Source organism: Pelodiscus sinensis, chromosome 6 (genome assembly GCF_049634645.1).
Source record: "Pelodiscus sinensis isolate JC-2024 chromosome 6, ASM4963464v1, whole genome shotgun sequence".
Classification (NCBI taxonomy): Eukaryota; Metazoa; Chordata; order Testudines; family Trionychidae; genus Pelodiscus; species Pelodiscus sinensis.
Window position 1 is genome coordinate 114,624,890 of NC_134716.1, and position 71,852 is coordinate 114,696,741.

A 71,852-nucleotide genomic window follows, 5' to 3' on the forward strand; every position below is an offset into this window, starting at 1 on the left:
TTATTTCAAAATAGCTTTTGAAATAACAGGCTTCCTATTCTGACGTTCCTATAAACCTAATTCTAAGAGGATTAAAGGACATTTCAGAGTAGCAATTTATAACAAAATACAGGACTATGTAGCACTTTAAAGACTAACAAGATGGTTTATTAGATGATGAGCTTTTGTGGGCCAGACCCATGGGTCTGGCCCACGAAAGCTCATCATCTAATAAACCATCTTGTTAGTCTTTAAAGTGCTACATAGTCCTGTATTTTGTTTCAGCTACACCAGACTAACACAGCTACATTTCTATCAATTTATTTTAAAACACACTCAAAATAAGCTACACAATTTGCATAGCTCAAATTGCATAGCTTATTTCGAGCTACAGGTGCAGTGTAGACGCACCCTCACTGTTACTCAGCAGACAGCCAAAACATATGGGCTGTGTCTAGACTGGCCAGTTTTTCCGGAAAATCAGCTGCTTTTCCAGAAAAACTTGCCAGCTGTCTACACTGGCCACTTGAATTTCCGCAAAAGCACTGACTTCCTACTATAAGAAATCAGTGCTTCTTGCGGAAATACTATTCTGCTCCCGTTCAGGCAAAAGTCCCTTTTGCGCAAAGCTTTTGCGGAAAAGTGTCCGTGCCAATCTAGACACTCTGTTCCGAAAATGCTTTTAACAGAAAACGTTTCTGTTAAAAGCATTTCCGGAAAATCATGCCAATCTAGATGCAGCCATGGGCTATGGCTACACTGTAGCCTTTTTCTTTAAAAAGTTATGCAAATGAAGCGCATCATGGAATATCACCATGCTTCATTTGCATAATTAATTAGCAGTCGGTTTTGCACAAGAGGCTTTTGCGCAAAAAGGAGTTGTGTAGATGGCTCCTTTTTGTATAAAAAACCCCTCTTGCGCAAGAGCCATTCTTCCTGGAAAAATGAGGAAGAACAGCTGTTGCACAAGAGGGATTTTTTTGCAGAAAGGAGCTGTCTGCAAAAGTGGCTGCTAATTAATTATGCAAATGAAGCGTGGCAATATTCCACGCTGTGCTTCATTTGCATAAGCTTTTCAAGAAAAAGGCTACAGTGTAACCATAGCCATGATGTTCTTCTAAGACTTAGCCTAGAGCCAGAAATTGGAGCATTCTGGATAGTATATTCTTAAAGTTTCATACAGATGGGATACTGACATTTCATACTAGACTCTGGGCCTGAATTTCATAGGTTTGTCTACAGGATGCATCTCTAAAATATCTGCAATATATGTAGTCTTCTGAGTACAGGTGGCATAATGTGTGCCTTATCGGCCTCTAAATATAGCTACTTTTTTATGTCACCCAATGGGAAAAATGAAGCAGCAGGGACTGGCTATTTAGATACCTAAAGATGTGGCACTCCCCTCTCAAATATCCAGCAGGCATTTTAGCAACAGAGGTGCAAATCATGCTTTCAGGCTGGTGGGCAGTCCATGCCCCTTTTTAATTCACTGTTCATGAACATTTACATGAACTCATTTGGTCATAGGACTAGCTGGAGAATGGCCAGTTTCCGTACAAAGACTTATAAGTGCAGATAAATAAGGATATTTATTGTGTATGTCACTCACCAGTTTAAAAATCCTCAGTCATCCACTCAGGGTACATCTATACTACAGAGCTTTTCCGAGATACCAGAGGTATCCTGGAAAAGCTCTGCCATGTCCAAGGAATGCTTCTGCTTTTCCGGAAAAAACAAATCAGAAAAGCAGATGCATTTTTTTCGGCATCCCTGTAAACCTCGTTTTACAAGGAAGAAGAGATGTTTCAAAAGAGGGTTTTTTTTTCCAACATTTGGCCCCGTGTAGATGGGACACATGTCAGAAAAGCCTGTAGTGTAGAGACAGCCTCAAAGAGCAGACTTGATACCAATAAGGTAGGTCATTATCACAGGGTGGCTTCCCTCTGACGGGCTATGGTCCGGGGACTGAGGCCCACCTTGATTGCTAAAGGAATTGCTCCAGCCCACCTGTGCCACATTAACACCCTGGATGGGACCTGCTGGAGGACAGCTGATACCCCTAGAAAGGGCTGCTGAGGTGACAGTGGAGTTTAGAAAGCTGAGGTAGATATTATGGAAAGGATCCTTCAGGAAAGATCCAGAGACAGAGAGTTGCCCTAAGTAAGAGGATTGGGAGTAACTTGCTAATGTAGGACGAAGATGCTGAAACCATGAGAGTTCAGAAGTCATAGTCTGAAGGATAGGATACAGGTAGGTAAAGCCTGAGAGATGATGAATGAAGAGGAGGCAGGTCCCCCAAAGAGAGAGTGATACTGAACTGCAAATCAGGCCTGAATGGATGGTACAAATTAAATAAATTGAATCTCCCAGAGACATCTGGCCATAAGGGTCTGCTTGGGCGGCAACTAATTCTCTTAGTCGCATTCTGTTAATAGGCAACATTTACAGCTCCCTCCTCCTATAGGTTGGTGAATGTTTGAGGAGCTTCTTATATAATCATCTATGGATACATTTCCTTGGGAAAAAAACAGGTCTCAGTTAATAATTTGGCCAGCTCCCATCCCATGTGAGAACTTGCATCCTAGACGCTAAACCAAATCCAGTAACAAAGGGGAGGGGGACTGAATTATGAGACAACTTGTGTCACTCCCTAAATAGTCTGCACTGCATCAAGGGACTGTGTGTAAATACCGCTGACAACTTGCTCTTGCACATTTGTCTTCTTGAAGGCATAGTGCCTGAACAAAGGAAAACCCCTGGCAGAGAACAATACATGAAGGAAAGTATTGCACTATTTATGTTCTACCCAGAAAAAGACTTGTGTTGTGTTAAAATATTGTTGAAATAGTTCCAAGTGCAAGAAACTCAGGTGAAAGACATGCATGGTTTGTTGTTTCCTCTGAAGGAAACAAGGTACAGCAGGTCTTCCTTGTGCAAGTAAATTGTTGTTGGTTGCTTGGAGCATAAACACTTCTTCTGGGTGTTCCAACTTGCAAAGAACATTCCATGATGTACGGCTGACAGTTCCAGAAGCCCATTTAGGCTGTGTCTAGACTACATGCCTCTGTCAGCAGAGGCATGTAGATTAGACAGATCGGCAGAGGGAAATGAAGCCGCGATTTAAATAATCGCGGCTTCATTTAAATTTAAATGGCTGCCCCGCTCTGCCAATCAGCTGTTTGTCGGCAGAGCGGGGCAGTCTAGACGTTCCCCTGTCGACAGAAAATCCTTTTGTCGACCGCCCCGTTATGCCTCGTGGGATGAAGTTTACCGGGGCGGTCGACAAAAGGGTTTTCTGTCGACAGGGGAACGTCTAGACTGCCCCGCTCTGCCGACAAACAGCTGATCGGCAGAGCGGGGCAGCCATTTAAATTTAAATGAAGCCGCGATTATTTAAATCGCGGCTTCATTTCCCTCTGCCAATCTGTCTAATCTACATGCCTCTGCCGACAGAGGCATGTAGTCTAGACACAGCCTTACAGTGGGGGGGAAGGAGGGGGTTCTATAAAGCAGAATCCCTTTGACATATCAGACCATGATATGAAGTCAGCTGACTTTGACAGCTGATTTTACAGGAAAATTACAAAAAAAAAATGTTGGTAACATTTTATCAAACTCGGATGTCTCACATTTTATTTTTTTAAAATATGGTTGTGCCCCAAAATAGGGAATTACCATTTTGAGAGACCTGGTACTATCTCATTGCAAGAAACCAGCTGGGTCTAAATGTCAGAGAGCAGTGTGACTGCTAACTGCAACAATGAGTATCTTATATATAGTAGCCCATTGTCTGTACGTCTGTAATGCTGATGTACACAGCCACGCCCCCGGCCGTGTACATCAGCGCCCCGCCCCCCTTCCCCTCCCTCCATGGCGGCTCAGCCAAGCGCTGCACTGCTCAGCTGGGCCCTGGCGGAAGCGCCGCTCAGCTGGGCCCCGGGCGGCTGCTTGCTCCCCCAACGGGGCCCAGCTGAGTGCACCACAGAGGGAGAGGAAGAGGGCGGGGTTGGCCGGAAGGGAGGCAGGAAGCAGAGCTGGGGGGGGGATCGGGGGCTGTGGGGCTGGAGGGGAAGATGGGGGGGCCCGGAGGAGGGGGGGTGGGAAGCAGCGCTGGCGGGGGGGGGTTTCCGGGGGCCGTGGGGCTGGCTGGAAGGAAAAGGGGGCGGGAAGCAGATCTTGCGGAGGGAGGGTGCAGCCACTGGCCGCAGCCAGAGTCCTTCCAGCCGCGCCCCCGGCAGGCGCTCCCTTTACTTGCCAGCAGAAGCCTGGCAGGGGCGGGGCTGGGAGCCACTGCCCCTGCCCGGCTTCTGCTCGCAACCAGAGGCTCCCAGCTGGGAGACAGGACACGATTGGCACTAGGAGCCTCTGGTCCCGTGCAAAAGCCAGGCAGGCGGGTGGGGTGGCTGGGAGTCCTGGTTCCCGCCCCACCCGGCTTTTGCACGCAACCACAGGGCTCCCAATGCCAATCGCGCTCCGCCCCCCAGTCACTCCCCCGCCCCTGCGAGGCTTCCAGCCGGAAATTCACAAAATACCAGACATTGCACGTGTCCGGTATTTTCTGCATTTTTCTACCAGACAGACGGTGCAAATACCGGACTGTCTGGTAGAAAACCGGACACCTGGCAACCCTAGCCCCGGCGGGAGTGCCGCTCAGCTGGGCCCCGGGCGGCAAGCGGCCGTTTGGGGTCCACGCTCCCCATGCATGGGGAACGCAGACCCCAAACGGCCGCTTGCCGCCGCTTGTTCCACTGCCGTGGTCCAGCTGAGCGGCGCTAGTGCTGCACCGCTCAGGTAAGCCCTGGTGGGATGGGAATGAGAGGCAGTGTGCTGATGTACATGGCCAGGGAGCGGGGCCGTGTACATCACCGCCCCCCCCTTCCTCCTCCCGCCATGGTGCTGAGTGGTAAGGGGAAGGGGGGGGCGCTTCCCTGCCACACCCTCCTCCCTCGCGGCAGCCTGGCTGAGCAGGCAGCACTCAGCCAAGCGCCACGGTGGGCAGGAAGGGGAAGGGGAAGGGGGGCAGGGAGAGATGGAGGGGAGAGAGAGGCAGGAGGAGGAGGAGGAGAAGAGAAAGGGAGAGTGAGAGGCAGGAGGAGGAGAAGAGAAAGAAAGAGACGGAGAGAGAGGCAGGAGGTGGAGGAGAGCTGAGGGGGGGGCAGAAGGAGGAGAGAGAGAGAGAGAGCGCTCAGGAGAGAAGACCTGAAAATCCCATCTTATGACGGGCTAATTGGCTAGTATATGAAGAAGTATGTTTTACCAGTCTATACACCTAGACTTACTCCATGTCAATGAAGTGACTCTGGCTTTACACTAGAGTATTTTTAATCATGTTGCCAGCAGCCACTCCATCATTGCTGGGGGAGGAGACCATGAACATGAGTGCTCCCAACATGGGCTCTGAACAAAAGCAATAGTCAAAATGATCTTCACAAAACTCTTTGCTGATTTAGGGATCTCTGCCCCAAAAGACCAAGGCCACAGCCTCAGGATGTCCTTCCCTTTTCTGAATGAAGTAAAGTGTAGCCCTTTACACTGTATTTGTTTTGCAGCCTGTCTTTGGAATTCCTTCCCTATTTAAGGTTGAGTAGAACAAGCCCTTTGGTTGGGGGGAAGGGAAAGGAAGCAGGGGGCAAAAAACGGAAACCAAACAGTTCTTAAACCCTACTCCCTGAGGGGAAGATGAAAAAGTCCATAATCAACATGGTTTTACAATGAAATCTGTAATGTTCCTGAGTCCTTGATCAATGCCACACTGGGCTACTCAAACATTTCCAGCTGCACTCCCCTGCTATTGGCTTATTTCCTCTGACATGCTCTAGAAAGGCTAATGCACTCCAGCTGTTTCCTTGCCCTGCTACTGCTGGCTAAACATTGCCTTTCCTGCTCTGAAGTTCCAGGACTTCCTGACATGATCCCCCTCTGTGGGATGCATGCAGATGGTGCCCTCCATCACTGTACTGCAACTGAGAGGTGCATTTGGCCCATTTTTTCTTAACTACTGTTATTCCCTTCAAGAAGGAGGCTGGAACCAGAAAATGCTGGGAGGTTCTATGGCTATCGGACTTTCACAGAGAAGAATAACAGCTGTGTTTGGGCATCTGGGGAGGCAGAGGGAAATCTAAAGAAAGTGTGGAGGAAACATTAGCCGGGTGAAGTGTGTAAGTGTGAAGAACAGTGTCAGGAAAGAAAGGGAGCACAGAAAAAGAATCAGACTCAGGAAACTGCCTGAAAACGTGACTGCCTCAGCATAGAACAGGTTTGAACTGAATCCTGATAAAATGTAAACAGGAAAACTTCTTTTCCCCCTGTGAGCAAATTATAACCTCTAAGGGCCCCAGGCTGCCCTACACATGGTTTGATGAAAAACATTCCATCGGGGTGCTAGCTGCCGCTTCCTTGGAATTGGGGTGAATCACAGGGGATCTACCAGAGACCCAAGCTCAGTCATTTGGAAGCTTTACGCCTCTGCACCATCTCTGGGAAGGAGAACCTTTGCCCTTTCAGCCCTCAGTCCCAGAAAGTTTCAGTCCATTGGAGTCATGCTTCCCCGGACTCATTGACTACACTGTTGCCAGACTCCTTCCCCAGGATGCAGGAGACTAGTGTGCAGCCAGCAGTAGTTAATATAACCCCGTTTTCCCTTCAGTTCATGGTGAGGGACAGTTTGAAGCCAAGTAAGTTCCTCCACAGACCCCAATGCAACTGAGATAGAACCATATCAAGGGACATCCGTGATCCGGCATGGGCAGCAGGTATAATAGGCCAGGGGAGATTTGGCCCCCAGACCCATGGTGGTCCCATTTATGCTCCACCCCCATCTCCTCCCTGCTCTGCCCCTTCCCTGAGGCCTTGCCTTCCCTGCCTTTGTCTCCCCTCCTCCACTTCATCCCCCTTCTCCAGAGGCACCCACTGCATTCGTCATCACCTCCCTCTTCACGGAAGCAGGCAAGAGCTTGATGCCAGCCAGCTGGCAGCTCAGGTTGGTGCTCGGCCCAGCCAGGAGAGGTGGGACTTAGAGCAGAAGGTGCTCAGACCACAGTGGAGAGGTGGGACTTAGAGCAGAAGGGTTGGAGCCATGGGCTAACCTCCCCAAAGTGGTGGAGTCACACACTCAAACTGAGGTTTGATTTGGGGTCATCCATGCTTAGTCACATCTTGATGCATATGTCTTGCTTAATGTGCACATAACTGTAACCCCCTACGTTGCACCTTTGAGCCTCAGCAAGTGAGAGCTTCACAGCTGCTAAGCTGTGGGTCAGCTCCCTGACGCAGTAGCTCAGTGCTATTCAACACATGGCCTGGGGGCCGTTTGCTTGCAGCCCACGGTGTGATTTGGGTTACGTGGGGCTCAGCCCACGGCCACAGGTGGGAGCCAAAACAAAAAAGTAGTCAATATAATGGTCTTCTGTTGATATGTGTTTTAGTAGTTAAATTCCTGGACTGTCATTGCTCATTAAAAGTGCTGTGATATAGGTGGAAATCGGGAAAATATAGCATTTTATGAATATCAGCAGAACTGACTTCAATGGGGCCTGCATGTTGTGTAGTCTTATCTTAATCTTTGTATTCATGCCTGTCAGTGTGAAAGAAGCTATTTGCATATGTATTTGCATGTATATGCAACCACACTTAAGTTGCGACCCTCGGCATGTGCTGTAGTGTAAGGTATCATTGTGGCCCCCAGGGCTTCCAAAGTTGAGTAGCCCTGCGCCTTGCCCGCAAACTCTTCAGGAGGTCGCTTGTACAAACTTTGCTTTCTAGGTAACAGTGAGCCCAACTTTCCCAACCACCTCTCTCTTCAGTGTCCAGTCCTTCCAACTGGACAGATGCCATTCCTCTTTGTGAGTGTTTCATGCTCTTCTCCCCTGCTTGGTAGTATAATGGTTTTCTTCACCTTATATATAAATATACTTAATTCTCCTCAGCCTGTGATCAAGCTGGTAAGACAATACACATTCTTTTGTTTAGAGCAGGGTGGGCTTATGTGCTGTCTGCCAATCACACTTTGAGAGCAGACTTCCCACACACATCTGGAATTTTCTGTGTAACACAGGCTAAAAAGTTTCACCCACATGTTCCTCTTTTTCAGCCCGAAAACTTCTGACTAAAAGTGTGTCTTCAAGAAAGCATCAGTCCTGATTTCAAGACCTTCAAATATGCAGAATCCACCACTGCCCTCAGTAGTTTGTTCCAATAGTTAATCACCTTCACCATTAAACTTAAAAAAAAAATTGTCACCAATTTTTGACCAGCTCTTTAAACAATCAGGTAAATTATGACCAAGTCCAGGAAAGTTGCACTACGATTGGTATCTAACTTGGCTTGATAACATGACTGAGAATGCTACATTTTAAATTCATAAAATTCATCAAATAAAAAGGACTATAATACAACAGCAGCACAAGTTTAGTGTCCACAACAGAGAGATGTGTTTTCCACAGTGAAAGGCAACAGGGTACAGCTGGAAGTACATTCTTCTCCACTCTCCGAGCTATTTAAACAGCAAGCTCATGTTTTGGATAACATCCCTTTAAACAGGAAAAGATCAGAATATTATAAACTGATTGTTACACGCTGTTTATGAGTGGGGCTGTTGGATAAAGCTAAGGAGAGTATCATGTGATTGGAGTGGGGGTTGTCATGCCTAATGGTTATAACAGAAATCAGAGCCCACATGAGAGTCAGAGGCTAAGGGCACAGCTAGAGGCTAGATGCCCCAGTCAAAGTCAGGATCTGAGCCAAAGGGTAGAGTCAGTGCAGGGAGGTAAGCCTGGGGTCAGGGCATAAGCTCTTAGCCTGGGCAAATGCTTTGAACTACTGCTGGGCTCAAGAGACAGTCTGCTATCTCTGCCAACCAATCAGGCATCACAGCCAAGCAGGCAGCTTACTCAGGCCAGCTGCGCTCATTAGGTTGCCCAGAGAGCTTGGCTCTCCTGCAGGGTTTCATTCCTGGCAGAGCAGTCTCAAGAAGGTTGCCTTCAAGAGGAGAGCCCATAGGAGACTGGCAAACAGTCAGGAAAGATTAATTAACAGGAAGTTGAGTAAACATGTGAGAAGAATAGAGAAAAGGATGTGAACATGACTTGGAGAAAGACAAAAGGGACAGAGCTGCAGAACTGGGGAGAAAATTAAAGTCACAAAAAAAAAAGTGAGACATCTCCCTGAATTGGGATGAGCATGTTTCTCTAAACTGATAAGAGGGCACTGGGTAAGCAACAACACCAAGTGTGTTGGGCCAGCCTGAGCCACCCAGAATCACCGCTCACCCAAACCCCACTGTTGCAACCTTGCCGCTTGCCTGAGTCTCACTGCACAGAGCTGACTAGGGATGTTAAAATGCAGTTCATTGACTAGTCAAGTAGTCGATGGAATTTCAGTCCACTACTTGACTAGTCGATAGGCACTTCCACATTCCTCCTTTGAAATGTACAAGAAATGTACATTTCAAAGGAGGAATGAAGAACTCCGCTTACAGCCCGGGGCCAACGGGAAGTCCCAGTGCGGGGCCAACGGGAAGTCCCAGTGCCTCCGGGCTGCACTGGGAGCCTGCTTTGAAATGTATGAGAGTCCCCAGCAGGGGCTCTTGTGTATTTCAAAGCCATGGAGCCTAGGGTCAGTTAGGGACTCCCTAGCTAACCCTGGGTTTTGGGGAAATGCTGCTTGGAGCCCCCAGCTGACCCCGGGCTCCAGGAAAGTGGCATTTTAAAGGGGCAGCACCACACAGCTGAGTTACAGATCAACTGAGCAGTAGCTGCCCCTCTGAAACACAGACTTGGGGTTTCAAAGCAGCAGTACTGCACAGCTAATCCCTGGCTCAGCTGTGTGGCACTGCCACTTTGAAGTACCCTACCCACCCTTGCTGCCACCATCTCATAGAGGCAGCAAGGTGGGGGAATCGACTAGTCAGCTAGTCAAGAAACTATCCGATAAGCAAATGCTTATCGGACAGTCGACTGTCCGTAACATCCTTAGGGCTGGCAGCCCAAGACACCTGGCATTGCCACTCACTCTGAGCTTGTTGCTGCTCATCTACGACCCACTCTGCAGGGCTGGCAGTTTAAGTCAGCTGGTGTTGCCACTCGCCTGAGCTAATATGATGACTTTTGTGGCAAAACTGGGCATTGTCCCGTTTGCTCTGACATGACTATTTCCCCATGTAAGCAAATGGAACATATGCCCAGTTTTGTGACGTCCACAGGAAGGACAGAGCTTAAAAAGAGGGCTATCCTGGCCAAACAGGACATAGGGTTCCTTTAGCCTTGATGGAAAGGAAACCTGCCTCCTGATTATTGTGTGTCTGCACTGATGAAAGCCTTTGAAATGTTTGTATTACGTCTGGTCTGTCTTTTGCTTCAATTAAAGTGCCACAGGTTCCTTTGGGTAGGGGTTCCCTCCCTCAAACTCACATTGGAAGGGGCACAATGCGACCTGAAGCTGAAAGAAAGCAGAACGGCCAGCTTCTTCCATTCATGTGTGTTGGAAACCCACTCCAACTTTCTATCCTCACACATGGGACACATCACAAACTCCTGGGCTGTGTCTAGACTGCATCCCTTTTCCGTAAAAGGGATGCAAATTAGACACATCGCAATTGCTAATGATGCGGGGATTTAAATCCCCCCCGCTTCATTTGCATAAAAATGGCTGCCGCTTTTTTCCGGCTCGGAGCTTTGCTGGAAAAAAGCGCCAGTATAGACGTGGATTTTTCGGAAAATAAAGCCTTTTCTGAAAGATCCCTTGTTCCTCTTAAAATAAAGAACAAGGGATCTTTTGGAAAAGGCTTTATTTTCCGAAAGATCCGTGTCAAGACTGGCACTTTTTTCCGGAAAAGCTCCGAGCCGGAAAAAAGCGGCAGCCATTTTTATGCAAATGAAGTGGGGGGGATTTAAATCCCTGCTTCATTTGCAATTGCGATGTGTCTAATTTGCATCCCTTTTACAGAAAAGGGATGCAGTCTAGACACAGCCCCAGAGTCTTCCCTCCTTACACATTTCCCCTCACAAAGTAGAGAATGGAGCCCAAAGATAAGTTAGTCATTTATGAACTGGAAAAATAAGTATCTGTAAGACCACAGTGCCTAGATTCCTTTTTACAGCTGCAACTATCTGAACAGGACTCTGGGTCATCCAAGGTGAGGGACATGTGCAAATCTCATAATCCTCTGCTTGTAAATACATATGATCTGACTAAGGCAAGTGTACGATAGGCTATCGAGTGTTCCCCTCTAAGCAAGATCAGTTCCAGCCTCTGAAAAACCCAAACCTAATCATAAAACAGAGCATGATATCCTTAGTAGGGCTGCTGCCCATACGTGATCCCAGGCAGAGAGATACAGCACCAAGCACTGCAGCTGCCTGTAGCTCAAGCACTGAAATGTTGTTCCACAGGGCCAATTGTGTATTTTTTGTTGCTGTTAAAGCAGAACTCACCTCTATGAATACCCAGACAGAAGAGATCCCATAAAGCACTGCTATTTGAAAATATACATCTATGTTCCATATACATAAAGTATATACCACAACCACCAAATGAAGCATACAATGAAATAATAGCAGGAGACAAATTAATTTAGGTGGGATTCATTAATATATTAGAGGAAATGTTATTATGATGTGAGCACCTGACTTTACAAACCCAGTCCAGAAAGTATGAAATATCCAAATTCATCCTTTTCCTGCCATTTAATTTTATCAACAAAGACAGGTGGCAACAATGAGATAACAAAAATCAGTTAATGCCTTCTACTCATTAGGGTTGTAATAGTATAGTAAATTAACCGATAAGCAAAAGCTTATAGGTTAATGCTATAGAGTACACACATTTCCCTCTCCCCATCTCCCTGTCAGTAAAATTTTTAGCAGGCTAGCCAGCAGCCTGGTTCAGTGCTGGCTTGCGACAGGTCCGAGACCTACCCCTCCTGCGGCTCTGCATTTAAAGTGTATTAGGAGCTGTGCAGGGAGGCAGCCTGGCTCAGTCCGGCTTACACTGGGGGCTCGTCTACACTGGCCCCTTTTCCGGAAGGGGCATGTAAATTTCACCAGTCGTAGTAGGGAAATGCGCGGGGGATTTAAATATCCCCCGCGGCATTTAAATAAAGATGTCCGCCGCTTTTTTCCGGCTTTTAAAAAAGCCGGAAAAGAGCGTCTACACTGGCCCCGATCCTCCGGAAAAAGTGCCCTTTTCCGGAGGATCTTATTCCTACTTCAAAGTAGGAATAAGATCCTCCGGAAAAGGGCACTTTTTCCGGAGGATCGGGGCCAGTGTAGACGCTCTTTTCCGGCTTTTTTAAAAGCCGGAAAAAAGCGGCGGACATCTTTATTTAAATGCCGCGGGGGATATTTAAATCCCCCGCGCATTTCCCTACTACGACTGGTGAAATTTACATGCCCCTTCCGGAAAAGGGGCCAGTGTAGACGTAGCCTGGGTCTGGGACCTATCCCTGTTTCAGCTCTGCACTTCAAATGTATTAAAAGCCAGCCAGATGGGCAGGCAGCCCCGCTCAGTTCTGGGAGCTCAGACCCCACTCTAGACAAGGACTGCTGCCACCCTGCGCTACTGCCTCGCTCAGAAGCAGCAGCACAGCGTGACAGGCAGTTGGTTTTTAAATTTGCTCCCCTCGCAGACCAGCGGGCACACCATGCTGCTGCTGCCTCTAATAGAGTAGCTGCTGGCCCACACCCTTGGATTATAGACTAGTCAACTAACCAATAAAATGTCATGAGGTTACTTGACTATTCAATTAACCATTATTTAACATCCCTACTACTTATGCTGGATTGCCCCCAGCTTTCTTCCCTACAATTTCTGACCCCACACCTTAGAACTTCACTTTCCCATAGTGCCATACTCAATGAGGGTAACAAGTCAAATAATGTATTTAACCCTTTCTCATCAGGATTAATGCTTGCTTAAAGGGCAGAGAGTGGAAAATACTACTGTTACAATTAGTTTTAGAATTCTGTAATTCTCATACCACTAAATTATATTCATAAATGAGAAGAGTACAGTGGAGATCTGTGGCAAAGAGGTATTTTTTAAAAAGCTAGTGATAACTTTGTTAATCAGGTACACTCAAGTTTGCATTGAGATAGTTCTTTCTGAGATGAAGGGGTAGAGATCGGAGCGTGTAGAGCAGGGGGTTCTTAACCTTTTTTACCTTCACATCTCCCCTGAAAGTGAACTTCATGTTTGTTCTCTCACACACACACTCACACTCACACTCACACTCACACTCACACTCACACTCACACTCTCACACACACACACACACACACACACCCCCGCCCCCCGGAGCCATTTTGTGCACAGCCTAGCCCCGCCCCCTCACCTGACAGGAAGCTAAGGAGCGTGGCTAGGACTATAAGAACTCTGCCAAGGAGCTCAGTTGGGGCCCAGCCTCAGAAGGAGACAGAGGCCTGTCCAGAGCTCCTGGTTCTTGAGGCTGAGACCTGGTCCTGGCCTTCTACAGCTGCCTTTTCTTAGGCCAGTGAAGGCTTCCCTGCCTGGGCTGCCAAGGCCTGGCCATGCTGGCCAGCAGGGCTACCTTCTGACTTAGAGGAAGCCAAGGCTCTACTGGTGCCTGGCGATTTGGAGGACCGGCCTGCCTGAAACCTGGTGAACCAGCTGGACACAGCTGTCTGAGCTAATGCCCAAGTCTAATGGCTGGTGGTGCTGTGGGGTGAGTGAACCCTGTTACAATGCCTAAATGAATAATATGAGCTTTTTACTTTGAACTTTTTCTTGACAAATTTCCATAATATTTGAAGCTGAAAGTCAGCAATGCTGGTGTACTGTTATTGTAGTGTGTTGTCACATAGGCCTGATTGATTTGCACTGCTAGTGTAGTGTGCCGATCTCTAGAAGTTAATAAGAAATTAATGTTTATAATTTTAATTAATAATATTAATTATGAAGAAATCTAAACTTTAGAATTTTATCCAGTGAGAAGGCAATTGTGATAAATTTTCTGGGAGGCACCTCACACCTCCTATATCCCCTTCACACCTTCCCTGGGGAGGTGCACCTCACTGGTTAAGAACCCCTGGTGTAGAGTAAGAAAAGTTCCCTATTGTAGTATGCATTTTTATAAAGTTACTTCTGATGTTAAGTCAAGTACTGTAATGCCATTTTTATCTGTCTGGCTAAAAAAGTGTTTGTAGTAAAAGAATTTTTGAAACTAATTAGAGTGGTAGCTCTTAAACTTGACAATGGGCAGGGCTCTTGTACATTTCAAAATCAGAAGCCAGTGTGAGACCAGAGGGGGATTTCTCCACCAGCCCCATGCTCCTTGCCCTACCTCAGCCTTTGAAATGTACAGGAACCCTTGAGGGACTCTTGTACATTTCAAAAGGAAGCCCCACAAGGAGCTCGGTGCTCTTGTGTAATTCAAAAGCAGAATCTCAGCAGAAGTGGCACAAGCAGAGACTGCTTCAGTCCCTGCTCATGCCATTTCCCGCTGTGCCTCCACTTCCCCTGCCCCCTGTGGAGACAGTGCTGGGGAGAACCAGCTTTTAAGCTGGCTCCCGCCCAGCACCAGCTCCTGCTCCCCCCACTTGCTACATCTCTCTGACAGAGGCAGCAAGGTGAGGAAGCAACCAGTCTCTTACCTCCCTAGTCTCAAACACCAGCAGCCTTATCATTGTCAAAATGTTTGTAGGTTTCAGTTTTAAGGAAAGATTTGAAGGAGAAGAATGAGTTAGTTTTGCAGATATCTGTAGAGAGTTCATCCCAAGTACAGGCAGTCCCCGGGTTACATGGATCTGACTTACCTCACCCCGTTTGTAAGTAGGGATCCGATGTAACCCTGCACTAGCTGCTTCCCCCCAGCAGACCAGGGAGACGCAAAGCTAGTGCCTCCGCCCCCAGCAGACCAGGGAGACGCGGAGCGGCTTTTCTCAGCAGACACCTCAGCTTGAGAATAAAGGACTGAGGGAAGTGAGGTGTGGGAAAATAAAACTGAGCTCTGGAGAAATGTTTGGCTAGAGTTTCCCCTACAATATGTACCAGTTCCGACTTACATACAAATTCAACTTAAGAACAAACCTACAGTCCCTATCTTGTACATGACCCGGGGACTGCCTGTACATGGATCAGCATGGGGAAAAAACATGAAGGTGGCTGTATAAAAATTTAACACATGCAGGACGGAGGATGACTTCATCATGGGCCAATCAGAGGTGGGAGACAACACTTTACTACTGAATGAGAGATGATGGGTGGGATGTAGTTAGGCCCTGAAGGACCTTGAAAGTGAGGACAAGTAACTAGGGACCATGCAAAGGAGGGTTCAGACAGCTCCAGTGGAACCAGGCTGGGACCCTCCCTAACAGCCCTGTTTTTATACTTCTTGCTCTTTTTTTTTTCTTCAGTCATGAGTCACTGGCCTTTTCTGTAACTGCTCCCTTCAATTGACCTTATCTCCATGTTCCTGAAGTCTGGCTCATTATTTTCACGTAAGTAAGTTTCACAGAGATTATGACCTTTGACCTGTCTTTTCTCAGTTTTACAGAGATATTGGTTAGACCTTCCACCTGCTCCAACTGTCATTCCAAACCTAATGAATCATTCGTCAAGAGCTTGGTGTGAGAGTTCTTATTGTCTACCACCATTTCCTCAATGAAGAGCTACAAACACAAGAGTGGCGTTCAAAAGATGGCTACAGCAGGCCTATGAAATAGATCCAAAAAATGTGCTTGCTCTGCAAAGTTTCTTGAAATGTGTGAAGTTTGGTCATGTTCCTGGTGAACAGTCTGATAATGGTGCTGCCACTTATACTTCCAAAGACGTTATGCAGCGGGGGGGATAAGAGGCTGCTGCTAAGCAGTCTTTGCCCGTGGCAGGCCAAGGCTGCTCTGGCAGCAGCCCCTTTCTGTGGGGGGACCCAGCATGGAGCTGAGCCCCACCACAGACAGGAGCTGTTTTCGCCAAGCAGCCCCTGTTCATGGCTGCTAGGGCTGCTCTTGCAGCACCCCCTGGCCATAGACAGCCTTGGGTGACGCAAACAGGGGCTGCTGGACTCGGCACAAGTCAGAACTGAGCAGTCAGTTTGTGCTGGTGCGGGATGCTGCACCCCTGCATTTTAATGTAATAAGAGCCCAGTGGCTCTTACTGCATTTAAAATTCAGAGCTGCAGCACGCTTGGCTCCCAGAGCTGGTGCAAACCCAGACTGCTCAGTCACAGCTCCAGCCAGCTCTAGGAGCTACCCCCACTACAACTCTGAACAGCAGCCCCTTATCGACTAATCATGTAGTCGATACAAATTATATCAATTACACGATTAGCCAGATAACCATAATTTAACATCCTTAGTGGGGAGTCTTGGTTGATGAACAGTTTGACTCTTGCCTTCTTGTTCTGTTCACCGCTCTGCTTTCCCAGTCAAATTCCTCATCATTCTCTGCAAACCTTAAAACTGGGTTGAGAAACTTCTTCCACATTAACGCACGAGTATGCCAATGTGAATATTCAAAAGAACCCCCCCGTGGAGGCAATCACTCGGAAGATGGAACTTGCAGAATGGATGGAAAAGGGTTGCACAATTGACAGAAGTGTGCAAACTAGCTATCAGCTGCAGGAGGATATATGGCACAGTATTTTGTGTTCTCTTAGATATATGGCACAGTATTTTGTGTTCTTAGATATTTTGCTGTAAAATGAGAGGTATTTTGATCTGAAAAGTTCAGACAATTAGAAAGTCTTTGTATAGGCAGTTTTTTGAATTTTTGGAATCGCTTATGAGCGATGATAGGTAGGTGCAAGAGCATGTGCGTGCTATTAAGCACATCATCTTTGTGATATTGGCCTTATCAAATCAAATTCAAAGAAAATTTTGACTATTTTTGGCATGATTAGGAAAGCTAAATTCTTCTCCATTTGTGCTGCAGACTTCTCCCAAATGGAACAAATGTCTCTGTTAAGCTATACTGACATTTTGAAAGATGGACTGAAGGTTGTTGCGAGTTTTGTAGACTTCATTGTTATGCACACCAATACAGGGAAGGTGTTGCGGAGATTATCTTAGGGAAGCTAAGAAAAGGCTGTTTAGAAAGGGCTGACTGCAGCGGACAAATCTATGGCAATGGCATTAAAATGGCTGCAGCATAAAAAGGTGTTCAGAATCAAATTCAGCAGGTAAATCAGAATGAATCTTTCATCCCATGTGCTCTCCAGTTAATCTTTTTGCAATGGTTATACTTGATTTTATTGATTCATTCTTCTTTTTTTCTTTTTAATTGTTCAAAGATTGTAAATCTTGATTTTGGTTTCTTGCTAGTTTTTGGGACGTACAGAGAAAGCATTGTAAGATACATATGAAATTTAAAGAATTTAGAGTTAGCTTAAGTTTGGTTATATGTGTGTTGTAAAAAGACGTCCTGATTGGAAAGTACAGGCTGAACTTCTTCCATCCAGCACTCTCAGGACGTGACAGGTGCTGAACCAGATAATTTGCCAAACCATGGGAGGTCAATATTGTTTATGGATATTAAACAGGTTAGTAATCTAATTGAGCGGTTGACTGGAATTTCTATCGACTGTTTAATTAAACGATAAGGGGGTTGGCTGCAGCTCTGCTTTTAAAATATAGTAAGAAGTGCAGTGTCTGGGACCCAGTGCGAGCCGGGTCTCAGCTGTCCTGGCTCACACTCGGTCCCAGACTGCTGCGGCTCTGCCTCCCCTGACCTCCCCATGGAGATGGTGCTGGAGGGAACTGGCTCCCCCCAGCTCCTGCTCCTCCCTTCTTGCAGTGGCAAGGGGGGAGGAGGAGCAAGGGGGGAGGGGAAAGCAACTAGTCAAGTAGTAACTCTACTACCTGATAAGACTAGGCTTATCAGGTAGTTAACTACTATGTTTACATACTGTCTAGCACAGTAGTCCCCAACCTTTTGGGGCTGCTGGGCGTCTGGGAGCAGCACTGCGCGTGCACTGCACACCCGGGGCCACATGTGCGCCGCGTGCCCAGGGGCAGGGCCGTGCATGTGTCGCGCACCCAGGGCACGCATGCGCCACATGGCCGGGGCACAAGAATGGCTTGGGCCGGCCCTGATCTCTCGGCGGGTGCAGATGAGTGTCCCGGCGGGCACCATGGCGCCTGCGGGCACTGTTGGGGACCACTGGTCTAGCAGCATTGCCAACACTTCCACGGCTTACTGGGCTCTTAGAAGACATTTAGGGGTAAATTGGAGCTAAATAACAGCACAGAACACTGAGAGCCAGGACTGGTGGCTGTAAACAAACTCGATGGGATCGTGGGAAACTTGGCCACACCAAAGATAAGTGGGCATCATGCTAACTAAAATCATACTGGACAATGGATACTGCCGGAAGCAGAGAATGTTGGACTAGAAAGATTCAATCTGTAGAAGGAAGGCCTAAAAAAAAAAAGCTATAAAGCTACAAGGAATAAAATAGAGAGAATGACTAGTTCCTTTTGAGGTAAGGGAAAATTTCTAAAGAGAGCCTCTGACCAGTATGTATGACTACAGATGATTTTAAATAAAACAAAGAGAATCTGTCTTAAAATGAGCCATCCTGACCATATTGTAAATATCTTGATAAAATATTTTCTTTCTTGGATGTAGTAAATTGCTTATTATTTAGATTGTTGGGGAAATTTAAAGCAATTATATAAATATCACTTGGCCTTCGGATTTAATAAAGGAATTCAGATTAAATTAGCATTTGGTGGTTTCCCATAATTTCAATATTAATTCCAAAAAGCATATCAACATTACATTAAAATACCAAATCATGATAGGATGGTCAGCCAGGGCAGAAGCAGTAAAGATCAATACTTCAGTCTTATGCCAGAATTAAGTCGGAAATTGATTTCTTGAAAAGAACACTTCAGAATTCGCTTTCCTTATTTTGGCTGAGACATGGAATACTCTTTCCAAAATTTAACATTGTGAGTAAAAATTGCAGAGTACCTGACATGAAAACATTTACTGAATGTTACTTGGTGGTTTTGTTGTAAATATGGTTCACTTCATGTCAAGTAGCTGCTGCTACACAGAACAAGATTCATATACAGTCCAAATCTAGAAGGGACCTTTATGATCATCTCTCCTCCTGTATAACACAGGCCACAACACTTGCCAAAAATGATTCCTACAGCATAGATTTTGGTAAAATACACAATCTTTACTCCTGAAGGAATTCTGCACCCAAATAAATAAAAATTCAGTACACGCTTTTTAAGAATTCTGCAAATTTTATTTGTCAATAAATAAATGTGGAGACTGTAGCATGGCAGGGGAAGCACAGGCCACTGGCTGCATGGAGGTGAGAGATCACACTGCAGCCCATCTCTCCCACCCAAGGACAAGGACAAACCCAATCCTGACATAGCACAAGGGCTGGGACTGTCCCAGAAACATCCCAACATTTGGCTTTATTTACATTGGCAACTGGCAACAACACTGTCATTCACAAGTGCCCACCCCCCCACACACACACCCCAATGACAAAGGCTTTGCCACAGCAAATACTACTGTAAACAGTGCTCTTCAGCTGACAAAGCAAATGCCACTCATAGGGGTGGAAGATTTTTGTTGGAAAACATGACTAAGTGTTTACATGGCCTGACTTTTAGCAATACTGTTATGTCCACACATCCGATGTCACTAACAGCTGTGTAGTGTAAACATACCCTAGGTGAAGGCAGGCACGCTCAGCACAACAGAATCCAAGTAAAGGGGGATCTAGGTGTGGGGTAATCTGGGTCTGGGCAGCTTAGTGGAGGATTTGGATGCCCGGAGACTCACTGTGGCTGTGTCTACACTGGCATGACTTTCCGGAACTGCTTAAAATGGAATACTATTCCATTTTCAGTTTTTCCGGAAAAGGAGCGTCTACATTGGCAGGCTGCTTTTCCGGAAAAGCCCTTTTTCCGGAAAAGCGTCTGTGGCCAATGTAGATGCGCTTTTCCGGAAAAGAGCCCCAATCGCCATTTTCGTGATCGGGGCTTTTTTCCGGAAAAGACTACTGGGCTGTCTACACTGGCCCTTTTCCGGAACACTGTTCCGGAATAAGGTCTTATGCCTGAGCGGAAGCAGAATAGTTTTTCCGGAATAGCGGCTGATTTTGTACAGTAGAGAGTCGTTGCTTTTCCGGAAATTCAAGGGCCAGTCTAGACAGCTCGCAGCTTATTCCGGAAAAGCGGCTGATTTTCCGGAATAAGTGGCCCAGTGTAGACACAGCCTGTGGGATTCCAAGTGCAGGGGTAATAGGACTCTGCAGGGGGGTCCAAGTGAAGGTGGTTGGGGCTCAGCAGGGGGAGTGGGCCTAGAGGTATGTGGGAGCAGTCTGGGTGCAGCTGGCTGGGGCTCAATGGGAGGGGGGTACAGGGACAGTGGGCTCATCAAGGAGGTGCAGGGGGGTTGGCGTGCATTAGGGTTGGGGGACAGATGGGTTGCTTAACTGGGGAAAGCCCCAGCTGCTGCTGCCAGGGGAATGATGCATGCCCATCCAATTTCCTGCCTCCCCTCACCGCCGTCTGATTCCCGTATCCTCTCCCTACTGTTTTCTACCCCAAAAATCACAAAATATTCAGGTTGCTTCCAGTCTCTAGACCAGTCACTTACCTCCAGATCTAATCATTAACTTACCCATCTCATGCCAAAAACAACACCTGTATCCAGTCTTGTAATAAACTGATTAAAAGAAACCAGAGAAAGTTGTTTACAGGTTAAAGCAAGCAAATATATACACACAATAAATACTAACTATGGTTCCTAAAGATAACAGACATGCAGTAATCTGTCATTTCAAAATGTCTTCCAGGGCAGAACCAGGAGCAATCCCTTGAGGACCTCTGCTATAGTTGATAGTGTTTCTGCTCTGAGAGTTCAAACAACAAAAAGATAACACATTTCTTCTTGTGAGCATCTCTGATACCTTCTCTCAGAGTTCAGACTGATGGGACAAGAGCTCCTGCACGCAACTTCTTCATGGACAGATGCAGGAATCAAAGCATTTGTCCCAGGTGGCCCATTAAATCTTAATAGTCCTTCTTGCTGAGCAGAGAGACCAACTCTTCCCATCTGGATTCACAAGTGAAGAGCAAGCATTGTTACAATTATAAAACAAGCTTGCGTTACCTTGTAGCATACAATACAGCTATCATACGTGAGATTAATGCATGCAGCAACTATTTTATAAAGTCCAAACACTAACTACTTCCTTATACGGCTAATACCTATTTTGAACAAAACTAACAGACAAGTTATCTAGTTTGGTTACCAGCTATGACTTTGTTATAGTTAATGCCTACAGCCTTGGTGAGAGCATCACACTGTGCTCAAATTGCCCCTTAACTTCTTTGAAAAGGTAAATACATTGAGGCCCTTGAGACTCTATCAGGCTTATTTTCTAACACTTCAGTCATTTTCATGGTGGTTCTATGAACTCTGTCCTATTTTTCACCATCCTACTTGAACTGTGAACCAAAATTTGACATAATAATCCCATAGCAACAGTTTCACTATTTTGACAGAGATCAGTGTTAGACTGACAAGGCTACAATTTTCCAGGTAATCCCATTTCTGTATTAAATATAGGTGCAACATTATCTTTTTTCTTTTCTTAAGTCTACTGAAACTCCACCAGTATTCCAAGACTTCCTGAAAATCACAATTAAAAGTCCAGTGAACTCCTCAGACAGCTCTCTTAAAGCTCTTGGATTCAAGGTATCCAGACCTGCTGATTTAAAAATGTTTGACTTTAGTAGTTGCTGCTCAGCATCCTCCTGAGATAACAGTGGAATGGAAAAAGTACTATGCTATGACTGCATCATCTGTTTTTCCCTCAATACAGAACAGATATTTACTGAATGCATCTGCCTAGTCTGATTATTGATAATTCTACTATTGTTGGGATGCTTTTTGTTCCTAATATACTTGAAAAACTCTAGTTGTCCATAAATCTGATAGCCACAGATTTCTTATGTCTTTGCTTCCATTATCATTTTTCTACCATTCCTAACTACTGAATTATATTAATTACTGTCAACTTCCTCTTTCTGCCATTTGTTATTTTTATAGCTGCCTTTACCTCCCTTCTAAAGAAAGCTTTTTCTTTAACCAATATGACTTTCAACCTCACTTGTGGGACTGGTTGTTTTTTTTTTTTTTTTTTTTTGGGCTGCTAGTAAAGTTTTCTTTAAAAATTCCCAATTATTATTTGCATTTTTCTGATCAAATTATTCTACAGATGCACATGTAAAACTCACCAAGCAATTACTGTGAGGATGTAAACCCTGGAGTTTTAAGAACAAGATTGAGCTTTTCAGTTATCTTTGCAAGAAAAATGTTAAGGATAACTTAGAAAAGAAGGCACCTGTTGATCTCGCTAGGTACATCCACAAAAGGTCTTTAAATACAAGAAACAGCAATGTATAATTTTGCAGCCTCCCTATAGCTGCTAATAAAAGGAGTTTCAACAAACTAAAATTAATCAAGAGCATCCACGAAGCAGGAAAAGGTTAAATAGTCTGGCAGGTATTTTTGTAGAACTCAGTAAGGCAGGTGGGCTGTCATGAGTTAATTATCAAGAGTACTTATGTATAGAATGACAGAAAAGTCTCTTTGTAAACGTTTTTAGGGCTAACTGCATTTTCTCTCTTTTTTTTTTTTAAGGGGTGAGGCAGATTTGAGTTGTTGAACCCTCTCTTGGAGTTAAGTACTTATGTTTTTTTACAAGAAATGCTAGAATGAAAACCTCCTTTATAACTTTGGATCAGTGGCTAGAGTACTTAACCAGAATATGGGTGAACTGGGTTCAATTCCTCACCTCTGCTTTACAAGAGAATGAATTTAAACAAGGATCTCCTATTTCTTGGGGCAGTGCTCTAGCTATTGGATACGAGCTATTCTGATGTGGGATTTTTTTTCCTGTTGAAGGTGTTTCACTCTGGATTGTGTGTTCTGTTCTCCAGCTCAGACTTGCATTGCATAGCTCCCTTTAATGGCTGATAACTACTTGCATTGTTTGGATGTGAGACAGATAGCATACAAGTGTTGTTCGGTGTATGGGTTAATTGTCTATTATTGCATTAGAAACTGTAATGAAAGCAAATTTGATAATACACTATACTTCCTTTCTGTATTCAATAATATATATTAAATAGAGCGGATTTACCAAGGCTCTTGTACAGGGAATGAGCAAACAACATTATTTGTGCTAGGGAAAAAATTGAAGAGGGTTCATATATTAAACCAACAAAAGTGAAGGGAAAATGCTTGATCTTTCCACCCATGCAGAAAGAAAAATTGGTCCTCCTCTAGTTCTATACTAAATAAACATCCCAGGCTCAGAATCAGGAAGAAGAAAAAATAGTGGAAGACCTGTTTTATAATGTGAGAAATGCACTTCTATAGTCCTGATCCTGCAAACATTGATACATATTAGGCTTTGTTTACACTAGCATTTTTGTCAGCAAAACATCTGTCCGTCAGGGGTGTGGAAAAAAAACCACACTCTTGACCGACAACTTCCACTGATGAAAGCACTGGGTTAGACAGCGCTAACATGGCATGAGAACTTCACCCAACAAAATAAGGTGGTTCATAGAGCAATTACCAGGGAGACCCTACTATAGCAGTACAGATGTGCCACTGTAATGTCAGTAGTGTAGACAGAAGCTTCAGTAATGTTAAACAGGTCTGCATCTAAAGGTTCCAGGCCAATGAAATTTTCAAGATCTCTGGTAGTTACGGTCAGTTGAGAAATATGGTGAAAAGCATTTTAAGGCTATGTGCCTGACAGATGCCGTTTGGTAAGGAATGCCACTGGGAAAATACCAGAATGTTAGTCAGGAGCTTTCACTTACTTTTGTGAGAGGATAGTTTAAGAGTTGTGAAACTTGCTGGAGGGTTCAAGGAAAATGGTCACAAGTGTGCTTAGAAAGAAAGATGACACACAGCTTACATGTCAGGCTGAAAATACTGTTATGAGCTGGGTGAAGCCTCAGCTTAGGCTAAGTTTAAAAACTTGCTCAAAGGAGGGATATAATAGTATAGTCGATTAACGGATAAGCAAAAACGTATAAGTTAATGCTAAAGACTACATGCATTCTCCCCTCCACCAGTACATTTTTTAGCAGGCTGGCCAGCAGCCTAGCTCATACCCAGCTTGTGTTGAGTCCGGGACTTACTCCTGCTACAGCTCTGCATTTAAAGCATGTTAGGAGCCAGGCAGGCAGGCAGCTCAACTCAGTTCTGGCTCATACCAGGTCCAGGAGTTCAGACACACACACATCCACCACCCCAGACAGGGGTTGTCACCACTGCATGCTGCTGCCTCTGATAGAGAGGCATGGAGTGGCAGGGGGCCCACCCCCAGGGACAATAGAATAATTGACAAACCAATAAAAATTCATAAGATTATTCAACTAACTGATATTTAACATCCCTAGTTCAAAGTGATATGTAAGCATGCCCTAAAGATAGTAAAGGTACGTCTACACTTGCTCCCTAGTTCGGGCTAGGGATGCAAATGTAGGCTACCGAAATTGCTAATTAAGCGGGGATTTAAATATCCTGCACTTCATGAGCATGATCTCGCCGGCTCGTTAACAGCTGTTGAGCGGAGTAACGCACCGGGGAGATCATGCTAATGAAGCGCGAGATTTAAATCACCGCTTCATTAGCAATTTCGGTAGCCTACATTTGCATCCCTAGCTCAAACTAGGGAGCAAGTGTAGACGTACCCTAAGAGAAGATTAGAGCCCATACCTCAAGCAGGTGTATATGTGGTTGGGTGGGGAAAGTGTCTGAGTGAATGAGAACACACAGACACCAAGGATGTTCAAGAACAGAGGCAGAACTAGACAGCAAGAAAGACCATCAATAGCTGGTGAGTACAGTGTGACTCTGGGAGAAGCAAGAGCAAGCCCTTCGGAGTTTATTGGCTAAAAAGGTTTGAATCTATATAAGCTACAAAACTGTTCTTAGTTCCTCCTGTGCTCCAAAAGCAGGATTGTATACCTCTTTGTAAATAAAGAGATGCATCAAAGAGAATACCAGATTCCACCAATTCTGCTGTGAAGTGGAACATCCCCACAATCCTGAAACTTTACTAGTGAGTTGCTCAGGTCAAAACAGGTAACACTACCTGGGGTATGTCTACACAGCAGGGCTAAAATTAAGGTATGGAACTGATGTAGCTCAAGTCGAAATAACTTAACTCTACTTTTGGTGCTGTCTACACAGCAGGAAGTCGAAGGAAAAATACTCTTCCTTCCACTTCCCTTACTCCTCCTGAAAGGAGGGTTACCAGGAGTCTGAGTAAGAAGTCCTCCAGCTCACCATTATTTTGAAATAATGGCTTGTAATGTAAACACGCTCTTTGTAATTTCAGAAGAACTTCAGTTATTTTGAAATAATGCTGCTGTGTAGACACAGCCCAAGTGCCCTGTAAGTGCGGTTATAGTAGCAGGAATAAACCTCCCTGGGGTTGAGCAGTGCCCACTACAGAAAAGCAACTAATGGATACTGCGTTAGGGGTTGGGTCTCTCAGCACACATACCGCCGCGGCAGAGCCTCCCCGTGACACAGATGAGTAGGTATTCCACGTTTCAAATAAGAAGGTTTCTGGGATAGTCGGTGAACTCTCATACTCCCAGCTGGTCTGGATGCCCTGGTAGACTCAGCGCAGAGATACGCCCCGGCGAGCACTCAGGAGGGCAGCCACGCTCAGGCTCAGACCGCTTCTGTGGCCGCTCCCGGGCGCACATGTTCGCAAGCGGCTCGGGGGCCTTTCTCCGCGCTAGCGCCGCTGCCTCCTCCCCTAGCAGCAGCGGCGGCGCCACCGCCGGCCACCCTGGCCTGGCCTGACCTAGGCCGGGAGAGGAGGCGGAGGAAGGGGGACCCAGCCCGGCCTCCTCGCCGTCACAATACGCACCGGGCCGCCCCAACAATCAGCGCCTGCTCAGGGGCCGGGGGGGCCGCTTTCCGCCTCTCCCAGTCCTGCCCCGGCACCGGCTCCACCATCCAATCGCTCGGCGGGGAGAGCGGGGCGGGGCGGGGCTGCAGCTGCCTTCGCCGCCGCCTGCGGCTCTTTCTGGAGTGGGAAGCGATGGAACAAAAGAAGCGCTGAGCGCGGCGGCGGCAGCAGCGCCCAGGCCGCGCCCGGTGGCCCCCTGCCCCGCGTCACTCGGTGTCCCCGGCCGCGGCATGGAGGGGGGCCTGCCCCGCTAGGCTCCGCGGCGGCGGCAGGACCCGGACCTAGCCGAGCCTCCCGCTCCCGGCCATGCCGAGCGGCAGCGCCGCCGGCCCCCAGGGGGAACTCCCCGAAGCCCCGCGCCTGCCCCCGCCGCCGCTGCTGCTGCTCCAGCAGCCGGACACCCTGCTCCTGCGGGAGCGCCTGGCCGGGCTGGGCCTCCACGATCACGGCCTAGCGGGCAGCGGGGAGGCGGCCGCCCGGCAGCAGGCCCGGCAGCGGCTGGCGGGGCCCGACCCGGGTCCCGACGGGGCGGAGGAGGAGGAGGAGGTCGGGGACGAAGCGGAGCTGGAGGAGGAGGAGGAGGAGCTGCTGGCGGGGGAGGAGGAGGAGGACCCGGCCTCGCTGCTGCTGCTCTCGTCTTCCTCTTCCTCGCCCTCGCAGCCGGGGGCCCCGCCGCCGCCTCCTCACCCCTTGCTGCCCGGCCTCGGCTCCGTGCTGCTCTCCCCGGCCGCCGCCTTCGATGCCCAGGAGGCGGCGGCGGCGGCCGGGGCGCTGTACGGGGCGGACGATCCCCAGGGCATGATGGCGGCGATGCTGTCCCACGCCTACGGGGGCGGCCTAGGCGGGGGGCCGGCGGCGGCCCCGGCTCTGAACGGCGAGCAGGCGGCGCTGCTGCGGAGGAAGAGCGTCAACACCACCGAGTGCGTCCCGGTGCCCAGCTCCGAGCATGTGGCCGAGATCGTCGGCCGGCAGGGTGAGTCCCGCCCGCGCAGGGGGGGCCGGGACGGGCGCCGAGCCAGGCCCGAGGTGGGGGGCGGGCCCGGGCGAGGCCAGCAGGAGAGGGGGGTGCGGGGCTGAGGCCTGCCCGCCCGGGGGGGGACAGGGCCTGCTGCGGGCGGGGAGGCCCAGGCCCAGCGCTGGGGAGAAGGCCGCTCGGATAAGCCTGGCAGGTGAGGCTGTGGCCCGAGGCAGGCCCGGGGGGGGGGGGGGTGCTTGGGACCGAGAAGTTGCTGGGAGGGCTCGGGCAGGTTCCTCCGGGGGTGGGGTAATCCCGGGACAGCCCCGTGAGGAGGGGGGTGTGGGCCGCCTGGGGGCGCTCACGGAGAGCCGCCTCGCCAAGGGTGTGTCACGGATAGAGAGGCTGGGGACTCCCCGCCTGCGGTTGTAGGGTGGGTGCCCGTAGGAGGGGGGGTGGGTGTGGGGAACCTGGGCTGGGAGACTTGGCACCCCCGAAGCAAAAGCAGGGGGAGGGTTGAGCCTTAGGCAATAGCATCCCACTTGGGTGGGCTGAGCTCTGGAAGGGGGGTTGTTGGGATGGGCCACAATCCCTGCGAGGAGATGGGTAGGATGGGTGCTGTGAGCGCGCTTGGTAAGGGGCAGTAGTGCCTGGGGCGGGGAAGCTAGCAGAATGCCGGATCCAGCACGGTCAAGAATCACTGGGCCAAGTGCTGGTGAGTACTTCTACTAAAAGGGACAGCACTCTGGGGCGATGAGATTTGCCAGTCTAGTGGCTTGAAGCCTGTGTGCACCAGAGGAGCATGTTGGCAGGAACTGCTCAGCACCCCTCTGGTAAAGGGGGAAACTGGAGTCTACTTGCATTACCTATCTGCTATGGAGGGGTATAATGTACCTTATCTCCATTGGAGAGGAGTTGCTGGACAACTGCTGGGGCATGAACCAGCACAAGCCACTGTAGGGGAGGTAGATATAGGGTTGTAAAGGTACCACTGTAATCTCTTCTTCTGAGTAGGCTGTTAGAATCAGGCTACTTGGTTAAACATAGTCCTGTATTTTGTTTAAACTTGATAAAGGTTTTTGTTTTGTTCCTCCCCTTCACCCCCAGTTTTAGTAGCTGCTGCTATTCAGGTTTACATAATGGCATGAAAGAGCTGAATGAATGCCTTTCTTCATTCTCAGTCAGTGGGGTAAATTCTCCCACCAGTCCCTTAAACTAACTCCCCCAGTCTTTCTTTTTGTCTGGGGATAGAATAAGGGGGGCTCAGGATTGGTGAGAATGGGCCCTTGCATGCAATAAAACATGAGTGGAATGAGCTGGGAAGCCTGCATAAAGAGTTGAGTGTATTAGTGGTGATTCCTTGTTTGTGTATGTGTGACATTTTTAAACCATAAATTTCAGTATAATCTGGTTAAGTGCAAATAGTTTGTTTTACTTTTAGCGGGGAAGTTTTTTTTAAAAAAACAAACAAAGACGATCTGTGGTATAACTTGGTTTGTAGAATCTGACCTAAAGTTAGTAAATTTCAAACACATGCACATGAGTAGTCTTATTAGCTTCTATGGGACTAATATGTGAATGAAGATAGTCACTTGCCTGAATATTTGCAGAATTGCATGCTTAGTCTTTTATTACGATAAATTTCCATTCATGCTCATTCAGACAAATAAGATGAGACTTCCACCATGAGCAAATTTAACAGGGAATAAATGTGTTATTTCCCTTGTTGCTATTTTTAACTGTTGCTTGTTTGACTGAGTGTTCTTGCCCTCACTTGCTCCAGTTTTTGCTTCCTGTTGATCTTACTGAAAAGTCACATGTCTGTTTTTCAAATCATGCTTTCATGGTAAGGTCATGCTTGTGATGTCACGGATTCAGTATTGTCACTTTCTTGTGGTATCAGGTTGGGAGAGAAAGATGGGGGTTGATAAAATCATTTCATGCACAAGTATTTCTGGTAAGTGTCTAATGAGAATACAAACTTTAAAAGTTCTTTTATTCTCATAATTTTTAAGGGGGTTGCTGAAATCATCAAACATGATTCCAAAAAGTTAGGCATCTAATCAGAAGCACTCTGTTTCTTTACCCTTTTTTTATATTGCATTGTTTACATTTGCTAGTCAAATGGTGAGTTAAACTAAACAACCCATGGTATTTCCTCAAAGCAATATTAACTAAATAGCAAAATTAAAATATGTAATAAGCAGAGCAAGGTGCATTCCAAACACAGTTTATTCATTGGGTTTACTTCCCCTATTCTTTATTCATTTGGACAGTATGCTACTCAGGTCAAGGATTCTCTCTTTTGTTGATGAAAAGTCTATAAACAAATAACTTTTTCTTCAATAATTTCTCTGATATAAGTAGTTGAACCTTTCATATAACAAACTTCAAAGTCAAATGTTCACAGATTATCAAAGGAGAAAATAGGGACGTGAAAAAATCTAAATGGTATACAGTTACCATTTTACCTGGGAGGGGCCGGTCCCTTCCTGGGGAGCCAGCTGCCTCATGCGGTGGGCTCTGAAGGCCCTGCTCCCGGGGTGTCCTAGGAGTGGGGTTTGCAGATCCTGCAGTGTGGGACAGCAAGCTCCCCAGAAAAGGACAGAGTAGGCATGTTAAATTTAGATTAATTGACTAATCAAATAGTTGATGCAGTTTGCATCGACTATTCGATTAGTTGATAAGGGGACCTCGCCTTGGAAGTGTATCAACAGCCCCAGAGCTGTTGCTACACTTCAAAAGCGAAAGCGCTGAGGGGAGCACTGGACCAGCAGGGGAATCAAGCAGTCCCTTGCTGGCCCCATGCTCCCTGTGACATTTCAAAGCAGCAGCACCTCATGGAGCCCAGGGTCAGCTGGGGAGTCCCCAGCTGACTGCTGGCCACATGTGGCATTTCAAAGAAGCAGTGCCACATGGAGCTCAGGGTCTGGCCCTGGGCTCCACACGGTGCTGCTGCTTCAAAACACTCCCTTCTCTCCTCCCCCCCCCCCCCTTCTGCTCCTTTCTCATAGAGGTAGCAAGGTGGGGGGGAGACTAGTCATTCACATCCCTAATGCAGCGTTTAAGTGGGAATAGAAATTTATAAATATCTTATCGATTAACCAGTCAAACTCTTATAACCCTGTTAGGAATATGCCCCTTGATTCCTGCATGCAACCAGATCTACTACACAGATCTGAGGCCTTTCTTTTAAGTGTGTCCATGAGAGCAACCAATTTCAGTATTCAGAAGTGAAAATGCTTTTCCAGGAAATAAACATGAGTGACGAAAGACTTGGTGTCACAGCATGGAAAACAGAATTGAAAAATGTTGTTTTCTGTGTTTCTCTTCCTTCCTCTTTCAGAGGATCATAGAAATTAGATGTGAAAGACTCATTCGTTCATCCCACCTATTCTTCACCCGTTTAGGATTCTTCCTTGTATCTTCTTCAGCACTTTTTCTTGTTTTAAATGACTCTCTCAATGAAGTTTGCATGAAAACATGTTCTTTGTTCCTAAAGTGTTCTTGTGCTCTGCTTCCTTTTATTCATCATCTGACATTATACTTTTTAGTTTGTGATAAGACACTTAGTTGCTGTGGAGAGGATCATGTCATAAACAAAGTGACTTCAGAAGAGAAAAAGTAGAAGACGAGAAACATAGTAATGAAAACCCTACCTTTTGTTATCAAAAACAATGACATAAACGCATTGCTTTTCTTAAAGATGTATTGGCAATTCATTAAAGGAAGTCTGTACTTCACAGAGGTAAACAAATGGTGTAAAAGTAGTATATTAAAACAATTTTCAAAATTGCATTTATAAATATCTGTTAATATTCTAGTCTCTCCATTATACACTTTAGTTACGTATTCACAGAGCACCGACTCCCAAACTTAGTTGGTTTATGTGCATCCTTCTTTAAAAAGCATTGAGGTGAATAGATAGAACATCGAGCACACACACAAAATAGTCTGGGAACTGGTGCTGAACTGAAGGCTAAATTCAGTCTTCCTTGTTTCAGAGGGGTAGCTGTGTTAGTCTATAATTATGAAAACAATGAGCAGTCCAAATACTAGTAAGGACGCTGCAGTTGCACTGTTAAATATGATTATCCCATCACAATTCCTAAGTATCTGGTTGCTTTCTGGATTTGAACTAATATAGTTTTTATCACATTGAGTACTGCTTTCCTGATTTGATAACATTTTTGTTCAGTATAAAGAATATTTTATACAGTGCTAATGAACTTTAAAAGTGACTTGCAAATGAACTTACAACAATTGGATTTGTGTCCTTTTGTATTTTTTGTTGTTGCCCTGTTGTGTACAGTGAGAACCTGGAAGATGTTTACTATATGTTTCCTGATTGTTTAATCATTGAAATATCAGGAATGTAAAGTCTGGTGTGGGTTTTTCTGGAGAACTCCCAGGGTCTAAAGATCATATTTATTGTGCACAATTAAAAGGAAGAGTTAGGGTGAGTGGAACTTACAAAATGTTCTTTAGCCAAGCTGAATTTTTTAAAGAGGGGCAGAGGGAGTTGACTGCCAGCATTATTTATATATCATAACACAGCAAAACAAAAGTGTAAACTGACTTATTTGTCAATGTATTTTGTAAGTTTTTAAATATTTTTATCTGTATATTAAAATTCTTAGTTTATGTAGTACTTTATTATTACAGCACTTATCCTTCAGGATTGCTACTTCTGCTATCTTCCCAATTTGGGGATTTGTCTTGGGAACTGACAGATGTCTTTAATGCCTCTGTGCTGAAGCAGTTGGAGGCCATTGTCTACATTACAAGCAAAATAACAGTATAGATACGGCTCCATAGCGAGGCTGCTGTAACTCTGTAGCACTGATAAGGCGCTACAGTGACAGGAGGGATCCATCACTGTAAGACAGTGGTCACCAACCAGTCAATCGGGATCTCCTGGTAGATCTTGGAACTTCTGACAGGGGATCCTGACTGGTTTGGCCAAGAGGTTATTAAGCACAGCACTTCAGTTACCACTCCCCCCACTGCTGCACATCTCCTGCCCTTTGCTTTGGAGCTGCCTTCCCCCCCACCCCTGGGAGCCTCCTGCTTGCTGTGCAAGGGAAGGAGAGGGGTGCTGATGTCAAGGTGCCCCCTCTCTCACCCTGTATCCTATCTCCACAGAGCAGAGGGGGGCACAACAGGGCTTAGGATGGAGTTTGCTGGTTGCTTTTGAGAGTGGCGCAAGGCCAGGGCAAGGGTGAGCCTGGGCACCAGCTGGGCACTGCTTACCATTTGAGGTAAGCAGGGACCAGCTGGTACTCGCATTCCGAAACCCCACCCCTGTCATGAACCCCCTTCTGCAACCCAAGCCCCTGCCCTAGCCCCAAGCACCCCTGCATCCAAGCACCCTTCCAGAGCCTGCACCTAGAACCCCCTGACACCCCAACTGCCTCCCCCAGCCTGTTAAAGTGAAGCAGGGTGGGAAAAGGAGGGAGGATGGCGTGAGCAGGGGCAGAGCCTCAGAGAAGGGGCAGAAAGGAGGCGGGGCAAGGGTATTTAGCTTGAGGTAGATCTTGGATTGCACTTACATTCAAAAAAGTGAACTCATGCTTTAAAAGGTTGGGGGTCCCTGCTGCAAGAACACAATTTCCCTGAGCAATGGAAGCTTAAGGGCAGGTCTACGCTTCGGGGTTGTCAACCTACCTCGTGCGACTCTGGCTACATGAATAAAGTAGCTGCAGTTGACATAGCTGAGATCAACTCATTGTGGCATCTACACCATGATGGGTCAATGGGAGAAATTCTTCTATAGACTTAAGTTACGCTTCTCATTTTGATGGGGTACCAGAGTCAACGGGAGAGTGATCTGCAGTTGATTTAGTAGGTCTTCAAAGTGTAGTCCAAGCTGAAAGAGCTGTGTGGATATTTTCAATAAATTTACACTAGCCAGGATGCATAATGTGGACACTGAACAAATTACAGAGGTTTTATTGATGTGTAAATTGCAAATGTGCACTTCTGTTATGCAGGTGTTTCACTGAAGGCTGCTGCTTCCTGGTATGGTCCATGCTTAAAACTGGCCAACAGCTCAGGGCGTGAAAAATCAACATCCCTGCACAAGCTAACCTAACCCCTGGTATGGATGCCTGCATTATGCAATGACCTATCTGCCGAAGCTCAGGGAGTTGGTGTTTGTACAATCACAGAAAAATCTCTCTAGTTGTTGGAGTTTGTATCTATGCTACAGGGTTATAGAAGGATAGCTATGGCACAGTAACTATACCTCTATAGCAGGGGTGGGCAAAAGGGCCTCCGCGGGCCAGATTCGGCCTGCCAGGAGGGTTGATCCGGCCCGCAGAGGCTCTGCCACTCCCCTGCCCTCAGGCCAATTAAGGCCTGAGGGTGGGGGAGCATGCAAAACTTCCTCCCGCCCTGGCAGGACCATGCAACGCTTTGAAGTGTCATACGCTTCTCTCAGGATGGGAGGAGATGTCACGTGCTTCCCCGCCCCCAAGCCTTGATTGGCCTCGGGGTGGGAGGAGTGTGCAACATTTCCTCCGCACCCCCACCCCCGTTCTGTGAGAACCGTACGGCACTTCAAAGTGACGTGCACGCGTGCAGGGCTGGGGCAGGGCAAAGGAAGCTTCGCACAGATACCCCACTCCCAGGCCCTGATTGGCCTCAGGACGGGGGGAACGTGTGATGCCTCTTCCTGCCCTGCGAGGAGCATGTAGCACTTTGAAGTGCCACGGGGGTAGGCTGGGAGGTGGTTTATGTGCTCTCCCCGCCCTCAGGTGAATCAGGGGCTGGGGAGCTGCGCAAAACTTCCTTCGTCCTGCCCCAGCCCTGCGAGGAGCGCATGGCACTTCAAAGGTGCCTAGTGGGAAGGGGAGGGGCCAAAGGGGATCTTCCAGGCCCAGACCAATTATGGTCTGTGGGTGGGGTAGCCCAGAAGCATCTTGGCTCCACCCCTTCTCGTTTAGACCTTCCCAGGGCAGCACAGGGCCACTTCAAAAAAAAATTAAGTGTCCCCTGTCCAAAAATTATTGCCCACTTCTGCTCTATAGCATCTGTAGTTTAGATACAACCTCAGTGACATAGCCATATACTTTTCAGTCCTAATTTTTTTGCTCTGAGCATTCATGTCCCATTAGAAAGCATTTGGAGGAAGGTATAAACCATTTGTTCATATGAATTCATGTATCTTTTCCAAAACAATTGAATTTTCCTTATGAATTCTGAAACCCCTAAGTTTTCCACAATGTGGAGAGGGCTATTGAGCACTGGCAGAAAAGGGGACAGAGGGAGATATTGTTTCTGGTTAGCAACTGGCTGCCTGGCTTGACAAAGATTGAGTTGAATAACTTGTGCAAGATCACATAGATCTGTAGCCATCCTTGGAAAACTTGATTTGGAGTGCCTACTTGGGCCCCCAAAATTATGAACAGAAGTAGAAATTTAAAAAAAGAAAAGAAACAGGACAACAATGTGTTTTACGGGGCAGTGGAGGAAGGAGATTAGGAGAAGACTTCCAGTGGTTCCAGACATACAGGATTAAGGAGGAAAAATAGCTATAGAAGTTTTTTCTACAACAGATGTATTTACCTTCTAAAACTTCCTCCTGTTGCTACCATGGATACACTTCCCCTGGTAGGAAGCTATAGTATAGACAAAGTAAATAACATATGTAACTGCTAATGCTTTAAAAACAAACTGTTGCCACTATCAGAGTGAGAATAATTTTTATCACCTGCAATAGTTAATATGTTGTTGGTTTTTTCATAGTCATCTAGACCTTCTCTAAGAAGCATTAGATGAGAGGGCAGGTAAAATGCTGGCTGCTCCAAGCACTGTAGCTACACCAGGTTTCATGTATACTAGGAAAACACATTGCATTAAAATTGTGATTTGCAACTTAGTTTGACAGTTTTGCCCTTAGTGTGACAACAGTTATGTTTAAAACATGGTGCAACACTTTAATAATGAGGAAAGGAACAACAAAAGGCTATTGTACACATGCCTTCTGGATCCCTGAATGTTAACTCTGGCTAGCCAACATACTTCTAAATATGACAATATTTTCATTCAGTAAGGCCAAATCATAGATTACATCGGGGTAGGCAATAATTTTTGAAGGGGAGCCCACCTCTCAAATTTCTGAAGTGGTTGCAGGCTGCCCAGGAAGGAGTGGGGCTTTGGGCAGAAGGGGCAGGGCCAGGGCCAGGAGGCTTCCCATGTTCCCCTGCCCACAGACCCTGATTGGCTAGGGGGTGGGGGAGCAAGTGATGTCTTTGTCCCCTGCCCCAAGCACCTAGAGAGAACCACCAGCTGTTCTGAACAGCTGGCGGTTCCCTCTAGGCGCTGCGCTCCTGGCAGCGGGAAGAGACTTTTTTATGCTCCCATCTCCCCAGATTTCAATTGGCCTGGGGGTAGGGGAGCACCAGAGTGGCCACAGACTGCATCAACCAGCTTGGTCGGCTGGACATGGCCCAACACGACTGTCTTGATCATCCCTGGTTTACATATTAACACATTTTAATGCTGGACAGACGAGGTTGGCCTGGTAATATCTTTCCCTAAAGAAGAGCTTTGTAAAATTCAAAAGTGTGTCCCTTCTACCACTGGAACGTGGTCCAGTGAGAGAGATTACTTCACTAACCTTGTTTCCCTCATAACCTGGGACTAATATGGCTATAACACTATAAACATTCTAACACTATGTATTTTGCAAGTATAGACAGAGATCTTCCATCTTTGCCACCGTTAGTGAAACTGCAATAGCGGGGCATTTTAGGTCAGAAACTAGTCAAGATGTAGCCAGATAACTGAAGCCTTCAAGTACCCTATTGAGATGAAAGAAAGCAGTTCACACACAAATTAAATCAGAACTTGAGGCAGAAACCTGGTCTGCCAGTCCTTGATAGGCGGAAGGAAAGGGGATGTTAAAACTATACCCAAGTACATTAATAATGTACACATTGAGCATTGATCTTCAGCAAACTTGGACCTAAACTTCATAGGAAATAAAACATTGTAGTACTTTTCTTGAGCAAAAGTTCTTCTTAATTAACATGGTCTTGAAACTTCCAAACAATATGAAAAATCTGTGTTGTAGATGGTTGATAATCTAAAAACAGCTGAATTTACAAAGGAAACTTGTTTGATTTCCCCACATGTCTAGACCAAATTCCCCAGTACTTCAGTCAGAAGAGCATAGTCTCCAGTGAAGTAATTATAAGGCTTTTCAAAAGATACTCAATGTTTACATTTGTACCTTGGTTTAAATCAATGACCATCAAGTCAGTTAGCAGTGTCATTAAGTAAATGCCCCACTCCAGGAATTGTATGTTTACTGTTGACAAGATTAGTATTCCTGAAGACAACCTATAGTCAACATGATTAATTCAGCCAACCGAGGAGTGCTCTTCCAACTCTGAGTGGCTGTGACTAGGTTGGTATAACTTGGGTCAGTCAGGGGTGTGGATTAGTCACACCCCATGAGCAACAGAAATTATACCTATGTAATTTGTAGTGTAGACACAGCCGAAGCATATTAGCCTTCAAAACTGCACTATTCATACAGTTCTAGGAATAAACCTAATTTTCATGACAAAGATGATTGCATATTTCAGCCTGTGTGGCAGTTGATCACGACATGCAAGAAGATCACAAACTAGATGCAATGTAAAAGCTACACAACTAATTTGACAAGTGCCAGAAATGTCAAAATGAATGCTGACACTCTTAACTTTATTTCTGAATTTCCAGCACTTTCTGTCACAGGTTATTACTAGGGATGAGAGAGTGTAACTGTATATATGGTTAACCGATGAGCGTGGGCATGGTTACACACAGCCCCACCCTCCTGTTGCTGCCTTTGTATTAGGGATGTTAACTAGCAATTAATTTACTAGTTGAGTAGTGGATGGAATTTCCGTCCACTACTCGACTACTTGATAAGCACTGCCGAGTTCCACTGGGGCTCTTGTACATTTCAAAGTTGGTACGTAACGTGGATCCAAGGGCCAGTGGGAAGTCTCTCTGACTCTAGGCTCCATGCGGGTGTTCCCCAGTGGGGGCTCTTTTGCATTTCAAAGTGGAAGTGCCTGCGTGGAGCCTGGGGTCAGCGGGGGACTCAGAGTCCCACACTGGCCCCAGGCTCTATGCAGGTACTTCGTTTTTTGAAATGCACAAGAGCCCCCAGTGGGGATTCTTGTACACTGCAAAGCTGGCTCTCCACACAGAGCTCGGGGTCAGTGTGGTGCTGCCGCTTTGAAATGCCACTGGAACCTGGGGTCAGCTGGAGAGTTCATGGGCTTAGTGCGGCGCTGCTGCTTTGAAATGCTGGATGGAGCCTAGGATCAGATCCTGGGCTCAGCGGGGCATTTCAAAGTGGCAGAGCTGCTTGGAGCCTGGGATCAGCTGGGGACTCCATGTGGCGCTGCCACTTTTAAGTACCCTTCTCTTGTGTCCCCGTCCTCCCCCCACCCTTGCTTCCTCTGTCCAATTTGCTTATTGGATAGTTGTCTAGTCCTTTACATCCCTACTTTGTATCAGAGGCAACAGCATTGAGTGGGGGGGGGGGGGAGCTATGCAGGAGCTGGTGCTTGTAGGGAACTGGCTTAAAAGCCATATCCTTGCGTGCACCAGTTCCCAGGTAGCCACAGGTCTTTCTCCACCCCTCCCCTTTGTGTAACCGCTGAAATTTTCAGCAGTTGCACACTTACTTGAATAAATGTGTTTTTAACATGCCTAGTTATTACAAAGATGACATGTTGTTGGGGGGGGGGGTTGTTGTCTCAAATACTCGGTCTGGAATTTCCAACTGTGTTTCTTTCAACAGCTTTTGGTGAAATAAAATGCATAAACTTTTTTGTGAAGTTGATATTTTCTGTTTTTATTGTTAGTTGCATCAGGAAACAGGAACACATGCATGTGCTTTAATTGATGGCAAAGGTCAGAATAGTTGCTAAAGGTTTAATGGACTTTATGCAGTTTGCCAAAAGCATGTCTCATGCTACATAAAAATTGAACCCAAATTGCAAAGTTTTTGTTAAAAGGCTTCCAGGGATCATGAGAAATTATAAATCCCAGGATGCTTCCTGAGGACCCTTGTTTGATTTCCTTCCCATCCAGCTCTCAGCTGAAGTGTACAGATTTTCCATTTCTGTAACTAGCCAAAGATCTTGTGGACTTTAATTTGTGAACATCTACTGACTAATTTTTAAACCGAACTGGTCCTGGGGGGGAAATGATGTCACAAGCTGCACCAGCAAAACTTCTGGATCTTGAATATTTCCCCCACATGCCACACATAGATTCCAGTCTGAGCAAGACTCTGATCCCAGTATACTGCATAGGCTTGATTAAATGCAGTGCTCCACGGGGATCCTCCAAGAGTCTCTTCAGCTCCGTTCTTACAAATTATGGTTTTGAACGACCAATAGTCAGTTCTCACGTACAAAGGAAAAAGATAGGGTGGGGGAGAGAGCAACTTGCTATACACCCTAAACTGCCATTGGCTGTAAACTTAAAAAAAAAAAGTCTTGAAAGCTTTAGGGTTTTTGTTTTGTTTCAAAGAAGCAAGTTACAAGTCCAGAAAATTCAAAATTCAACTTCCTTTCAAGTTTCAGATATTTCCTGAAAAAGCTCTCCCCAGATATCCTCTGTCTATCCAGATATTTTAACTCGCCATAATTTATTGCATGCACACTTTCTGAATTAATAAGATATTACATCTCCATACTTTAAATCTCCTAGGTTGATAGTACAAACCATGTGCTACTGCCATTTCATATGTGTCCCTGTGTCCTAGGCAGCAAACTACCCAGAACCTCTGCTGCACTCAACTGCAAGAAGGCAGTATCCCTGTTTTGGCATTGATAACTTGGAAGTTATGCACTGTAGGGGTTTGAATTGAAAACCCATCAGTACATAAGTTAAAGCTGTTTGAAGGGCAACTGACAGTTTTGACAGTTCGGTCTTCTGACCTACAGAGATACACAGTAGGTGTGGACAGCTGTTTCCAGGCATCTTTTTGTGGTGGGATGACTGTGGAGGTCTAGTCTTTCCACTGGCCAAACAATCTGCTACATAATGGAACACCTGCCTGCTGCTGACACAGTTGATGGGTGCCTGTTCAGATGTTTACCTTGAGGGTGAATATTTATTATTATACTTAAATTTTCATTTGCACTTTACTCCTGAGAAGAATGAGTGGCAGACTCTCCTTGTCCTGATTCATACTAAGCATAGTGTTTGAATTCTGTCTAGGCCCCCACTATCCTCAAAACGCTTCCTTGAGGTGAGCGGGAACTTTTTGTGATGGTGCAGTCACAGGAGTTCCCTTGGTACTATTCCCTGATGTGCTGATTATGCCACTCTGGGTGTCCTGCTGGGCCAGATCTTCTGGTCTTCCCCAGGCAAAGCACAGAATTGGAGAAACCACCCCCTGCAAAGCAGTGCAGATACTGAATCACTTCAGCTTTGGGACAGTGCAGTTTTAGAGCACAGCACCCAGGAAACCAACCCTCTTCCCAAATAAATTAAGGAAATCTTGAAGATGTTTGCTCTTTATCAATGAAAGAAAGAGATGCAAACTGGTCATTTCTCCAAGGTAACACCTGTCCTGATTTAAAAAAAAAAAAAAAAAAAAGTATTCTTATTAGGTATTCTTATTCTGTAAACAGTAAGATTTAAGTGGTGTCAAGTGCAAACAGGCAGATCAAAGTAAGTTACTAAATTATATTGAAAAGCAAATGCGTAACTAGTTCTAACTAAGGCTGTTACGGACAAGTTGACTTCTCTCTTCTCTCTTCCCTCCCCCCCCCCCCCCCCATCAGATAGGCAGGAAAGGGGAAGGGGTAGAAGGGCTACTTCAAAGCAGCAGCACTGCACAGCTAAGCTGGGGATCACTTTGAAACCCCAAGGCAGCATTTCAAAGGGGCAGCACCAATGACTCTGGGTTTTGGGGAAATGCTAAATGGAGCAGCACAGTGTAGAGCCTGGGGTCAGTGGGGAACTCTGAGTCCCCCAGTGACCCCAGGCTCCATGAGGCGCTATGGCTTTGATATGCACATGAACCCCTGCTGGGGACTCTTGTACATTTCAAAGCAGACACGCTTGCATGCAGTCCGGAGTCAGCAGGACTTCCCCAGCGGGGGCTCCTGTGCATTTCACAGGAGGAATGCGGAAGTGTCTATCAACTAGTCGATGGAATTTGTCGACTAGTCAGTTAACCTCCATTTAACATCCTTAGTTCTAACTCACTAAAAATGTATTGCAAGCAGATTCTTACCTTAACGTGTTGTTCTTATTTCAGGCATCATCTTTGACTTGAAGACTGTCTTTTACTCTGACTTGGGTCTCCTGCCTTCTTTGTATCTTTTTGGTGTGTGCCAGGCCAGCCAAAGACAAAGGAATGATAGTCTCCCATTGCTTAAATAGACCTTTTCCCTGGCTGGGAACTCTTTGTTCTACATTCCCCTTTCCTTGGAGAATATACCAGGGTCAAAATGGAATCCCAGTACCAGATGGTATGATCACTTGTCTTACTAGTCAGATCACCTTTGGACTTACAGGACAAACAAGTGTCAGCCGACAGTCAGGGCAGTGTGTGTGTGTATGTTTCCGAGAAAAGGTTTAACGTCCGTGCCTTTACTGCTAGGACCGGGGTCCCATCGCAGAGGGTGGCCAGCAGGCCAACAGACGCCCCGTTATATAGGAAGAGCTTATTACACCTTAGATTTTAGCTGCTAGAACACAGGGGGTTCCTTCGCAGAGGGCAGCCTAGGAAAGGCTGAAAAGGTGCCCCAACAGATCTTGTCACCTGGGAGTGACACAGATCCAAACGCCCAAGCTCTCCCTATGTCTGTCCCTTTATGACCGGCTGAAGTTCTTTTAAATTGTGCTTGGTTCTGTTACAGCAACTGAAGGAGGCAGGTTAAAGCTTAAGCAGTTACAGGTTTATTAAAGAAGCTTATAAATCATATGGTTGCAATGGCTATTGTTCTATTTCTTAACTATTAGCAAAATATAGGTCTTAAAAATGGTTACAAAGAAGATAAAGATAGAAAAATAGAAATAATGGTACCAAGTAACAGCTTACTCTTTCTATGTGTACACTTAAGACAGAGGACCACATCCAGGTACCATTTTTACCCCCTTCTGTGCCTCTCGACTCCAGCATGTCAGGCCAGGGCCGGTCCCTCAATTCCTAGGAAAGACGAAAATACGAAGTGGGCGTCCCCATAGAACCTCCGGAGGTCAAACACCTAACCCGACCAGCCGGTAGAGGGTAGAATGACACTCAAAGTGAGTGTGTGCTGGGCCCATCTTATATAATCATGGGGTCACGTATTTCTCTTTCTTATCTGTAATGCCAATTGATGCTGGTCTGTCTGCTGTGAGACCAGTTCTTACAAGGAAGTTGTGAACTTAATTTACACTTGTAAGAGAGATTTGAGATGATTAAATTTTGAAGTACTGGACATTGTTTTCTCAGTGGGAAATTCCTCTTCCTGGGACTGTGTGTGTTCGAATCAACATAGGTGCCAGCCGCAGCCTCGAGGCCAGCTTATTGACTTAGCTGCTCTCTATCCACATATCTGTGTTTCAGCTTCTCAGGATCAGATGAGCCAGCATAGACTATGCTGATATTATTGCTCCTTTTCTGTCCTGTATGCTTCAGAGAGGCAAATAAGATGGATAATATAGGGGTTAGTATGTCTGGCCACAACAAGGCAGTTACAAGTTAAGTTGTGCTCTCAACAATCTGGTGATTCAGTAATGGCTCTCATTAGCACATTTAAAACAACAAGCAGTCTCATACTTCATATTTTAAATGTCACATACAAGAATGTTACATGCACCAAAATAAGATATACAGATCCAGACCATTATAACATTAAAATTGATAGGTTACATGAGGTATTTTGCTCTAAGCATCTGAGTTTTGCATATTCATAACCCAATTTTCATAAAGCATGGAGGAGAACCGTCACTGTTTTACCCCCTGAAGAGAAGCATAGGCTATGTGACTTGTTCAAGGTCATCCAGTCCATGGAAGAGTTGCCTTCCCCTCCCCCCCACCCCCCCCCAAACGCTGCTGCCTCTTTATGATATGCAACAGCAGGCAGGGAGAGGGCAGGGGAGGCTGCCTTGAAGCAGTTTCTGTGTGTGAGAGGGTCCAAGCTTTCCACAAGACACAGGCTGCTCCACATTCCATGGAGCAGCCTCTGTCCATGGTGAGTCTGGGCCTGCTGTGGACAGAGGCTGCGTCACAAGAGCAGCTCCTGTCTGTGGGGAATAGGGATGTAAGTGACTAGTTGACCATCTGATAAGCATAAGCTTTTAGTCAAGTAGTGACTCAACTAGTCACTTTCCACCCCCTTGCTGCCTCTATCCAATAAGCAAATTGCGTAGCTTATTTTGAGTTTGTTTCAAAATAAAGTGCTATTTTGAGACATCCTTAATCTTCGTGCAATAAGGGTTACCGGGATGCTGAAATAGCACGCCCGTTATTTTGAAAGATATTTTGAAATAACGGATGGCTTGTTAAGATGCAGCGTATGGGGGATCCTGAAATAACTTCGATATGTAGACATACCCTAGGAGTGTAGACCAGCCTCAGTCTAAAAGAATTACAATACTCAATGGCTGTCAGACTTTGCTGTTTGCATCTGTTGCTGGGATATTCTGTATTGTTTCACATCAAGAATCTGGAGACACCGGTGGGGCGGACAGAGCTGGAGGATTTCTCTTCATAAGCAAGCGTTTTTGTCTGTGACTCAAGGGGCTTAGAAACCCTTTGATGTGTACAGTGGCTGTGTGATTCTTAATAGCTTAAAAACATGTCATGGACCATGACCTCTTACCTTCCCCCAGGAAATCTGGCTATGGTAAAGGAGAGGTAGGGTGGTGACGTTCCATCCGGGGCTTCTACCATGGGCTGGGCTCCAGCTGCTAGTCCTGGCCTGAGCTGGGGGGGGATGGGACTACTTCTTCCCCTGCAAGGGCTGCTCAAGGAGCCAGATCAGACCCACCTCCAATAACTTCACCCAGCAGAAGGAAGCTTTGCAGCTGTTGGGCTAGGACATCCTCCAACCCAGGCAGGAGAATTCTGGAAGAATGTGGACATACGGTAGCCCTACTCTGTGACCCTCATTTCTAGGCTGCTGAAGTGGCGCTGGTTTTCAAGCTTGGTGCCTGACCAGCAGCTACTGTTTTCCAGATGCCCAGCTCTGAGGGCAATGTACCTGTCAGCAACAGCACAGAAGTGAGGGTAGCAATCTCCACTCCTGACAATAACTTTGCAACCTTCACAGCACCTTTTTGAATCCGTTCCCCACTCCTTTACACCACCATTAAATTGATTAATTTTAAAATCCTATGACTGAAATTGACCAGAGTAGACCATGACTTGGTTAGGGCCATAACAGACTTCCTTTAGTGGCTGTTCTTTCTATCCCTTGGAAAGTTTGTGTGTTAATCTTGGAGTGGGTGGAAACACCTTTTTTTAAGCTTAATTTTTAAATATCTGAAGGTATTATTCTGCCACCTTTGGCAAGAGGCATATCTGGGCTTTTGCTTTTTTTTTTAGGCTGACAAGTCATATCTTAAAATAAAGCCATGCTCCTCTTGGTCAGTGCACCATTCTGAATGTTGGCATGTTGTGAATCCTTCTTATCAATGTGAATTGTGCTAGGACAGAAGTTTATTAAAAGCAACCTTCTAGGAGTTTTCAGCTGAAATGGCAAGTGTGGCCCTGCAGGTTGTGGGGATTTGGTGCTGAAGACAGACTAGCTACCAGGGAAACTTGTTTTGAATGAGTAACTTATTCAGATTGGTAAAGCACTATGGAAACTGGTAATTAGGCTCAAATCTGCCTTTTAAAATCACTCTTTGTGCCAGATCCACTGTAAAGTGTGTTTGTCTTTCTGTAAATGTTTGTTTTTTCATACCCTCTGTGAAATAAGGGCATGGTATCAGTTATCCAAGTGGAATGAAGGAAATTAAAATAATTTTGCATGTGGGGGAATAATAGGTGCACACCAGGAGGATATGACTTCATTTTGGGGTATGCAGGTAAACAAGGCTTTACTGCATTGGGAAACTTAGCAGCAGCATATGGACTCATTGTGGGTAATTTATCCCAAAAGGCAAATTCCATGTTGCTTCGTCAATTTAATGCTTGTGATAGCATCAAAAGCCCAACGCAGGCTAGGCACTTACTCAGAGTGGAAGCTCACAACACAATCTCGAATGTGGAGGGAGAAGAGAAAATTACTTCAGTTAAGAATTTATACATTACTGTTGTTAGCAGAGACATGTAACCTTTCTCCAAAACCAACAACTCCTTATGACATCTGACTTTTTCTTAGTCCTCCCACTCAGTTGCCGGTGTGGCTGTTGTCCTGCTAGACAGGTTTTATGCAATATTCAAATCTTTCTTTACAAAGTAAAAGAGTGGAACATATTATTACTTTTTTAATAACTGCATTAAAAATTTCACTTTCTGCAAGCACCCTTGTACATAGTATAGTCTGGAATATTTCATATAAAAAGCTCTTTAAAAAAAATTAAGGATTTTCTAATGTTTTCTGGCTACCTGCTGACACTAAAGGGCCTGCTCAGCAGAGGAGAGCACTTGGGCACAGGCGTAGTGTCACCCACCCTGTTTGTGCCTGTTCTGGCCTTGATAGCAGCATTGCAGTGTAGGGCTTCTTAGGGTATGTCTACATAGGCTAAAAGCTCCAGGCCATGAATGCTCTGGAAGTGAGGCTAAATGTTTCTGGGTAGATATTCTAGCTTGAGCTGGAGCCCATCCTCTGAGAGCCTTCATGCTTGTAGGCTCCTAGAGCTTGGCCTCTGGCCTGAGCCGAAACACTTTTAGGCTCAAGGTCCACAAGCCCAAGTCAGCTGACCGGACATCCCCATAGCTTCTAGATTTCTGGAAAGATCTGTAGAGGAACCCTTTATGCACCCACTCCTGATTTGAATCATAATAGTGTTACTTGAATAGTAGTAAGTAACGATATTTTGAGACAACGTTTGAAGGGCTTAAATTGATCATTTCCCTTGCTGAAGTATGTTTGCACTGCATCTGGAAGCAAGCCTCCCACCCCAGCTAGCTCCAGCCCCACTAGTGTACATGTACATTGAACTAGCTCAGGAATGGCCAACCTGCGGATCTCTCCCCACCTCCCCCCAATGTGTGGCTCGTGAAGCCACCCCCGTGCCCCCTGAACACGGCCCACGGCTCCCCTGTGCTCACCGGGGCAGGGGAGCCGTCCGGATCAAAATGGCAGCTCTAATATGGCGGCCGTAGCTGCTGATGGGAGCCTGCCAAGGCCAAAAAGCCTTCTTAAAGAGCCAGTCTTTTGTTTTTCTCTCTACAACTTTTTGCCCCGGCTATTCGCACTGGATCCAGCTGGATCTTGGCTCTTCATCTGGAATGGGTTGGCCACCCCTGAACTAGCTCAAGCTCAGCTAGTTTGAGTCTTCCTGGGCTAGTAGGCTTGCTGGAAGCTGCACTATAGACTTCCTGTGTCATAAAGAACATTTGCCAACAGACACAGGGATCTGCTGCTTTGGGATCCCAATCTGCAGGATGGGTTCGAGTTGCTTGAATGTGCAACATGCTAAAAATACTCTTGTGTTTTAGGAAGAGACCATCCTTTCTTTTTGTGCTCATACTTTGAATGCTGAGAGTAGAAATTATGTAAATACAGCCTGGAATCCCCAGCAGAAACTAAGGTACAACGATTATAACCAGAAGGAAACTGGCAGACTATTGCTCCACAAGCTGGCAGGGAAGCTTCCACTAATCAAATGAGGCAGAAGTAAAGCATAAATTATACCAGTGCTCACTGGCAACAATGACACTTTTTGGCAAATGTCCTGTTTTGAGGAGGTTGATTGCAGTACCTATAGCTTATTGTGCATGCATTGTCTGGTCCCCTAACTCTTGTGTTCAGTTCAGACAAGTCAAGAATTCACTTCTGATTAAGGGGGAGGGAAGAGCAGGAGAAGTCAGCGGAATGTATGATTGCCAACTCTCCAGAATTGTCTTGAAGTCTCTGGGAATAAAGATTGTCAATTGATGAAACCTCCAGGAATATATCCAAAGTTGCCAACCTTGTGTTAATGCAAGATTATGCAGGTGTCAAATAGGGATGTGAATGGTTAACTGTCAAGGGCTGCTCCAGCACCACGGGGTCCACAGGCATGGGGGTGCTCCAGCCTGGAGAGAGCATCCCCCTCCCACAGTGGGTCCGGTCCAGCGCATCATGGACAGGGCCCTTGCCTGCACCCGTTTAAATGGTTAACTAATTGGCACTAGGGATGTGTAAACTTATGGAGCATGTGTGTAGACAAAGGTACAGGTAGATAGGCCTACCTCACAAGGCATTGAAAGGCTGCCAGTACCTTGCCTACACTTACCTGGTGTTCCTGCTGCTTTTACAACTCGTGGAGATCTACCAGTGTTAACATTGAAGGTTCATCATGAAGTAACTGATGTAGACAGTAGGGATGTTGACTATCGGGTATTTGTATAAATGTGTAACCGCTGCAAATTTTAGCAGCCGGGAGGGAGCAGGGAGGAGCCAGTGCTTGCAGGGAGCTGGCTTAAAAGGGGCAGGAGGCTCCATGGGAGCCAATATGTTTGGGGAGCCGGCTTGAAAGCCTCTTCCTGCATGTACCGGCTCTTGCCTTCTCCGCCCCCCCCCCCCTTTAAAGGGTAGGGGGAACAAGGCAGATCAACAGGAGGTGGTGCTCCTGCAGAGCCAGCTTTTAAGCTGGCTCTCCTGGATTATTGTGTGTCTGCCCCGTCCCACACCGCTGCCTTTGGGAGGCAAGGGGAAAGGAGATGGCTCTGTTGGAGCCAGTTTAAAAGCCAGTTCCCTGAGCGTATTGACTCCCACTTCCTCCCCCACTGCCTCTGATACTCACCCCCTTGCTGCCTCTGTATGTGTAGATGATAGAATGAATCGATAAGCCCAGGCTTATTGGTTAATCATGTAAACACATTGACATCCCTAGTAGCTGGGGCCGAAAAGAGTTGAGCTGAATAGCAAAAAATCTTTTTTTTTTCCCCCCCCTCCACAATCATTTTACAGGTGAACCCTTAGCATGCAACTGAATTTCTTTTCATCTTAAACATTGACTCCTAATAGAAAATGTTATTGCATCACTTAAAACTCACTGAGATATAAGAGTTGTATTTCACTTTCTTCTCTTGGAAACATTGGAAAGGTGCTGCTTTTAATAGTGTGCGGTTTAAAAAAAAAAAAAGCCTTGCAGAAATAACAAAGCCTCATAGATTAGACCAAGCATTAGGAAGAGTTGCCTCCAGAATTAACTAGCGTATTAAGGCATAATGTAAAAACACTTTTTAAAGCAATTAAAAACAATCAGTTAAATAATGTTATTGCAGTGTGTTAGTCTTACCCTCACCACAGATCAGCATGGAAAATTGAGAAGAAGGTTTTTTCTGTTTTTCACTCACGTGGTTTGAGAGAAGAACAAATGGCTTCAGGTTTCAGGCTTGTAGTTCCTTAAAGCTCACAGATTAAAACAGGGGACTGTTTTCTTGTGGGTGTTTTTTTAAAGTCATACTCTTTACTAAATGTGTGTTTTTGTTTTTGTTTTTTTTTCGTCTGAACAGGTTGCAAAATAAAAGCGTTAAGGGCCAAGACAAATACTTATATTAAGACCCCTGTTCGTGGAGAAGAACCCATTTTTGTCGTCACTGGACGGAAAGAGGATGTAGCCATGGCCAAAAGGGAAATTCTCTCAGCTGCTGAACACTTCTCCATGATCAGAGCATCACGCAACAAAAATGGTCCTGCTCTGGGTGGGTTGTCATGTACTCCCAACCTGCCAGGTCAGACTACAGTCCAAGTCAGGGTGCCTTACCGTGTAGTTGGGCTAGTGGTTGGACCCAAAGGAGCTACAATCAAAAGAATTCAGCAGCAGACCCACACGTATATAGTTACTCCCAGCAGAGACAAGGAGCCAGTCTTTGAGGTTACCGGGATGCCTGAAAATGTAGACCGTGCACGTGAAGAAATAGAAATGCATATTGCCATGCGCACTGGAAACTACATTGAGCTGAATGAAGAAAATGATTTCCATTACAATGGTACAGATGTGAGCTTTGAAGGAGGCACTTTCGGATCTGCGTGGCTTACTTCCAATCCTGTCCCCCCTAGCCGCACCAGAATGATTTCTAATTATAGAAATGACAGCTCCAGCTCCTTAGGAAGTGGCTCCACTGATTCTTATTTTGGAAGCAATAGATTGGCTGACTTCAGCCCTACAAGTCCATTCAGCACAGGAAACTTTTGGTTTGGAGAAACGTTGCCTTCTATAGGCACAGAAGATCTTGCAGTTGACTCTCCTGCGTATGACTCCTTACCAACACCTTCCCAAACCATCTGGACCCCTTTTGAACCAGTAACCCCACTCTCTGGCTTTGGTAGTGACCCTACTGGTAACATGAAGACTCAGCGTCGAGGGAGTCAGCCATCTACTCCTCGTCTGTCACCTACATTTCCTGAAACTCTGGAACATCCACTTGCTAGGAGAGTGAGAAGTGACCCACCCAGTACATGCAACCAGGCTGGCCTTCCAATATACATCCCTGCATTTTCTAATGGTACCAACAGTTACTCCTCTTCCAATGGCGGTTCCACATCCAGTTCACCACCCGAATCTAGACGAAAGCATGACTGTGTGATATGCTTTGAGAATGAAGTTATTGCTGCCCTAGTTCCTTGTGGCCACAATCTCTTCTGTATGGAATGTGCCAACAAGATCTGTGAAAAAGAAACGCCATCGTGTCCAGTTTGCCAGACAGCTGTTACTCAGGCAATCCAAATTCACTCTTAAATATATATAGATATTATATATGGACTTTTTAACTCTTAAAGGCATGGGTGTAATGATAACCCCCTACCCCCCAGTAAACTTCCTAATTAATTCTGACTGTTACTGGGCTTTCTTGGGATTAGGCTAAAGTTGTTAGTAAACTTATGCTTTCTAAAAGGCTGCTACAGTAACACTAAACTTAGATGGTCTCTGTCTGGTTTGGTTTAAACAGATGGCACGTTTAGCAGAGATACATCAGGCTATGGAGCAGAGGGAAAACTTCTAGATCAATTTCACAACCAAGAAAACAAATTAATTTTACAGGTTTTTTCCTAGTGATCTGTATTAAAGTGTTGGTAACTTCTATGTTCTGGAGGCAATGAACCTCATAGCCTCAACAGAGAATTAGTCTTCTCTACAGGGTTCGTGGTATTACTGATGTATCAAAAAACACTTCCAATGCTGCCTTCTTTACACTGCCAGTTTTGAAATAGGTTTTGGGCTTTGTTTTATTTTACAACAATTTACGCCTAATTCTCCAGTATTGCAAATAACTTTTTAATGCATAGTTTGATTTTTTTTTTTTTGTGGGACTAGATAAGGTTGTTGGCAGTTTTAAATAGATCACTGTTTATCTGGGGGGGAGGGGGAAATGGGACTGCCAAATTGACCTTCATCCACCCCGTTTGTGAACAATGGTATGTTCAGAGGATCAGGAATGATTTGGTCTCCTTCATTGTGAATTCCTACCCACTGCTTTTCTTAATGTAATGCGGAATAGCCTGACTGGGGCTCGATCCCATTTCAATAAGGGCTTTGGGGTGCACATACTTTGGCGAATAGTGAGGATGCTAACATTCCATTCACTAGTCTGATCAAGGTGTTCTTAAATGACATTTTAGAGATTATATAATTCAAAATGTGAAGCATTTTTATGTTCAATCCATACTTGTCTTGCACATTATATAAATATCTATATTTTATTTTAGTAATGTAAAGGAGAAAGGGGGAGGAGTGTATGTGCTCTTGTCTAATTCCTGAAAGCAGCTGTGACCATGGCCCTTCAATCATTTTACATCATTTCAAAACTGTTTCCAATTGCAACAAAAACTGTCTTTCAAATGTGCTGCTTACATTTCAACCTGTGGATGCCTCTAGCATCTTCATCCTCAGTATGTTCCAAAATCTGTGCTGGCATATGAAAAAAGAACCCCCTCCCCCCCCCCACACACACACACACAAAGTGGAGTTCTAGTGGAATTTTCTATTTTTTTAAAGCATTATTTTCCCAAGACACACAAACTTTTCCTCAGTATAGCAAAACAAATTCTATGTATTGAACTAGTAAATATACAGAAATTTTATTTTTTATTTCCACTTGAAGAGTTACATTTCGTATAAAAGTTTACAAATAATGGTTTTTATTTTATGATTTTTCAGTATAAGAGTTGCCTTGATGGCATATTATTATGTAATGCATAACTTTAATGCTAATTGCTTGTAGAATAGTTAAATGTCAGTATTGAAACCGAATCTTTAGATGCAGTCTTGTAGATATGAACAAATGTTCACCAAGCATGTATTTTGTATTTTATTGCATTGTACACTGCAACTAATAAGCCAAGGAATCGACAGATATTAGGTGCGTGTACCCTTTCTATAAACCACAAACTAACAATGATAAACTATCAATATAGTTTAGTATTTGCTAATTTTACTACACTCTTTTTGTTATGTATATGTAGGGAGGTCATAGGGATTATGAATTCAATTTGAGTAAAGTTTAAAAACCATATATTTTATGATAAAGGGCCTTTAACTTATGATGGCCAAAGCACTGATATTATATATTTGCTGTAAAGAGAATTATAAGAGTTTTATTTTTCTGATATTAAAAGTTACTTAATAAAGACTTGTTTCCATTAACTTGAATGTTTTCTGATTTTGCTGTCTTCATGATTCTCATTTCAAGTAGATTTTGTGAGACTATATTTCCCTTTTCCTCTCTTAAAAATTGGGTTGATTTTATGTAAGTGCTTTGTAAGTGAATGTTTTTTCAAATGTCTTCACTCTGTAAGTTTAGATGACTTCACATGAAGAGAATCTTTTTGCTTCTCTTTCTTTACTAATTTTACACATAGTATTTAAAAAGTAGCAATGATTGACCAAACTTACGAAAACTTAGTCCTAAGACTGATAACATTTGAAAGCAAATAGCCAAAATTTCTGTTACAAGCACATTTTTTTACTTTTATTTTTCTTTAGATCAAACATGTAAGAATAATTCTCTTCTGCTGCATATGTATGTTAAGTAGTGTTTTACTTTCATTATTTCAACAGTGAGTTCCATGCTGATTTCAAGTTGCAGGTAGAAATTTTATCAGGTGCATTGCATTTGCTGTTAACTGAATATGTATGTGTTGAATAGAGCCCTTGCAAAGCCATGAGTATCAACATCCATGGATATGAATGCAGATATCTGTAGCTCATTTTTGCAGCTACAGATGCAGATATAAAATTTAGTATCCGCACAGGGCTCTAGTGTTGAGGTCTAAAGCATGGTATCTGTTCTATTTACTCTGTCAGATTCTGTTGCTCACCCTCATTTTAAGCATAACTTGCTCTTCAAGTCTGATCTGTTTTAGGAGTTCATAGCTCCCATTACCATAGTATTTGAGCATTTCTCGAACATTTAATGCATTTATCTTCATAACATCCGTAACTAGTAGGGAAGTGTTGTCCTTATTTGACACATGGGGAGCTAAGGTACAGAGCAATTAGGCTACTTACTGAGTGTCACAGGAGTCTTGAGGCTATTGGATTCAGGCCTTCTAAATCCTAGGCTACTGCTCTAACCATTGGGATACTCTTCCTCTAATTTTAGTGATCTATCATTCAGCATAAGAGTACACAATTTAACCCTATATATTGCCTTCAGAAACTCTCCAGAACTAGAAGGCATGAGATGAATGTGTGTTAAAAATATGCATGATCTAAGAGCATGCCAAAAAGTGATTGCTACCACTTGGCTAGATTTGATGCCTCTCCTCAGTATGCCCCCTTAGGATTAAAAAGGAAGAGTGAAGACAATGGTCCCTGTGAAGAAAGGGAGTTCTCTTGTGCTCTCCATTTTGAAGGGATCTGAATCTGCTGTTTCTGTACCGTGTTGTACTTCAATTCAAGCTCTTATGAAATGATAGCATAGCTCTTACAGTAATCAATTTCCAGTAGGCATTGTTGAAGTGATTGCTCTCTGCCAGCAGCAATAACAAGTATATTGAATAAAAATCATGCCATTTATCGTCAAGCCTTTAAACATGCTGGGCCCTGATTATTTTAGAGGCAGCCTGCTGCTCTACTCATTGCCTGCCCTGACGTCCGTATTGCTTGGCATCTCTGGAGATGCCCAAGCCTCTGGTGCAGCAGGTCCACTGCAGTAGAACACTAAGAAGATGTTGAAGCTGTCCACCTTGAGATGGGACTGAAAGCTTCCTCTTTTCTCATTTTGCCTTTTTTCTTGGTAAATCGTTGGAGAGGGCAAATAAAGCTTGAATTTAATTTTCTTATAATTACTATATTACACTTAATTTTCCAACATTAGAAACCCTTCTATCCAGTGACTAAAGTTCAGAACTTTAGTTTCTACGTAGATAGAGGTTAAAGAATGTCCCCAAATTTTAATTCATTGCAAAGTCAGTGTTTGGCAGTTTTTAAAAATTCCATCATTTTTGTTTACCTAAGTAATAAAATGGTTATTAAAATGAACACTCAATCTAATTGCAAACACTAAGGAGGTGTTAAATGTGTCCTAAGTTTTGTAGAAGTTTGTTTTAATGTCATATACATTTTTGAAGCCAAATTTGAGATGGTCATGTAAGTTAGGTGCCACAAATATGCCCAGCTGCAATATGTGATCATGTGTTGTAACGAGGAGTTAAAGCGTTTTTTGTAAACGTGTAACGGCTGAAATTTTCAGCAGTTACACATTTATATGTGGAGGGAGGTGGTGCCACAGAAGCCAGTGTGTGTGGGGGGAGCAGCCTGCTTCTCCCCCCACCTCCCCTGTATGAGAGGTGCAGCAGTGCAGGGGTAGAGTGAGGGGGGGCAGGCAGCTCAGGAGCTGGTGTTCTAGGGGAGATTACAAAAGGGCTCCCACTGCCTTGCGTGTAACTGTGAAAGTTAATCCTTTAAATGAATATACTATCACATCCCTAATTGTAACTTGAGTAAACCTGCCACGTGTATTGCATCCATTTCTCTGTTTGGGGGAGAAGGAAGGGGCAAAAAAGAATAGTGTTTGTCCTAACTTTTGTGAAATGCATTCAGCTTTGAACACAGCAGATACCAAAGAGAATTGACCTTTCAAAAATCTGCTGGCCTGGAAATCATTTTGAGGCACAAAAAATGAATCTTCTGTCACAGAACTCAGAGCCGAAAGTTCCTGAATTCATGTGCTGGCATAGATACCAAGAACTAGCTTCATTTACCTCATCTGCATAATTGATTTAATACTTGCCTCACAGGGGTGTAGAGGGCAAATTCTTTTTTATAGATGATCTGAAGATGAAGTGTCATCCCTGCTGTCAGCAAATCGCTTTTATGAATTGCCAGTGTAAGACCTGAACAAGTTTCTGTAGTTAGATAAAAGTGATTTATAGTCAGAACTTTTATGATTGACACTTTTATTTTCCTTTCTAAAAACAGCAAGGGGAAACGAGGCAGTGGGGGGAACAGGAGAAACTATTCTGATATTTCTTCATTTAGCTTTCATGAAACCAGAATGTAAACTGCTCCTTGAACATCAAGAATTATATCTGATGGCTCAGTGGTTATGGCAGAGGTAAGCAAAAGTGACAGTAAAGATTATAATTCACTTACACACAGAGCCAGGACTTGATATGCCAGAACACATAATCTACCCCAGCCGTTCCCAACCTTTTCCAGATGTGGACCCATTTTGATATTTCAGGAAGACTTGTTGACCCAAGGCAATTCAAAAACGGGGGGAGGGCTGGGCCACCTGGGGAGACACTTAGTGACCCTTTTAAAATGTAATGGCGACGCATATTTGGGTCCCGACCCATAGGCTGGGAAACCCTGATCTAACCAATAATGGAATGACCTTAAGTACGATTTCAGTTAGAATGTGGTCTGATGGAGGTTTAGTGCATATGAGTGTTCGATTAATGGAGCATTCTGGGCACGGGCAGCAGTGGTGCAGTCTCAATACATATGGCTGGCCACACACCTGAGCACCTTGCTTCTCTGTAACTTGGATCAAGATTTGTTTTTTAAATAGACTAGAATTAGGCTTCTAAATAAATAGGCTGATTTTTTTCCTAAACGTGCTAAGCAGTCAGCAACTCTTATTGAAGCTGCTTCTGCACTGAACTTCTGCAAATCAGGCTGCTTCAGTGGGAGTCCCCTTTTAGGAAGTTGTGCTTGTACCACTCTATTGTGGCTTGTCAATAAGCTGTTGCATTCTCCATCAGTCAATGTTGCCTAGGATTTAAGACAGTCGCTTGTTTGCAATGCTCAGCCCAACATCTCACTACCGCCAGCTGAGCATAGTGTTCTTGTCAGGCATGGGGGGGGGGGGGGGGAATGTGGCCATTCTGTCATTTCATAAGTCCAGTTGAGCCCCAGAACAGCAAGCAACTACTGTCAACAGAGGGGTCTGTTAGGGACAGAGATCAGTTCTTTAATTAGCTTCCACCTTTCTTAGATTCAGCTTCCTCCAGGTGTTGACCTTCACTGGGCCCCAAGAATGCTCTGGGTATAATGCAGCATTGGGTGTCATGTAAGTACTGCTGGCTCTGCTGTTGGTAATCTCTCGCCTGATCCCCTTCATAAGAAGTTTTGTGGCTTATGACGGCTGAGTCCAAAGATGAATATGAAAATATGGATGTTGCCTATGGACAGCGAGAGGTCATCCACCAGTGCTGTCTAGTACCAGACCATGAGCATTGGGGAAGTTTTGTTTAAACTTCATTTAGCTTGGCAGGTGGGTGGAAAGGAGGTTGTAGGCTGCCAATTACTGTGGTGTTTATGCATTGTGGACATTGGGTGGCAGCCTGAAGTTGCTGTGTTGAGAGTTTTCTTTAGAACTAGCTGTGCCCCTGGATATTTGAATGGTTAGTATATTTCATTTTTCGCAGGTGCTTCCAAATGTTCTCTCTCAACAACCAGGGGGCAGATTTGGGAAGGGGCCTGGGATGCAAAATGCCAGTTCAGGACTCTGAGCTAGGGTGCTTGATAGCTTATGTCAGGCACAGTGTCTGTGAGCAAATAACACTGGCTGATCTCTTTTGCCAAAAAAGGAGCAATACCAAAGAGTTTTAAAAGTTTCAGGAACCACCTCTGAGCTGATCTCCTGCTAGCTTCTTTTCTAACAGATCTACTTACACAAGGGCAGCTATAGTGCTTTGAGTAGCAAGTAGAATTGGCCTAAAATGGGCATATTTTTCACAAAGAATTGCAAACTTTTCAACCACTTCCGTGCCTCAGTTATATTAAGAATTACAATAACTTTTTATGAATGAAGAGGTGTGGGGAAGGCATCATTTGAGGATGAAAAAGTAAGTAGCTTATTGGACTATGAAGTGTCAGGGCAGGATATAAAAGTGCTACATATGCTTTTTTCTTTTCAAAATGCTACACCAACAGGATAGAGAAAGTGTCACAAACACATTTAGCAATCAAGCAGTCCACAGCACGCTGCTCAGCTAGGAGAAAGGTAACAGTCTGGCAAAGACTTTGGGGCAAACCCTCTTCTTAGGCTGTGTCCAGACTCCATGCCTCCGTCGACGGAGGCATGTAGATTAGCCACATCGGAAGAGGGAAATGAAGCCGCGATTAAAATAATCGCGGCTTCATTTAAATTTAAATGGCTGCCCCGATCTGCCGATCAGCTGTTTGTCGGCAGATCGGGAGAGTCTGGACGCGATGCCCCGACAAAGAAGCCTTTCTTCATCGACACAGGTAAACCTGGTTTCACGAGGCTTACCTGTGTCGATGAAGAAAGGCTTCTTTGTCGGGGCATCGCGTCCAGACTCCCCCGATCTGCCGACAAACAGCTGATCGGCAGATCGGGGCAGCCATTTAAATTTAAATGAAGCCGCGATTATTTTAATCGCGGCTTCATTTCCCTCTTCCGATGTGGCTAATCTACATGCCTCCGTCGACGGAGGCATGGAGTCTGGACACAGCCCTAGAGTATTATGGGAACTGTAATGTCTACATTAATAGAGAAGCATGGCCCTATGCAAAAGGCATACATGTAACAGAAAAAAAAAATTTCCCATGTATTTGGGGTTGTTAACCCTGGGTTGAAATTAATCTTTAGTTCCAAAATGTTCTCATAGGTTCAGCCTGATGTCCCCTTTTTAAAACACAATAAAAGCTGCTCACATTTTGAAAAAAAAAGGCTTTTTTTCCCCCCACAGTGCCCAGAAAATGTTTTCAGGTTTTGTTTGTTTGACCAGCTTTAGTTTAATATACTGTGCTAGGTTGGAAATGCACCCATCCTGGGATCTGTGAAGAGAAGAAAGCACTGAGGCTCCCTTATTTTCAACATTTAGCAGCCCAAAGCACTGTCGTGGTGGGACTGAACATGGGTGAAGTAGAACCGCCTGGCTTTTTCTCCCAGACAGCAGCTTCAGAAGCACTCTAGACAGCATCAGCCATCTAATGATCACACTCGTCAGATAGCTGGAGGGAGGATTTATTGGACTGAGTTGTCATTCAGTGGATGTTGTGTGTTTGTAGAGCCTAAATAAATAAGCTTAAATATGCTACACCTAATAGATCAGATCTTCAACTGCCGTCAGCTGTCATAGCTCAGTGGAAGGGCAAAGGCGTGCTGAACAATTGACACTAGCTGAGGAGCTGATCAATTGTGTATTTCACACTATTTGTATTTTGTGGATTATTAATACACAGTCACCTAGGGAGATAAGTCAGTCTCTGAGGAGAGCTCCATTTACTTCCCAGTGGAAAACGTTGCTGCAGGATCAGCAGTGAAAGACTCCTTTGGATTCAGAAATGAATAAAATTAGTGGCACCATAGATGTGTAAGTAAGTTTGACGTGGATTGGCCCACTATTTCTGAGGACAAAATTTGTTGAGAATCTTACCCAAGCAGGCTGGAGCTGACACAGGTCACACAGTAGCTGCAGGGTGCATATTAGATGTATACTTCAAGGCATTCAGGAGTGATTGGTGGTTTGGGAGTGGAAAAACTTAGTGAGTTGAGCCTTGACCTTCAGCCAGAGAGGACTGAAGAGGACTCAGAGAGTGGCAGGGAAGCAACTGTAGACCAGCATGATCTAGGACTCCTATACTGCCCTGATCAATACATTGGGTTAGATTGGAGGCCTATGAGTTCAGTAACCTCAGGGGCAGTGGGTTCAAAAGGCTCCTCAGAGCCTGCTGAGTAGTGGTCGGCATGTGGCTTAATGTAGATTTAATCTTCAAGGTTTTATTGCAGGGTATTTCTAGTCCTTGTTAGTGTTCATCAGAGCAAATTAGAAAGAGCTGGTAGGTAGTGATCCCTTGTGCTGAAGTGGGATTTTTCTGTGATATTGGTGAGAGTCCTATGTATGGCAGTGAGTTATGTGATGAAGCATTGGTGCCCACTGGATGCAAAAAGGTTACAAAGCTGCCCTCTAGGCAGGGCCAGAGACACAATGGGTTTCTGTCTGGGCAGTATGAATGACCTGGCTAAAGCCCCCTCCTTCAGTGAGAGATCTAGAACCCTAGTGACCGAACACCTGATGACCCCGACAACTAGGAAACTACAGTAAGTAGAACATGTCGACTCTGCAGGAGGGAGATAAGGGACCTAGGGATGTTTAAACAGTTGACTGGTAAGCATGAGGCTGACCAAGGAGATTACTGGTTAACCAGCCCTTGCCAGTGAACTTTGGCAGCAGCCAGCTATGCCAAGCCTGAGCAGCCCTGGCCCAGGACTGATCAGCAGGCCAGGCAGCCGGACCTCACAGCCACAGTTATCATGGTTAACTGGTTAAGTGCATTAACCATTTTAACATCCCTAAAGGGACCGAGAGGTGACAGAAGGCTAGAGTAAGAGCTGCTATGAGTAGAGACACAGGACCTCCCTGGGAGACAGAGGGGGGAGAGAAACCCAAGATTGATTGTTTCCTTCAGCATTATGGCTAAAGAAAGCCACTGGCTTGTGGCTTCATCATCATGGTCTTTGTCTTAACTTTGGCTTCTCTGTGCTGAGAACTTCCTGATGTCAGCTGGAACACAGCTAATAAGTCCTCCTCTGTTTTGACAAAGCTGCTTGGGGCCATTGCAAATACTTATTGAGGTGCAGTGGTCCCCAAAGAGTGCAAAAGTCTCTGAAGAGCCATTCGATGTGGGACAATGCTACAGCCCAGAGGCTCAATCATGGAGCCAACATGACCACATGGCCTATTCTTAAGGGCTCCCACTTTTCTTTAGGGGTATGGCACACTGCAGGGGTTTATCCCAGGGATTGTTTAAAACAGGGGTGCAGCACAGATTCTGCGGCTCTGCCACTCGGTGTATACTAAGGCAGTCCAACGCTTTCATTATATCTTTCACCCTTGTTTTTGTGAATACCTCCACAGTTTTCAGTGGGCTTTTGAAATCTGGCTGGGAGAAAACCCTCCAGGACAAGAAGGTCAATGAAATGTTATTAAAGTTTAGACAAGTTAAAAATGGTTTTTAAACATTGCCATTCTCCTCTCCTTCCCCTATTTGTGTTGCTAAGCAAAACTTTGGCAGCAGGCCTAAATCACTTAACCTAACATTTAGCCCAGCATTGGGCACCTTGCTCAATCTTTGTGTCAGTCTTTGTATGTAAAAGAGAGGATACTTCCTGATCTTGCAGGTGTGTGGTAAAGACAGTATTAGTGAATGTACTGATACTTTGGTGAGCGTGTGTAAGTACTGTACCTAGAGAGGTGAAAGAAGCACAGAAATTAAGACACTTGACCAAGGTGATGCAGTGAGTCAGTGGCAGAAAAGTCAGTAGGACCTAGAAGTGTTTTAATAATTAGACAACACACGGCCAATGATTCCTGAAAGTGTAATGCATATTTCCAACAGAATCCTATTATGTGCTGCTAACCAGCTGGCATTGCAGTTTATCTTATTCCTTGCATAATCAACAATGTTTCTATTTTGGATTTGGCTTATGTCATTTCTTGTCAAAAATAACTAAGCAAAGATAGTCCTGGTAAAACTGCCAGAACGGTTGTGTTTTTTAAATAAGCAGTTACGAGCCAGCATCGGCTTCCCATAGTTGTTACTGCTTGGGCTTTAACGTACTCCAGGGCGTGGGGCAGCCTCAGAAAGGGCAATATGCCAAAACTGGGTGTCTGTGGGGGAAGCATTTTGGAGTCAGCAGTTTCGCTAGTGACTCGCCTATGCTGCATAAGCAATTGCCCAAGAGGTTTTTTGTTAAGGAGCTGATGCTTTATAGCAGTACCCGGAGGAGTTTTTCTCAGCTGCTAAAATGGGCAGTAACCACCTAATGACAACTATGCTAGGAAGTAACAGGATGGTCAGTGCTGAGTAAGGTGACTCATCCGTGCTTCTGGGAGATGAAGACAACTTTAAGAAAACATAAACAAAACGGGAGGCAGGGGGGAGGAACACAGCTTCACAATGTATTGTTTGTGACCTAACCATATGCAATCATGACTGTTGCCTCAATGTATTTTATCTGACAAGACTCCTTACTTCAAGCAGTGTAGTTCATGGCCAGGTTACTTGACATGGATTGAGGAGACATGGTCTCTCTTCCTTGGCCCTGTCACTGATTGGGAGGCCAGGGGAAGAGGGGAGGAGGCTGCTGCTGGATGAGTCACTTCTCTTCCTCCTTGTGCCCCTATGCCCATCTATAAAATAGAGGCAATGCTGCATATTGTCCTCTGCAAAACACATTGATATCTACAGCTAAGAAAGAATCAGAGCTGCATGTTAATACTGTTGAATTGGCGGGAAGCACAGGCACAGATGATTCATTGCCAATTCTGGATGGCTGGTTGACTGACCACAGGGGAATCTTAATGGTCCAGATTTTCGTGAACATTCCCAAACTGTTGTATTTGCAGAACATGCTATCCTGCTGGCAGCGGCGGAGTTGTGCATGGGTACATCCATCTTTAAGATGCTGCTATGCGTAGCATTAGAAGCAACCGTTTCGTGTAAGGGAGGGACGGCTGTGGTGGTAATCTTCAGTATACACTAATGGAAAGTAATATTGGAGTAATCACACACACCTACTCTGTCTCCTGGCCTGGAAGCTCTGAACCTTGGCACACAACACCTACATTCCTTAAACATGGAAACCATTGTTTGCTCCCTGCATGCAAGAGGACTGCACCTGTTGTGCAGTCGGCCTTGTGTTCATGGGGGGAGGGAGGTCTTGTATCAGCCTGGCTGTATGGGCTACGAAATCCCAGAACAGCTGCACTGCAGTGTAAAACGATTTCCACTCATGCACCTTACCTCAATGCAGCACAGGTGCCAGTGCCAAACACTCTGTGTAGGTGTTAACCTACATGAAAAGCAGCAAGCAGACAGTTTATACAGCTTTTTATGTGACAAAGAAACCTTTATTCCACCCTGGCTGTCACCCTAGAATAAAGGTGTCTGCTCTGCTCAGTCTCTAGAATCTGGAGAGCTTCCAAGTCAACATACTCTCTTCTGGCAATCGTTCTACTCAGTATATCAATTCTGAGTTAGCGGCTTGTCCTCTTAACTGGCAAAATGGATCCATCCTTCACAAATGCGAGCAGGCTCACCGGGTGCTGCAAGGCCATAGTAAGTTATGCAAATCCTGAAACCCAGAGACATCAATTCAGTTCACGTTTCACCCAGTGCCAGGGTAACTGGCTGCAGTTTCCAAGTGGTTAATGAGGACAGCTGTTCTTCACTGTAAGAGACTGTTGCTTTCCAGAATCTTAGCATTGCACTGCACTGATTTTTTTAATCTAAATTTTCTTCTTAGAATAAGAAAGATATCTTAGTTATCTCAAACAGACATGGCTGGAATCTCCTGCCAAATGGACTCAAATTTAAGAGCCAAAAATGACACTTCCCGTATGCAGGTCTCCTGGATTTTTTAGGCATCTGCAACATTGACCCACACTCATTCAACCTCTCATCTTTTGAATGTTTACAGGGGACCCAGTAAGGCAGTTGGAGTATTTGCTATAATTCTCTGGAGTCCTTTAGCAGTGTTGTGTCCCTATTGCTTTATTCTTTTTGGTTTCATGCGTGTACAAACTGCCTATATTTAATATGAGCCCAGTAACAGATTATAAAATGTTTATGCAGTTTCAAGGTGGTTAATTTATGTCCTGGTTGTACTAGAGCAGTTTTTGGTTTGCTGCTCTTCAATGGGTTTCCAAGGAACAGGTTTCTACAGAAGACTTGGTCTAATGATTAGATTGTAAGATTAGAAGGATTGCTGGGTTTTATTTCTGGCAGTGTCTTGCTGGGAGAGCAGGGGCAAGTTATTGAATCCCACACTGGGTCAGTTTACTCATCTGTAAAATGGGAACAATAGTTAAACCTCACCTCTGGACAATAATTAATGTTTGTAAACTGAACTGGCTGAAATATCCAGCATAGGAAGCTTTTAATTGTTAGTTTTTTTTTTTTTTTTTTTTTTTTTTTTTTTTTGGAGGGGAAGACTTGTGGGGATTTTATGTGTTTTGTTTTTTAATGTGCCTGTTTGAGTTTTCAAAACTCCTGTGAAACGAGCAATTTTAAGACATTAGGAAATGTTCTGCAAAACTTTACATGTGCTATTTATTACTGCTTCAGTGTTGGCAAAAGCTCAAATCACCTTCACTTGGAAATGTAGTGATACAGCACAGGAATGTGATGTAGAAGGGCCAGAGTTCCGTTCTCACCTCTGAAAAATGCTGCTTTACCTGCTTTGCACATTTAAGCAGCACTTTACAAGCTTCAATTAATTAGGCTTTCCTGTCACTGCCCTTGTTTCTCAAACAGGAAAGGTAAGGCTCCAGGGACTCAGGGGTTGTAGTCTGGTAGATTAGCTACACAACAAGGGCACCAAGAGATTCTAATCCCAATTGTAACGAGCTAATCAGAAAATTTTGGACAAAATGTTTTTATCTGAATTTGCTGATTAGTCAAAATTGATGCATGCCTGGAACTGTGAATTCCAACCGAATTCCACTGCAAATAGGGATGCTTCTGATAGAACCCTGTCTGGTTTACTGCCAGCTTGTCCACTCAGCTTCTCATTAGCTTGCATCAGGACTTGACAGGGAGCTGAGAGCCTGAAGCCTTCGAAGTCCTGCCTTTCATTATCATTGCTCCTTAGCAGCCTGGGCTCCCTAAGTCTTCCAGGCTGGAGTAACTCCTCCCTATGTAAATGGCTCTGGAGCAGGGATTCTCTGTACAGCTGGATGAAGAACAGCAATTCCAGTTGATGGAGAATGTTGAACTCTGGTTTTCATTCTGAACTGGGATTAAACCAAATCTCAAACTTCTCCATGAAATGGAGTTATCACCCGCTACCAAACTCTGATGGTGACATTAGCTTGCGTATGATCAAGCATGTTCCTCAGCCTGGGTTTTCCTAGCTGTTGTCTAGAGGAATAGGTATAGGATAGGGAGCCAAGACACATTGTAACCTCATTGTGACATTATGATTCAACTGCAAGCCAAAGACATCATTAATTTTAGCCTGGGTTTCCCTGCCTCTAAATGAAAACAGTGATATTTCACTTATGTCATAGGTGTCTTTTAAAGCCAGCCAGGGGCTTAGAAGGGAGTTAGACTTAGGGATCTTTTTCTCACCCAGTTAATCTGCTGGATGGCTTTTAAGTGGCACTTTCTCCAAATTCTTCAACTATCACAAGTTGGGGCCAAAATTCCCTGCGATGAGGTGGAAATTCAATCGTTAGGAAAGGGCAAAATCATACACACAGGCAGTGATGCATTAATACTTATAGAAACATCTTGCCACAGTTATCCAGAGGAGAGCGGTGCCACATCACAGAAGAGAAGCTGCAGCTGTTGCCCAAGATGAGGTACTGTGATGGGAGCCAGTGTTAGCGTGGGGAAGAAAGATGTGATGAGAGAGCTCTTAGATAAAATAAGCCCATGCATGGATGCATCAGGCCTACTACTGCCAAAAAGAAAAAAAAGCTACAGTTAATTAGAATTTCCAGCAGCCATAAAGATAATCTGATTAGCCCTCAGGCACCAGTAAATGTTTGTATTCCTGAAGATGCTTCAGCTTCATAATCTCCCTCTGTAATTGGAAGTCCCATTTATTCTACCTTGCATTCACTACTATATGTAAGGAAGTCTCTTTTCCAGGGTTACTCAACTTTGGAAGCCCTGGGGGCCACAATGATACTCAAAGCACATGCCGAGGGCTGCAACTTAAGTGTGGTTGCATATACATGCAAATAGCTTTTCACACTGACGGGCATCAATACAAAGATTAAGCCTTAAGCCGCAGCCTAAACATGGCCAGTGTGAGCCAGTCAGAGCTTGTCAGGCTCTGCCTACAAGGCTAAGCAGCCGGCACTTCCCACAATGCCCCAGCACTCTCGGCGGCACGTCTTTGGGGGCTAGAAACGCGGACACCCTGTACCCGTCTGCTCCAGCCAGGCTGTCTTTCAGTGCTCACCCCGCTGGGAGACACCTTGCTGTTGTGGGGTGTTCCCAGTGAAGGCCATGTTCAAAGGATCCCACCTACGGGCTGCGTCTTGAGCCCTGCATAAACCCAAACCGCACCACGGGCCACAAACAAATGGGTCGCGGGCCGTGTACTGAGTAGCCCTTCTCTGTTCTCATGCTGGAGCTAGCCACAAGCTCAAGCATTTGAGTTTAGTTAGGTCTAAACCCTAGCTTAGCATAGCAACTTCTGTTTCCTGAGGCTGGATTTATAAGCGTGCGTATCCATGCCAGAAGTGCAGCTCTTGTTTTCTAACTTGTGACCATTATTGATTGTACCTCACTGGGGGGTGAGTGTTTTTGCATAGGGAGGTGGGACTATGGTCCCTAACAAAAGCATGAGTATGATTCCAAATGTTGGTTTTTACTGTCCAGTCTCTAGTTCTGGTTTGCTCATTGGAATTGGTTCATGTGAAAGTAGTGTTTGGCTGCAGGCCAGAATAAAGCCGGGGTCGTGTACTGAGGGCAGGTAAAATTAGAGCCCGTGGGGGAGATGTTTTTAAAAAGGTGTAAAAATGGCTTGAGCACATGTCTCATGGTAAACCAGTGGGAGGAGGGGTACCAAAGGTCTTACCCACACAGTTTTTTGCAATTGTTGTGGTGTTGAGTGGGGGGGAGGAGCTGATTATTTTTTTTAACCAGTATAATCATGCAAGTACAACCTGCAGTGTGGCTACAATTATACAGCTTGAACCTCTGTATCCTGGCCCTCTTGGGACCTGACTGGTTGCAAACCAGAGAATTTGATAAACCACAAGAGATCAGTATTGTCTAGCAGCATTACCAACGTTTCCACTGCTTACTGGGCTCTTAGAAGACATTTAGGGGTAAATTAGAGCTAAATAACAGCACAAAACACTGAGCCAGAACTGGTAGCTGAAAACAAACTTTGAGACTGAGAAAGTGGGCCATATCCATAATAAGTGAACCTCTGGCTAACTAAAATCATGCCAGTCCATGGATATTGCTGGACCAGTGTGTGCTAGACAGTCTGTACTGGTATAATGATAATGTCTAGTGCTTAGATCTCCAAGCACTTTACGAAGAAGGTCAGTATGATCGGTCCCATTTTACAGATGGGAAAGTTGAGGCAAAGGTTGGGAAATGATTTGCCCATTGTTAGGAATGTAAAAGAGTATTCTATTAGTCGACTACCCGATAAGCCAAGCGGGGGAAGGGGCGAAGAGGCACAAGCAGAAGATGAGGGAGTCTGGGAGAGGGGACGAAGAGGCATGAGTGGTGGGCGCAGGAGGCCCTCAGAGAGAGGGGTGAGTGGGGCTGGAGTGTAGGTGAGGCTTCTCAGGGAGGAGGCTGAGCCTGGGTGGGCCTCAGGGTCAGGCCATGGTCCAGACATGTGGCCTCCCCAAATCACAGGGTGCTTTGGCAGGGACTGGATAACAATCTTCAAATATGTAAAAGCCTGTTATAAAGAGGTTGGTGACATGGAGAACAACAAACCCGCTGAGGGCAGGACAAGACATAATTGGTTTAGTTTGCAGGAAGAGAGATTTAAGTTGGAGTTTTAAGAAAAAGCTTTCTAACTATAACTCCAGTTAAGTACTAAAAGAGGCCAGGGATTTGGGAGGCTGGGAAACCTCTGTCATTTGATGTTTCTAAGACCAGGTTAGGTAGCCACCTATCACGGCTTGCCTCTAGCTATCCTGCCTTAGCACAAGTGAATGGATTAGCTGACTTCCTTGAATTCCTTTCTGTCCCAACATTTAGGAGCGGCTGTGGTGCTAAAATAATCAAATGGGTCATGTCCCCAACCCATCCCCAGATCCAGACCCGCACAGCTGGTAGCAGAAGGATTAAGTAGGACACTTAGCATTAGCCCAAGACGGTGGACTTGCAGTAGATGGGCTATTATGAGGGAGAAGTTCAAGCTGTGAAGGTTGGGTCTAGCATGGAGCCGTGCCAAAGCTCAGTGTGTTCTGAGCTGGAATGTTGGTTTGAGTCCATTGCTACTTAGTAGTAGATTAAAATCCTTCCCTTGAATCAGCTCAGCCTGTTCCCTTCCAAACTATACAAGAGTGTTGCCTTCTTATTTCAACTTGTAACTGCTGTTCTTGTTGTCTGCGTGAGCATGATGGGGCCAATCACAATGTACACAGGTGATTGTATATAGCCCATGTTAGAAAAATGCTTGTTGTTGTAGGCTTCTCTTGCTCGGCTTCTCAAAGGCGTGTGGGTGCCTGTTTGGGTGATGTGTTCTTTGAGTCCAATTGAATTTAACTGCTTAACTATCTGTGAGGACCCCCAGCCTTTGTTCTTGGAGTTCAAAATACAAGTTTCAAAATCTTTACCCTTCTGTTAACGAACGCTCTCTAGGCCATGACTGAATCCATCTAACCTTGGCCCTCTGGGAAACCACTTCATTTGTAATCCAAAGGATTTGGTTGGTGAAATTACACTGGTCTTGAGTGGTACTTGCATCAATCCGTGCTAGTCCACCACTCCCTCCTCTCTATCCCTCATCCCCTGACCACCTCCCAGCAGCCGGGTCCGGGCCCAGAATCCGTGTCGCCAGAAGGTGCTGAGCGCCCTCTAGTTTATTTCCTTTGGGGCTTGAGCCCCCAAGGCACCCACAGAGGCGGTGCCTATAGAACAGGCTGTTTTGTTAAATATCCATAGCTGTATAAGCATGGAACTAGCCTGGCGCACACAATATGATGGGGCTCAGTGCCCTAAATGTGTACTTTACATAGGAAGCCACTAGCTACATACAACAGAACAAAAATTGATTTGCTCTAATGCTCGTAGTGACTGTATTTTCTGTATAGACTCTCTGTCCCAGCCTCCCCTTTTCCCCTATGTCCTGCCCAGACTCCATGCCTGTTACTTCCCCTAGCCTCACTTTCCCCCTCGAAGCTGCTTCTCCTGCCCTTCACCAACCCTCCCCTTTCCAGTGCCTTCCCTACACAGACCTCCCAACCCCCATGTCAAGGAGCCCCCCCCCCCACAATTGCCCTTTTCCCCCATCTGTACCCTGGTTACACAGCTGCCAGGGGGGCTACCCAAGTGACCCACCCCTGCAGCCCAGCATGGTCCCTGCAGCCATCGGACATGCTAAAGCGTGCACTGCCCCAGAAAGGAGCAACACCGAGGAGGCAGTGCACGCAGGGGGAGGAGCAGGTAGTGGTGAGATGTCGTTGTGTGTGGGTGCTGCTGGGAAACATTCCAATGGCAACGTGGATGCGGGGGAGAAGTTTACAAATCACCTAACTCCCTGTGAGAAGCTAAGCCAGAGTGCTTTTAACACACACCATAAGTTGGGGTAGGGACTTTTAACACACACCTTTTTTTGGGTTGGGGGCTGCTGCCCAACAGTCGGGGGCTGCACACAAGTGAAAAGTTTAAAAAAAAAAAGGCAACCAAACCCTTACTGATGTGGCCCTCGATTGAGAAAGACACTCCCCATATTCCCATCACACACCAGAGCCTGGGGCAGGTGCTGACTAGTAGACTTTGTGTGCTCCAGCCCCATAGTGGGGGAGGGGAGCTGGAGCTCCAGCATGCACTCTCCAGGGCTGAGGGTGGACACCTGAGCCTCAGCCCCCGGGGCTTAGTTCCCCCCCCCCCCCCACACACACACACACACACACATCATAAGCTGTTCTAGGGACAGCCAATACACTGCACATGTTGGCTGGGTCTAGACTGCATCCCTTTTCCGTAAAAGGGATGCAAATTAGACACATCGCAATTGCAAATGAAGCGGGGATTTAAATCCCCCCTGTTTCATTTGCATAAACATGCCTGCCGCTTTTTTCTGGCTCTGAGCTTTGCCGGAAAAAAGCGCCAGTCTAGATGCGGATCTTTCGGAAAATAAAGCCTTTTCTGAAATATCCCTTATTCCTCTTAAAATAAGGAATTCAGTTTTTCATTTTTCAATTGCCTCTGCAATTATACCCCTGGGCCAAAATTTTCTAATGTGGATGTAAAGTTTGGCAACTAATTCTGTAGTTCAGTGCCTAACAGTGGCTTTTAGGCACCTAGCATTAGGTGTTGATGGTGGAAAGCTTTACGCTCAGTTTTAGCCCAAACCTAAGCTGTTTCCCTTACGGTAGGGATGCTAGGGACTGTGGGAATTAGAGAACAGGCATGCTGGGTAAAAAGACCCAATTAAAAGCCCAAAGGCCTTTTCTCCTGAATTCAAAGAAAGTGAAGGTGCGCCCAGCCCCGGATCTGCAATTTGACGTGTCAGGGGAGGGTGCCTGCAGCAGAGCCGACACCCTTATGCAGCCTTCTGCAGGCCAGCCTCTGCCCTTGCGTGATGCGGCTGTGTCCAGCACAGTCAGAGCCTCTCTCTGTCTCTCACACCCTTTTCTTATGCTACTGCAAAGACCTTGCCTTAGCTAGAATTTCCCACTAGATGTATTTTATGACATTTGCACCACTTTTGCCCCAGCACCGCCTTCACTTTTGTGGCCGATGCAGGCACCTCTCAGTTTGAACTGGAAGTGAAAATGCCCCTCCCGCCTGCAGAAGCCCAGGGTGCTGAAAGGTCAGGCCAGATAATTGCCAGATAGAGGGGTTTTCCCATTTGCTGAACACAAAGCATCTGTTTTCTTCATAGAGGACAGAGGCGCAATGGGGACATCTAGTGGCCGGCTGCGTTGGCCACAGGGTCTATCAGCCTCTAGCAAAGAAGCAGCATCTTGTTGAGTTGGATGGTGCCATTTTTTCCTAGAGAAACTTCTCAGGGTAGAAACATAATTTGGTTTTAAAGGGTTTTGCTTCAAAACTAGCATCCTAGTTAGGAAACTGCCTGCAGACCCTAGTTCGCTGGGCTCTACTTTTAAAAACATGGTGGAGATGGTCAGAAAACTTCCGACCAGCTGCCATTCAGACTGAGCTGAGGATTGCTGCCCAAGGGAAATGGAGAAAAGCACTTTGCTGGGCCTACACAAGACTTGGAATGGGCAACTCAGCAGAACACCCACTGTAAGACACGCTGAGGTAGGAGAAATGGGGCTCAAAGGGTTTTCCATGCACTTGCATCAAGGGAAGATACTTCTAAAAAAAACAGGGAGGCTACGTCTACACTGCCTCTTTTTTGCAGAAGAGGCAATGCAAATGAAGCTCTCATTAGCAACTTCTTGCGCTTCATTTGCATAATCTCTGCCTGAGGCTTTTTGCACAAGAGGTTTTTGCACAAAAACTAGCAGTGTAGATGAATCTGTTTTGCGCAAAAACATATTCATCTACACGGCTAGTTTTTGCGCAAAAACCTCTCACGCAAAAAAGCCTCAGGCAGAATTATGCAAATGAAGCATGAGAAGTTGCTAATGAGCGCTTCATTTGCATTGCCTCTTCAGCAAAAATGAGGCCGTGTAGACGTAGCCAGAGGGTAGAATGGACAGAGCTGGCAGCATTATGTTCATCTCAGAAACAGGAGCAATAGCAGCTGTGTGGCTGACAGCCAGGACTGCGACTTCCACTCCCTCAGGTAGTACTTGTCCATGGTTTAACAATCTCACTTAAGCCTTCCTGGCTGTCTCCGTGCTAGGCTTTTTGCTGAAAACTTACCTATTCTTGTTCCTCTGGGGCAGTGGGATCCAACCTTTTTAAACACAAGATCACTTTTAAGTCAACCCAGGATGTCTCTCAAACCCAAATACCCTTGAACCACCTCCTTCCCCATCCTTTCTCCTGCCCCACCCCTTGTCCGAGGCTCTGCCTTGCTTACTCTATGGAGATGGGGTACAGAGGTGGGGGACACCCTGATATCAGCACCCCTTTCTTCCTTCCCCACTCTACAGCAAGCAGGAGGCTCCCAGGGGAGCTGGAGCAGAGAAGAGAGCAGGAGCAGCATGGCAGTGTGCGGCAGGGGCAAGTGAAGTGTCCGCACTTGATAGCCTCTCCGCAAAACCAGACAGGATCACCTGTTAGAGGCTCCAGAATCTATCAATAGATGCCAATCTACTGCGTGGTGACCACTCCTGTAGCCGTAGCAATGATGAGATGAGATGAGCTAGTGGTCCAGACTCACCAGCATGTTAGTTCATCTCCACCCATCTGCTCAGAAGAGGTCTACACAGCACAGTGGTCTTAACACCAGCTGTGGCACTTGAGTTCTGCTCACTGTTGCCATTAGCTGTGAGAAAGTTTTCAGAACAAAACCCTACTGAAGACAAGGTTTGTTAGTTTCCTCCAACTGTAAAATAGATTCCTGAGATCACTGGGTTGCTGGGTTCATCTAGTCTCGCCTCTTGCATAGCATGGGCCACAGGTCCTCCTTGAACTACTTTCTCTTTGAACTGGACCACGTCTTATAAAAAGCACCCAGTCTTGATTTATAAATGGCCGGTGATGGAGTCGCCACCGCAGCCTTGGTAAATTGTTCCAGTGCTTCACTACGCTCCATTGAAAAATTGCACCTTATTTCTTGTCTGAATGGGACTGGCTTCCAGCCATGAGGTCATGGTCTACCTTTGTGTGCTAGATTTAAGAGCCCATTACCAAAGTTTTGTTCCCCCGTGTAGGTACTTACAGACAGTGACAGATAATGATCTTCATCCATGTAGTGCTCATGGAGGGATTCAGTTGTTAATGTCTATAAAGCGCCTTGACGTTGTGAAATAAAACTCTCTTTTAATCTAAAAAGTAGCGGCCACCCTGGATTGCAGCTCATTGTTTAAGGCCGATATTTTTGTTTCATTACCATATTTGCAGAAGCTGAGCAGTAATATTGTCCCAGAGCTGCATCCATGCTGACTAGACCGCTGCAGTGAAATGAGCCATTTCATTTGAAGCAATGACTGCTTTCTCCCGAGGGCTGTACTGCTTGATAGCACAGTATTCAACCAGCCAGTGATTAGAGTGCCTGCCTGTTTTATTATGGTGCTGTCAAACACAGAAGCTGCTGCAGACCAAGGGGAGCTGCATGGGGCAGACTTGTGCTCAGCCTTAGTCATGCTATAGCAAAATGGATCAAACGGTACAAAAGGCTCTTTTGAAAAGGAAAACTAAGGCTGCAGGTGCTGGTTCTGAAAAACCCCACACAAAAGCAGTGAGCTGGTTTGACACTTTTATTGGCATTAGTTTGCAGGGGCAACACGCTGGAGGGGGGGATTGTAAATGGTCACATGGCTCTCCCTAAAATGCCAAACTGGGGACAAGGGGCCAAAGGCAGAGCCAGAAGTGAAGCTGCGGGGCCAGAGCCTTTCCGCCTCCAGCCGTGCTTCCTGCTTGGTGCACGCTCCCAGGCAGCTGCTGTGCTGCACTGCGCAGCGTCTCAGACAGGCAGTGTGGCCGGAGGATGCCTCAGAGCATGCACCAAGCAGGAAGCATGCACAGCGAGTGCCCCCTCCTCCCCGGTGACATATCACGGGAGACAGGGAGAGGGTGGGAGGGACAAGTCACATGGGGTGGCAAGGGCTAGGCTTCCCCCCCAGCTGGTGCCCCCTTTATGTCTCTCCTCACTAGTGACCCATGATCGTATGCAACTGCTTCTGAATATCAGCAAGCAAGGCTTCTCTGGCTCCACCCTTTGGTGTCTTTGGGGGGAGGGGAAGTCACAAGAAATACCCTCTCACAGAATCATAGAACTGGAAGGGGCATGTCTCCTGCCCTCATGGCAGGACCAAGCTCCATCTAGATCATTCCTGATAGATGTGTATCTAACCTGTTCTTAAATATCGCCAATGATAAAGATTCCACAATGTCCCAAGGCAATTTATTCCCATCTTTAACCACCCTGACAGGTAGGAAGTTTTTCCTAATGTCCAACCTAAACCTCCCTTGCTGCAATTTAAGCCCATTGCTGCTTGTCCTAGTCTCAGAAGCCAAGGAGAAAAATTTTTCTCCCTCCTCCTTATAACATTCTTTTAGGTACTTGAAGAAGAATGCAGGTCTTCAACCCCAGGTGGGACTTGAACACACAATGCCTGGCTTAGGAGGTCAATGCCTAGGCCACTAGGGCCACATAAAACAGAAGAGCATAGTCTTCAAGGCTGCACATGTGACAAAGACAGCCCACCCAGCTGGTCAAGGAATTTCCTTGAGTGGGACTTGAACCCAGGGCCTGGTAGTAAAAATGCCAAATCCCGCCTACTGGACCATCAGTGACAGGTTGAGCGCCCGTTCACTCTGATAGGCTCCAGACATGACTAACCATACACCAGTATGGTGAAGGTGGGCAGACGTAATAGCACAGGGCATGAGAGTCTTTCAAAGGAAAGGCTCTTGTGACCACATAAGCTGCACTTGCATTGCTCCAGAGTGCCACACCCATCTCCTCTCCCCACACCTAAACACAAGCAAGGAAAACAAAAATGGCCAGGCAGAACAAGTAAAAGAATGCTCATGCAACAAGACGGGGCTCACCTTGGGACAGAGACTGTCTCTTAGGGTACGTCTAGACTACATGCCTCTGGCGACAGAGGCATGTAGATTAGGCTACCCGACAGA

General features: G+C 45.6%; 1 protein-coding gene and 1 long non-coding RNA gene across 2 annotated transcripts; both read left to right on the forward strand.

Moving 5' to 3' along the window:
• Positions 1 to 13,521: 13,521 nt before the first annotated feature.
• LOC142829986 (uncharacterized) lies at positions 13,522 to 20,874 on the forward strand. Its single transcript, XR_012904981.1, has 3 exons — positions 13,522 to 13,660; positions 15,351 to 15,434; positions 20,765 to 20,874. It is a non-coding gene; the product is annotated as an uncharacterized LOC142829986 (long non-coding RNA).
• Positions 20,875 to 25,923: 5,049 nt separating this feature from the next.
• MEX3C (mex-3 RNA binding family member C) lies at positions 25,924 to 50,648 on the forward strand. Its single transcript, XM_075932655.1, has 2 exons — positions 25,924 to 26,897; positions 47,512 to 50,648. Exons 1-2 carry the CDS (start codon positions 26,231 to 26,233, stop codon positions 48,735 to 48,737), a joined length of 1,893 nt encoding a protein of 630 aa, XP_075788770.1. The 5' UTR covers positions 25,924 to 26,230; the 3' UTR covers positions 48,738 to 50,648.
• Positions 50,649 to 71,852: the final 21,204 nt, after the last annotated feature.

Excerpts from the sequence above, each read along its gene's own strand:
- MEX3C (XM_075932655.1), top strand. The coding sequence starts at position 26,231 with ATGCCGAGCGGCAGCGCCGCCGGCCCCCAGGGGGAACTCCCCGAAGCC. Across the intron at positions 26,898-47,511 it reads CGAGATCGTCGGCCGGCAGG|GTTGCAAAATAAAAGCGTTA; the intron begins GTGAGTCCCGCC and ends TCGTCTGAACAG.